The sequence below is a fragment of the Chiloscyllium punctatum genome, chromosome 11 (genome assembly GCF_047496795.1).
Source record: "Chiloscyllium punctatum isolate Juve2018m chromosome 11, sChiPun1.3, whole genome shotgun sequence".
In the NCBI taxonomy this organism is placed as follows: Eukaryota; Metazoa; Chordata; class Chondrichthyes; order Orectolobiformes; family Hemiscylliidae; genus Chiloscyllium; species Chiloscyllium punctatum.
In genome coordinates, this window is record NC_092749.1 from 39,158,868 (window position 1) to 39,230,956 (window position 72,089).

At 41.7% G+C, this 72,089-nt stretch overlaps 1 protein-coding gene across 1 annotated transcript; it reads right to left on the bottom strand.

The window, feature by feature from the left end:
- Positions 1 to 1,804: 1,804 nt before the first annotated feature.
- Positions 1,805 to 55,555, bottom strand: gch2 (GTP cyclohydrolase 2). Its single transcript, XM_072580658.1, has 6 exons — positions 55,226 to 55,555; positions 25,210 to 25,319; positions 18,524 to 18,579; positions 11,993 to 12,024; positions 8,638 to 8,722; positions 1,805 to 5,861 (listed from the first exon to the last, which is right to left on the bottom strand). Exons 1-6 carry the CDS (start codon positions 55,527 to 55,529, stop codon positions 5,735 to 5,737), a joined length of 714 nt encoding a protein of 237 aa, XP_072436759.1. The 5' UTR covers positions 55,530 to 55,555; the 3' UTR covers positions 1,805 to 5,734.
- Between the last annotated feature and the right edge of the window lie 16,534 nt (positions 55,556 to 72,089).

A 72,089-nucleotide genomic window follows, 5' to 3' on the forward strand; every position in this document is an offset into this window, starting at 1 on the left:
ATACAGTATCCATACCAATATAGTACACACAACATCATGAGCTTTTAATATTTGCAATTACTTCTGACATGGTGGCAGGGAGGCCTTAATGTGTACTGGTAATTTCACTAGTCTATTAGTCTCAACTCTGCCTGATTACCTTGAATTTCCCCAACTGCCCTGCTATAATTGACTTAAACAAAGCTTTTAAAATGTTTCTTATGACAAATATTAAGCTAACTGGTATGTAGTTTCCTGTTTTTATGTACCCTTCCCTTTTTGAATGTAGGAGTTACATTTGCTATCTTCCATCCAAATGGGGCCACCTCTGTATGAAGAGAGTTTTGGAAAGTTAACGCATCTTGTCCAGAAATCATACTTTCCATTGTTTCTGAATTTTCACCAATTCCAATTGTCTCCTGGCAGGGGGATTTCCCCTGGCTAGGAAGGTAGGAGGGAGTTCTTTAACTAGGTGGTACTGTCTCTAAGGAAGGAGCTGGAGAGGAATTTCTTGCGTGGTGAATTTTTAGAATTTTCTAACCCAGAGGGGAGTGAAGGTTCAGTCATTGAAATGTTCAGGACGGAGGTAAAAAAATAAAAACATTAAGGAGTATGGAGGTAGTACAGGAAAATAGTACTGAAGTAGAAGATCAGTCATGTATGTATTGGATAGCAGAGCAGGATCAAAGGGCTGGATAGCCTACTCCTGCACTTATTTGCTCCTTCTGCCACCATGGCTCAACAAAAATGGAAAATTATTATTCTAATTAGCATTGCAGTTCGACAGGGTGGTGAAGAAGGCATTTGGTATGCTTGCCTTCATTGGTCAGTGCATTGAGTACAAGAGTTGGGATGTCATGCCTTGGCTGGACAGGGCATCGGTTAGGCTACTTGTAGAAATAGCATACAATTCTGATTGCCTTTCTTTGGGAATGATGTTGTTAAACTTGAAAGGTGCAGAAAAGGATGTTTCTGGGTCTGGAGGGTTTCAGTTATGGGAGAGGCTGAATAGGCTGGGGCATTTTTTTCTCTGGATAGAGGAAAAGAGGCTGAGGGGTGACCTTATAGCGGTTTATAAAATCATGAGGCAACATGGATAGGGTGAATAGCCAAGGTACTTTTCCCAGGATAGAGGAGTCTGAAACTAAAGGGCATAGGTTTAAAATGAAAGGGGAAAGATTTAAAAAGGACCTGAGGGGTAACGTCTTCACACAGAGGGTGGTGCGTGTATGGAATGAGTTGCTAGAGGAGGTGGTAGAGACGGGTACAATTACAACATTTAAAAGACATCTGGTTGGGTATATGAATAGGAAGAATTTAGAGAGATATGGGATAAATGCTGGCACTAGATCAGATTGGGATGACTGATCAGCACAGAGGAGTTGGATTAAAGGGTCTGTTTCCATGCTGTACAACTCTATGTAGATATTACGCTGCCTCCATATGATGCATAGGAATTTTGTAGTTCCCCTCTCAATTATAACCACCAATGCCAGAAAATATACTGCACAAAATTATTGTATTTACTATGTTTACTTTATCTAAAAAAAAATCACTTTTTTTATGGTAATGTTTAAATGGGTGAATGCTTCTGTCAAATTAGAAAAGGAATTTAATCAAATATGTTCTGTGTCCTTATGATGATGTCTCATGTTATAATCAAAAGGATTTTTCCATTATGAAATAATAAGTATAATTTATAAATGAATTATAATGCCCTATATAACCAAAAAAGGACATAATGCCATCCTAATTGTATTAATCATGAAAAACACTTTTGTTAATAGGTGCAATATGTATATTGGTACATTTATAAATTGGTATACATATGTTAATATTATATTTAGTTAAACAGAATGATAAATGTTTTCACAAATGTTTTTACATCACACCATTCCAATTTCTAATTCTTTCATATTGCACACATTCAATATCCACATTAAAAAGGCACAACAGATGGATAGAAATATACAAACCCCATGCTATTAAAATAAAAACCTTTTTCATTTTACAGTGACATGACTACAATGTATATGATGAAGCACTGCAGCATATACAAAAAAGGATAATTGAATAACTGCAGCAGAAAGGTTAAGATCTTTTAAAAATAGTTCAGCAACAAGCAGAGCATTTAGTTTATAGTGCATGACTGAACTTCTAAATCTTTATTTTATTTCATAAGAAATTTTATGTATAACTTGTCATTAAGGTCATGTTGTAAATTATAGTGTTATTTTGAAGAAAGAATTAATTACAAAGCACCATTTGGCAATATCTTTTAAAACGGTTTACTTTATCAACAGGTGTCTTAGCTCAGTGGTGGCATTTTTGCCTTTGAATCAGGAAAATTATGGTTTCCAATACCACACCAAGTAATTGAGCACATAATCTAGGCTGTCACTGAGGAAGTCAGATTTGCCGTCTATTGGTTCCCTCCCACAAAAGAACTTTGTTATTCAAGCCAATATTTATCCTTCAATCAACTAACGTCTAAAATGGATAACTGGCCATTTATTATACTGCTGCTTGTGGGAGCTGACTGTGCACAAAGTTACTATTCTGTTTCTTACATACAATAGTGACTACATTCACATATACTTCATGAACTGCAGATCATGTTCTGCATTCTTGAGGTCATGAAAGGCACTATTATAAATGTTAGCTGTTTTAGTAATTTTGTTGGTGAGACTATGGATTGTTGTTCTCAATACAAGGTGTTGTTAATCTTGATAATCCCATTTATTCAGAAGGGTATAAATTACATCAGAATGATAAATACTGTGTTAATCTAAATAGGATAAGGACTTTTGCATTTTCTGGAAGTATTTATACAGTAAAATAGGTTGATCTGTGTTGTTCTCTAATTTATAATGTTAAACCCATGGGACAAAGAAGGCAACAGTGAAAATTGTTGTTGCTGATGTCTTCTTACAAATATTTAGCTTGCTTACCTGAAATTCTTCTAACTGCGATTTTATTGGAGGCATTAACCTATTTTAGTTAAACACATTAAATAGGTTCACTAAACCGCAGAATTAGAATTGATAAAAACAGATAGGAGGTAAAATTCACATTGGATGGGAGCACACAAATCGGTGATAACACAAAATATAGGTGATAGGATCTAGCACATGATAAACATGGCAGGCCACGTGACAATCTCCCCACTTTGCTTTTCCATTGACTTTACAATGAAAGCATGGTTCAGTTGTACAATAGGCTGATGATGAACCAGAATCCATCTTGAACTATCACCTGAGGCAAATTTCTCTCTCGCTTTTATGTCAACATCACCAGCTGCAATTTCTACATCAAATGGATTCTTTAAAATATGTTCCACATAAGTTACTATTGAAGCTGGATGTACAGTAAAAGCAGAACATTTCCCTTTCCAGTTTTCTCTCTGTTCCTCCCTTGAAGGCACTGCATTTTATTGAGTTACATTCCTAAGGGCAACACCTATCTTCCAAAAATTCATTTAAGAAGCCTGTGTTTATGAGATGATCTAAATTGTGATTATTAGTAGGCTAGTCAACTATGGAGGTGACCCAATCAAGGCTAATTCTGCTCTTAGTGCTTCAGCTGTGATAAATGGATGTTGACCAGGAGTAAAAAGCCCAGCTAACCTATCATTTCACTAGCTTGGGGTTACATATGTCCCACTATCAATGAGCTTCCTTGCATTATAAAGTTAGAAGCAGAATGTCAATGATGATTGCTTAGTGTTTGCTAACAGTTGCAACAAAGCAGTTCATGCCTACACCCAAGTCCTCAACAAAGTTTAGGCTGGGCCAATAATTGGCAAATAATCTTTATGTCACACAAGTGCCAAGCAATGACTATTTCAAGCCAGAGAGCAGCTAAGCACCTCCCCAAATGAAAACATCATTACCATTACTGAATTTACCACCAACGACATCCTGGGATTAACACTGAACGGAAATCTTTTTTTTTGTATTAAGAACTGGGAATTCTATGCTGAATATTTTAAATTTACAGACTCCAAATCCCATCCACTATCTACAAGGCACAATTCAGGAATATGATTGAATATTCTTCACCTGCCTGGAAGAGAGCAGCTCCAATAACACTAATGAAGCTTATAAAAAATCTTAACAACGGAACCCACTTGATTGGCAAGCCAACCATCACCTAAACATTCAATTCCCCCAAGAGTAATAGGGCAATAAAAACTACCTTCTGTCTCTAAGATGCATTGCAGCAACTCAAAGCTCCACACACAGAACCTTCCAAAGCTGCAACTAGAAGAACAAAGCTAACAAGTGCATGTGAACATCACAAAATGTACATTCCCCATCAAGGCATGCACCATCCTGACTTGGAACAAGCCACCATTCCTTCACTGTTACTCTGTCAAAATCCTGGAACTACCTTCTTAGCAGAATGTTGGGGGAGGGGCACCATAACACATGGACTGCAGCGGTTTAGGAAAGCAGCTCACCACCTTCTGCTAATTGGGAAATAGGAATGAGCAATACAGGCAGATTTTGGCTAACTCAGCACAAATCTATTTGTTTGCAAAAGCCAATTCACACTGCAGAATACAGCAGGAAAAGAGGGCCTTTACAGCATTTCAAATGTAATTTCTTTTAAAGCTGACTAAATTTGACTTTATTTTAAAAAGAAAATTTGCTCCTTGTTTTACGTTCATTCAAATGAGCGATGTTAAGGGGGTTTTGAAACCTTTCATTTCATGTTCCCAGAGGAAAACACTAATGGCTGACTGTAAAGTGAATCTTCCTCTACTTGGTCGCAACAAAATACCTCAGCTAAAACTTCAGAAGTGCACTTCTTTTTGCAAGTTTTCTATTTACCACAAATGCTATCCTGTGGTCAGAGGTTGCTAGTAGTAGAAACCGAAATGGTGAGAGTCATGAAGTCAGCAGAGAGAAGAGCATTTGTAGTGATTGTAATGAGGTCAACCAGATGGACTTCACAGAATACGAAAATATCTCTGGGGTTGTTAATCTGGTCTAAACAGGGAGCCCTAGCTGGCAGATAAGAACAGGAGTGTCCGACACCCTGTTCACTCTGAGAGCTGGCTCTGAGGGAGCTGGATCAGTGTCAAGGACTCTTCATGTGTAAATAAAGGGTGACTTGGCGATGGTCCGTAGGGAGTTATTTCAGCATCTAACTAGTCAGTTAAATCAGACTAGGCTGATTTTTACCCAGGTTCTCAAATATGTAGGCTATTGCCTGGTTTAGTTTTGAAATTTGAACATATTAAATAAATGGTTGTGTTCAGACTTACTCAGTTGATTGAACATTTCCTACTTTATAATCATGTGAATTTTCTGCCTGGTAAATTAATCAGAACAGTCTGCCAATAAACACATCACTCTTGGTTTAAGCATTTTTGCATTATTAAATATTGGTCCCTAGAAAGTCAGAAACATTTCGTAGTATTAAATGATGCAGTGGAACTACATAACAAATAGATTAATAGTTAACAGAAACCCACAGTTTTACACTAAAAATTATGCATTTTATCCTAATTAAATATTGCATAACAACACCAAAACATTGTTTTCCGGTAGTATCCTGGGAGTATCTTGGTCCCTGCTTGAAATAAGTGTGCTGTTTGGAATATTCGGCATTAGTAATGTACACAATTCAACATTTTTTTTAAACCTTCAGCCAAACAGAAGTTATTGCTTCATTATAATCCACTTCTCATGGCAGCTCAGCAGACTTTCTTAAAGTTGTAGCAAGAGATAGAATTGGAATGGTTCTTCTACTCCTTTGTCAGTGTGAGAAATTCTTCCCGTGTCTTTTGGTCCTCACGGAAAACTCCAAGCATCGTGCTGGTCATCGTCTTGCTATTAATTTTCTGCACACCTCGCATCACCATGCACATGTGCCTGCAAATAACATTTTAAGTTAGTTACTAATCAATTTAAAATATACAGTTGTCTCTTCAAACTGACACAATTAAGGTGACTGGGACAGCAATTGCCCATTCCTTTTAACATTGATCTAGTTTGCATGCTGCCTCTGGTAGTTATTCCCCAATAGTATTTAAGTTCACCTAGGAGTTAAAGGCTCATCTAATTTAGAGTGCAAAATATGTGTACCTGTTGAAATATTATTTCTAACCATATTTGAAAAATGTACACCTTTTTCTGTTTCATTTCACAATTGGGTAGTGACTTTTCCAGTTCATATCTTTATTACTTAGCTGGCAACTGTGTTGAGATACCAAACCATCAGACTCCAATGTCAGAGAATGGTTTTGTCTGTGCCATGTTGTCTGATTTGTATTATTCTTGTTGGAGTTAGACATTGTCCTCAATAATTTTAAACTAGGAAGAACTGTCACCTAGGTTTTCTGCACCTTTAGATCCCAGCTGGAAAGTCAATGAGGACAGGATTGAAATTGGTTGTGATGCCACCCATAGTCAAGCAGCCTACCAATACTGGATTAACACGTGAATCATAATAATACTGCAATGATACAAAATATTTTATAGGCACTAAACAATGCACATCAATGAGGTAAGATGTCAGAATTGTTATGACATACTGGCTGGCACACAAGTTAAAGATTTTCTAAAGTACGCAAAGTTACTTAATTTACCAGACTTTCAGACCCAGATTGATAGGAAGCACTGGACAAGAATAACTATTTATTTCAAGTGTTTAAACGTTAGCTGCAAGTAAAGAGTTTTAAACTGTTGGCATATAATCAAAACTCTGATTCCCTAATAAATGTCCCCAGATAGACATAAACTGAGACAAATATGGTAAAACAGGTTATGGACTAAGGGGAAACTGGGAAGACAGTTCAATAGTCTTTCCCAAAATGGATTGTTGAGATGATCTTTGTGACTCTTCTGCTGGTCAGTGTGTTGCTTTAATCATCTTTCTTCTATTGGTTGATGAGAGGCATAAGATGGCTGACACATTTGTAAAATGCCTCTGACATATCTGTTAAAAGTCATAGCATATTACAACTGTTGGGGCAAAGATAAACTGGTTTTCTTCAGGTTTACAGTGAGTTTTGACTGTAGAAAACATAAAGACTGGACTCTGAGCAGGGGAAGAACTGAACACTTCCCTATTTCTGTAACATGTTCTCAGCTCCCATCTGTTCAGTTACCTGAGAATCAGTCAAATAGTGGTTGTCTGGCAAAATTATTTCATTGACAACTGGTCACTCGTCTCAAGACCAATCAACTTCTTGTTGACACCAAAAGCTGCTCAGTATAGCTCCTTGGCTACAAATTACCTGCAGCTGTGCAATTACTGCTGGTCTAACAATAATTTACATGATTCCTGGCATGGTGCCAGGTAACGTAGCTTTCAAAACTGTAGCCACTCCTTCAACATTGTCTTTTAAAACAAATCTTTGACTCAACAGGACAATTTCTAAGAACACCAACAGTTTAAAATCAAAAAAACAGCATTTGACCAATCAGAGCACACCTGTCAGGTTTAAAACATAAATAAAGCTTGGTAGTTAACTGTCAATCTTCATTAACATTCTCCATGGCAACATCTCGATCAATTCAGCTTGCACTTGGCAACCAATCAGAACTGACCTCTCATATAGCATAAATGTTGGTCTTCCCTTTCAACTGGTATTCTTTCAATTGTCTGGCTAAATGCAAGAAGAAAAGCTTTGACATAATATAGCTTCTTTCAGCAATACTCTGGCTCTGTCCTATCAAATGACTAATTTATCAGACAGCAGGTTACACTTCAACATGCAACATTACAGAATTTACTCTTCGCTAGACGAGCAGAAAACGCCAAAATTTGAAGAAGAGTCAAGAGAATTGGTCTCATGATTTTTAGAGGAGGGCCTACAGCAGTCTCAAACAATGGCATGCTTCCTAATTGCTAACCTCACTTTGAGAAGCCACAGCATGGTTGATGTAACAAACGGAAGAAATGTCACACTGCTGGAATGACATGTCTTCATCTGATGTCAATCCATGTGCACATTGAACTTATACCACAATGTAGGAAACAGATCGGAAATGGGGAAGCTTTCACAATCCCTGCAAAACCATTTGCCATCTTAAAGAGCAGCTTACATGTTCTGGTGACGAGTAGTAATAAAGAAATTTAGTAGCTTAAAGTTAAATGATAGGAAAGTGGTGGATATGGGCAGAGTTACATTTAAAAGATAAGGACATGAATAAGAAAGGTTTGGAGGCATACTGACTACGAGCAGGCAGGTGAGACTAGTTTATGTTCGAATTATGTTCGGTACAGACTCGTTGGATCGAATTATCTGTTTCCTGGTTGTATGACTCTATGTCACACTGAGTTTAATGTATTGTACTGACAAAAGGTGCTGCCTATTGTACTATTCTCTTGCAAATGAGGTCTTTGACTAGGAATATTAATGCTCAAGTATAATGCTGAAACTGAAAAACCCAAATAAATGTTCGTAATATCTTCAATCACGTAATCATTCTTTAGAATACACTTCCCTCCATGATGGATAAGTGCATGCAATTATTCTTCATCCACTCTATTCTTAAATATACCAATGTTAAATTTATTTCGTTCATTTTAATATTGTAAAAAATAGTAAAGTTAATCCTCTTGAGCCAAAATGACAAGATAGCCAGTACTGAGAAACATAACAAACAAAATTAGGCTTAAGTAAAATAAAAGTATGCTCACGTTGCTTCTATGATAACAGCTACTCCAGCTGGTTTCAAAGCCTCTGTAACTGCAACTGCAATTTGCTTGGTAAGTCGTTCTTGAACTATAAGTGGACAAGCACAGGGAATGCTTTCAGTGTTTATGTCCATTTAATAAATATAGTTCTGATAAAAGATCATCAACTTGAAATATTAACTCTGTTTCTCTCTTCACGGATACGGTCAGACCTCTGAGTGTTTCCAACAGTTTCTGATTCAGATTTCCAGCATTTGCAATGATTAGTTCTTGAGCTAGATACAGAGGAACCTTGATTATCTGAATATCAATTAGCAGAATTTCAGATTATCCGAAGGGGATCTCAAGGTCCCAATAGAAACATTACGTCAAAGAGCTGTTTCAACCCTGATCGCATCTTTTGTTTACAGGTACAATGATTAAAAATGAACTCGGCTCACTGAAATGCTGCCGAGAACAGTCCAGGCACCGTCTCTAAATGACTGACCTCCCGCCCTCTCTGTTTCCCCCTCCCTTACAATTTTCCTGGAGTTCTACAGGTAATCTCTCCAACATTGTCCTGTACAGGGCAGAGGTGGAACCTGTCAAAAGGTTGCAGTAAAAAGTGATGTGTGTGGGGTGGGGGCAGACAGGGTTGGGGCGGACAGCGTAGGGGGCAGATGGGGTTGGGTGTGGGTATGGGGGGTGGGTAGGGGCATGGAGGCAGGGTTAGGGGTGGGCAGGGGCAGGTGTTCACGCACAGTGTGCTGCTGCCTAGTCTCCTGAAATGGGAACAGACTTCACAGAAAACTCTGAGCCCCAGAGGAAATCAATTAACCGAATGATCAATTATCTGAATGAAATAGTGCCCGCCCACCTCATTCGGGTAATCGAGGTTCCTCTATATTGCTATTACAAGTACATCAATATATGTCTTGTAGATAAGGGCTAAGCTAAGGATTTTGTGACATTTCAGCGGATGAATACAAAGAAGGCATTAAAATTGGATATAAAAGACAATTGACAACTCCATCAAAAGTACAAAAATGGAAGATATTAGAAAAGTAAATTAAAACATCAAATTTATATTTTATATTACTTAAGCTTTCTTTAAAAGGAGGTTTGATACATACATTAGGGCAGGGCAAGTAGGGCAGGGTATAAAACAAATTGATGAGAAGTGTAGGCAATAGCTTCACAGCTTCCCATAGTGAAGATTCAGAGTTTGCAAAAACTTGTGTTGATAGAGCCATGAAGTTTGTTCCATTTGGACTTAAATAGTGAGACGTGTGTTTGCAAAATTCGGTCTATAGGCCAATACGAGGAGCAAGGATTAGCTGGTTTATTTAATTTTCTATGCTTTTGAAGTTAAGGTTTTCTAAGATATGGACCATATGATTCATTGATTTTTTTTTATTGATTCATTCACAGTACATGAGCAACTCTGACAAGACCAGCCTGTATTGGCCTTACCTAATTACCTTTGAGAAGATGGTAGTGAACTGCCTTCTTGAAGTGCTGTAGCCTTTGTGATGGTCTAGGTATACTCATACTTCTCTTTATGAGGGTGGTCCAGGTTTTTGACTGACTGACAGCAAAGGACAGTGATAGAGTTCCAAGTCAGGATACTGTATGATTTGGAGGAGAACCCTGCATGTGTAGGTGTTTCTAATGTTGGCTGTCCTTGTCTTTCTTGATCGTAGAGGTTATGGGTTTGGAAGATACTCCTGAAGAAGCCTTTGTAACTTTCTGCAGTGCATCTTGCAGACAGTGAAGTTCTGTTACTTAAATAATCAAATGGCTTTACAAAGTGGACAAATGGTTTGTCAGCATCCCTTAAAGTGGGGAAGAAAATTGCAATGGGTCTTAGAAAGAGCAGAAAGTGCGAATGATTTTGGGCCAGCAAAAGCTCTAAAAATGAAAACTGGGCTTTTCAAATGTCATTGATGAATATATGATGAATGGCCACTGCAGACATCCTCTTAAATATTCAATTTTTGAAAGATATGTTCATGTTCAATTTTGATGTTGACCTTACAAAATAGACTTCTTTGCTTGAGCTGAAACCATCATACCACTCGAAGTAAAATAATACCTATTCCTGCTAACTATCCTACACACAGTCTCATTTGATTTAACCTGTTTCCTGTTACTGGGAGTTTGTTATCTCTTATCACAAAAACCATGACCACTAAAGGATGTTGTATAGAGAAAACTATTAGTACAGAAATTAGGTGAACTACTGTAAAAAGAGTTCTCAAGTAAGATCTAGATTGGATTTTAAGGCTCAAAAAAGGGTAGCACAGTGGCTCAGTGATTAGCACTGTTGTCTCACAGCATCAAGGACCTGGGTTCAATTTCACCCTCAGGTCACCGTCTGTGTAGAGTTTGTACACTCTCCCCATGTCCACATGGATTTCCTCCCACTGTCCAAAGATGTGCAGGTTAGGTGGATTGGCCATGCTAAATTGTCCATTGTGTACAGGGATGTATCAGTTAGGTGGATTAGCCATAGGAAATGCATGGTTAAAGGATCAGAGTGGGGGAAGGAGGTGGAGGGGATGGGGTGGTAGGCAGGATGCTCTGTGGAAGGTCATTGTGGACTTGAAGGGCTGAATGGTCCATTTCCACACTGTTAGGTTTCTGCAAATTAGCTCATCAATGAGGAGAGATACAAAAAGCCAGAATTCAGCAGCTGTAAGAAGAATGGATTCTTGAAGCTATGGGCACAATCCACGTTTATGTATGTGCTGGAATGTGACAGTTTAGATTCCATCTATTAAAACTCAACTAAATTTTGCGAGAGGATTCATTTACTTGAATGGCATTGGCAGGAATCAAAGCAATTAAAGCTGCATCTAAGCTCCCTACTGTTGCATCCAAACCAGAAGGTCTAATAGAGAGTGGACTGGCTGAGGACAGTGCTGGGTTTCCTTCTCATCTGTCACCCCTTACCTCACCAATTCAAACCTCAGAATTAGGAACAGGATTATGCTGCCTTGGGGAGCACATGGAAAACATATTTTAAAATATAGATTAATTTATGAATCTAATAATGGTCTACTTCACTAAAATGCACCCAAATTCTACTGCTTGGTTCATTATTACATCTGGTCTTATCAAAAGCATTTTGTGAACTATGACACCAATGGACAGGAAAACTGGATGGATACAACAAGGGGTCCCAGTCAGTACCAAAGTGATCCCTATCTGTTTGAAAGGTTTGGATTATATGTTTAAAATAGGCGTGCACATTGATAAATTAGATCACGGGTTTGAAACAAAAACACATTGTATCAAGGGGCAGAAAAACACAGAAGGCCTCCTAGCACATTTCGTGAGGAAATAAAAATGCAAATTATATTTGAATTAATTGTACCTTGAAGTCTTCTACTGTAGATTTCAACAATCCTGTAAATAAACAGACTGGATTACAACCATCTTCTTTTTGCAGTTCTGTATTGTAGATTTAACTTCCAGGAAAATATTCATAATTCTAATATGAAAATGAGAAAAAGGACTATGTCTGAACTTCAAATGTTTGAAAATTACAGCTGTCATAAATAGTTTCATAAATACAAATACAGGCATTAGGAGCTCTTGAGCCTGATCCACCATTCAATAGGATCAAGGCTGAATGGATTGTGACCTCAGCTCCACACTCTCATCCCCAATAACCACTGACTTCCTTGTTATTCAAGAATCAATCTATCCTTGCCTTAAAAAACTTCAACAACCCAGCCTTCACTGCTCTCTGGGGAAGGGATTTCCAAAGATTTACATCCCTCAGAGAAAAGATTCCTGCTCATCTCCATCTTAAATGAGAGGCCAATTATTTTTAAACTGTGGCCCTTGGTTCTAGTCTCTTCGACAAGGGGAAATTATCACTTTTCACAATCCATCGCATCAAATTTCCTCAGATCTTACATGTTTCACTAAGATCTCCTTTCATTCTTCTAAATGTGAATGGACTTGCCCTTCATTGTACTCAAGAAGAGGATCAACTCTTAGTTGGTAGAGCACAAAAATATTCAAGCATAATGCAAACGTTCACAAAAAGCATTTCTTTATTATTACTAAAAACATTGATTCTCTTAATAATTTAAGTTTTTATAATTGTTATCCTGTTGTATATAGTACCTACCCATTAATCATTCAATGACCAGTTAATAGAACTTATGCAGAAGTCTACTTAAGAAATTCATAAATATATCTTTACCTTGAATGTAAGAATGCTAGGCCTATACAAATTCCTAAAATCAAGATAGTACATGGTGCAATGTTGAGCTTAGCACCATCTGTGGCTAGGGAAAAGCAGAATCAATTGTTTTTTTCTCTTTTTATTCAGTAAAATGTTGTATTTTGCTGAGATTTATGGTGGACAGTCCACCATGGTGATACAAGGTTTTCAAAGGTAATCGTCTTGCCTGGATGATGGAATCATGTAGCAGGAAGGGCAGAGGGGCTCGCCACTGCTGGGGCTTTGTGATGTTCACATCACTGGTACCATGTTTAAACCCCAGCTGCAGATCACCTCAGTCTCAGCAAACCAGGAATTGCCCTTCACTGTGGTCCTGTGCAGTTAACCTGAATGAACTAGCTCAGAAAGGCAATCTAGCTCCTTGCTTTGTGACAGGGACCTGGAAGTTTTTTTTCCCCTCCAGATCACCAAAGGAAGTGAAGCCACCAGACAAAGCCAGCCTGGACAGACATACTGTCTGGGTCAGTGCAGTGTCCAGGTTAAAACAGTTCCGAAAGAAGGTTAATGACACATGACAATTGTTAGGAAAACCTCAAACAAGGAGTGACGTAACAAGAAGATATAATGACGGGGTTGACTAGCTCTGCCCTCATGACAGAAAAGCACCTCTTGTTTTACCCTCCAGGATAGGCAAGGAAAGGGGTTGAAAAACAAGTTTTAACTCTACTGGAATGGATTGGTAGGACTCAACACTCATGTACCAGTTGGGTTCAAGTGTTAACATGCTGTGAAGATTACACATAAAGAACTATCCATTAGAACATAGAACACTACAGCACAGAACAGGCCCTTCAGCCCATGATGTTGTGCCGACCACTGATCCTCATGTATGCACCCTCAAATTTCTGTGACCATATGCATGTCCAGCAGTCTCTTAAATGTCCCCAATGACCTTGCATCCACAACTGCTGCTGGCAATGCATTCCATGCTCCCACAACTCTCTGTGTAAAGGACCCGCCTCTGACATCCCCTCTATACATTAGTTACCCAATGTTACAGTAAAGACTGTCTCTAAATCAGTGTTGCAAACAATTTAAAAAGATTCCACATTTCCTTGTGTCTTCTTGAAGAATTGCCTCAAGGGCTCTTTTGCAGTTGCCAAATAAAGAAAAACTTCTACCTGCTGGTTTACCATCACTATGTACGTATCATGAACTGATTTCCGAATGGGAAGCTCCTTCAATAGCCTTTGTTTTCTGTGGGTATGTCATTATATCATTACTGTTACAATAATACTGTTACAAGAACCAAACATATTCCTTTGTGAATTCACACCTCCCATTTAGGAGGAGCCCTTCAGCCTGGATGCATTCAAAAATTGCTCATGTTTCTCAACCATTTCGTAGAGTGTTCATCAATATATGACAAATGGAATATGAAGGCTTATAATGCCTCTAAGCTTTTGGATGTAGATATTGGAAAATCTCTAGAGCCCAAATGGTAGTCTGTTGCAGCCAAAGCTTTTAAACGGAGTTCTAAGTGTGGTAAGCAAACTTGATTCAGACAGCAATTGTCAGAATGCACTGTTTCCATTAAGCCTCAAAGACTCTTTTTGAATATTTTGGCTCAGGTTTCATTTACTATAGACATAGGATGGCATTGTTCTGTTGAGCTTCATCAGGCCAGCATAAATGCATGATTTGGAGATGCCGGTGTTGGACTGGGGTGTACAAAATTAAAAATCACACAACACCAGGTTATAGGAGAAAGTGAGGACTACAGAATGCTGGAGATCAGAGCTGAAAATATGTTGCTGGAAAAGTGCAGCAGGTCAGGCAGTATCCAAGGAACAGGAGAATCGATGTTTCGGGCATCAGCCCTACTTCAGGAACTGAAGAACCCCAGGTTATAGTCCAACAGGTTTAATTGGAAGCACACTAGCTTTCGGAGCGTCAATCCTTCATCAGGTGGTAGTGGAGAGCTCAATCCTAACAATGGATGAATGGGCACCAGACAACAAATCAACAGACAGGAGTGTTCCCTCCCAGTTGGGGAACACTTCAGTGGTCCAGGACATTCAGCCTCGGACCTTCGGGTGACCATCCTCCAAGGTGTACTTTGGGACAGGCCAAGCAGAGGCTGATAACTAAGTTCGGTACCCATAGGGAGGGCCTCAATCGAGACCTTGGGTTCATGTCACATTACAGGTGACCACCATTGCACTATACACACACAGATATTCCTACACACACAGGCACTCCTATGCACACATACACACGGTCACACATATACATAGACACGCACACAGACACCCACACACACTCCCACACTCTCAAATGCACCCCCTCACAGACTTAAGACACTCTGCACTCACTACACACACTTTCTCACACTCACAACCCCCAATCCACTCAGACACACACAGACAGACAAAGACCAACATGCACACATATATTTTGTGGGATGAATTTGTACTTTCAGGGTTACATTGTACTTTGCTCAAAAACTGCATGCATTCATGTAGAACTTTGTTATCTCACTTTTTAGATTAGAATCAATCTAAACATCATGGCATAGACAGAGAACACAGGGGACCAACGCCTTCAACATATTGTCTAGCTATCACCATTGTTAACAGCTAACCCAAGAATGCAACTTTTTTAAAAAAAAGGTTTTGTGATTTACACATAAAAGAAGTGAAACTATCACGGTATTTTAACAGATGAAAGGCTTAACAGACAATCAATTTTTCAATGTATAATTTCAGTTACATCACACTGTAAATTTTTGCTATAAATTCTGTGCGTTAGGATTGAGCCCTCCACTACCATCTGAAGGAGCGACAGTCTGAAAGCTAATGTGCTTCCAATTAAACCTGTTGAACTATAAACTGGTGTTGTGTGATTTTTAACCAAGCATAAATTCAGATATATTATTTAGTTTGGGTGCAGTAACCATAACTGAGCACTACTCGTTTGGTTTCATTACCAGGGAACTGATGCCATTTTGGACCTCTCAAGTTGTATCATAACTTCTTTCATTAAAAGGTATGGAATCTTCCTAGGTACGTATCAACATAATGGCTTAACATCTGTCTCAAGTGTGATGCTTTATTCAGCATGCAATTTCACTAAACCGTAAACAATTTGAGGAAACCTTGTGTAAAGAATTCTTAAAGGTTTGCTGGTTGTCCTTTTTGACTTTTTAAAGATGATTCAGGGCAATACAAGGGAACTTAAAAGTGAAGACTCTTGATTGTGAAGTACATAAACATGTTGTACCATCTGACACCCCCTGTGTTGCAAAGTTGGTTTCAGCCTACCTTTACTGAAGTGGCATATCTCCTGGATTACGTAGTTGTACTGCTATAGCTTGAAGATGGTGTTTCTTCAACAATGATACAATATAAAACAATAAAATTAACCTAGCCCTTGTACTGAGTGTAAAATCAGTGAGGTGAACATCCCCATAAATATCTATGTCACCTATTTTCGCTAAACATACCTTTCATTTTTATTGTAAGCTGTACTATCTCATGAAGTTCTATGTGTGAGTAGCTATTTGATTTCTTAGTGCTTGGTGACTGTCCTTCTTCAGCATATTTCCTAAAGCTAACCCAGTGTTTTACAGTCAAGGTATTTTTTAAAAATGGCTGGGCACTGCTTCTGCCTTACTTGCTCCACAGTGCTGATACTGACTTTTATTATCAGGTGTGCGTCATCTCTCTGAACTGTTGGCATTGATTTTCTGCTTTTGGTTCTACATTTCTAAAATTTGTTGACCTTAATAAGCTTGCTAACTGTGCAAAAATATATTTGGCTTGTGATTTGTGTTACATTGTGTAACATGCACTGATTAGATCAGTAAATGGTTGGCAACCATTTGGAAAATAGGACTATTACATTACAATTCATATTGTTCTATGTCATGATGATCCAGCTTGTAAGTCCATCAGTTAATAGCATCAGGATGATAGGAGGGAGGTAAGATCCCTCTGTTCAATTTCACTGTGAGCAGACATATCAGAAATCAAGACATCCTAAATGATCAAAGAAACATCAGATGCAGCAATAGGTCCTGACATTGGACCTGGCATAATTGAAGATCTGGGTTCAGCCTATCTGGCTAACCCAATAATGCTAACCCATCTAAATCAAAGACTTAATTTCTTCTTTAGCTACCTGTGTCCCCTTCAACCCCTGGCAAATTATCCACAGAGCAGAATTCTTTCTCACTGTCAATGACAGCCCAACACTGCTGCATTGTTCCGTGACTGAATCTCTGTCATGTACTTTAGACAAATTACCAATCAGACAGAAACTGTCAAGATATTCCAAAATGTCAAAATGGGGCAGACAGTTCCATCCTGTAGCAAAGTGACCTATTGCAACTGTGTCTACCTGAAGAATGTATAGTGGTGTGAAAATGGTGAGTTTGCATATTACTGCCCCTTTCTCAGTCAAGCAGCTGCCTCCACCAAAGTAATAGATGGTGTTGGAATCAGAGAGTTTGCAGATATTCTATTCCACTGCATCTCTGAATTTCTACTTTCTGTCTTTAAATAATGAGGAAAAAAAGGCTTAATGATAAAATCAAATGACCCTTCAAGCTCATTCATTTTACAGACCATGTACATTTAATATAGTTAAAGAGTGTTCCCATTTATTTTTCACAAAAACAGGTGGAAAGATCACTTGCATATTCATGCCCACTCAGTTGCGTGAAAGCACTTTCTCTAAAATTAGCAACCTAAAGAAGACTTGATATATTAAATAAGGATTATGTGTGCGTGCATCTCTCAAAAATGTATATTAAACATGTTATGTGGAAAATAAGTCTGAAGTATGGCTTTGAGTTTGAACATGACCGTCAAACCAATCTTACACGTCACAGGATTTGGTACCCCCACCACACAATCCTGATACACTAGTTCCCTCCCAGACCTTCCCTTCCCCCACCTGCCTCATATAAATGGGGGGGTCAATCGTTATTTGCTTTCCTGAAGCCAGTGGCTGTTTTCACCCACAACAACAACAACAACAGGAAGTGGACTGAAATTGGAAGTTAATTGGCCCAAATGTTAAAATAGACCACATGTTTGTATTGCTGTGGGTAAATTTCTCACCCACTTATCAAAGATCAAATTTCAAGCACTTCATTAATTCTGTTGAATTAGTTTTCATTGGCTCAGAACTTATAACCAATATTTCTTTTTGACAGCTATTACATTGTATGCTTTCCATCTCATTCTACTGTGCAGTTGTGGATGAATGAAATACACTCAGGTTGTGTGGCTCAGTTCCTGCCGTAAAATTATAACAAGTCAGACCAGATTTTACAGTTTTAAAGAAGACCAAGTTATCGGCGTTTGCTGTCATTACTCTGTGAAAGTGACAGCAACACGTAACAATAATTTAAAACAAAAAAGCAGAATGATCATGGTTATAAAAAACTATAATTGCTACATTAATCTGCAAATTTTAGCCCATTAGCTCTTCAGTATGTGATCTGGCCTTCCGTTGTACATTAAAATGGCATCCTTTGTAACATAGATATTTTGCTTTTCATGGTAAAATGAGCATCACAACACTTACTTCTTTATAGCCTGATAGCACGCTGAAAGCCATAAGCTTTTCCTTAACTAACTTTATACCTGTTATGACACATGTCAACAAACGTAAAAAAAAATTGTTTGACACCTTACTAACCTTGCCAGTTTGCTTAGTCCAACCACTCTCTTATTCGGTAGGTAACCTATGTGTACCTAAGGTGAGAAATAAAATGGTAAAAATTAAGAAATGCCCATGTGCCCTCAACTGACGTAAAACACATTTCTGATGAAGGCTTTAGTCCTGTGAAATGTTGGATTTGTGAACAAGATGAGAGGAAATGAAGAAACTCTGACTGAATGCAAAAAAATGCTAGAACAGTTAATCAATACTGGCTTTTGATGGCCAGATATTCAAAGTAAATGCACTGGTGTTGTTATAGCAACCCCATGGCCATGCTGCAGTTCAGGAATTATTATTTTACTGGACAGATTATCAGATGCTCCTAATAATGCCTGCCATTTCCTGCCCTTCACATTTTGCACCTCCAGGTATCTTGAGATCCATACATAATGAAAATTGTTCAGGGCATAACATACCTAATGTACAGAAGGCAGACCACTGCAGATGCTGAGATAAAAACAGAAGGTGATGGAAATGCTTAGCAGGTCAGGCAGCATCTACAGAGAGAGGTAGGAGGATGGGAGGACTACAGATGCTGGAGATCAAAGTAGATGGTGTAGTGCTGGGAAAGCACAGCAGGTCAGGCAGCATCTGAGGAGTGGGAGAATTGATGTTTCAGGCAATAAGCCAGGAAATCAGAGAGAGGTAGGGTTAGTTTTTTTTTCAGGCCATTGACCTTTCATCTCTTGTGAGTTGGTAAAAGAGCAGCAAACATCTATTTATTACACAGCAGCATTTCAGACCAAGGTTGGCTTGCTGAGATTCCTTCTTTGCACTAACAATATCCTTTTTCTCAACTTCCTCTGGTTCCTATGCTCCATAGGAAAGGGACACAGCTGGATAGTGTAAGAGTGTCGATATTTTTCAAAACATTCAGAAAAGGTGATTGTACAAATGTGTAAATACATTCTGAATGGAACAATTTTCAATTATTAAAATCAAAACACGAGAACCACCAAGGGTTTCAGATCCTCTTGCAGCATTGGGCAGGCTAACTGCATGATTGGGAATCTGCAAGCTCAATGAGCATGACTTTCATTGGCTGTTTGACTAAGCTTCACACTTCTGGTTTTCTCTGGTTAGACTGGGTGGGCGCAATCACAACCTCCATCTATCTGTTTAAGCTTCACTGTTTAAGGCGATCCTGGTTAGTGACAGAATTCGATGACCAGCAAGAGAGAGAGGCAGCAACTCAAATAATGGGCGTCTCGAATGAAGGAAGGCTGTCTGCAGTTCTCGAAGCATCCCTGGATTTCAAGTTGCAGGCTGCATGGGCCCACAGAATCATGTTTATTTCCTCACAGTGAATGGAAGGAAGAAGCCTGCCTTGAATGAGACATGGCTACAAGTGACTGAGGAGCTGGGGGAGCAGGAGAATGATATCTTGCAAATGGACACAGAGCTGCAACTGGATAGAAAATCTCATCAAGGAAGCAAAGGCAAGTAGCAACCCCATCAACCTGATTCTCCCAACATTTTCATGCACCGCATTTCTTTTACCGATACACTTCACCCATTTATCTGTATTGAGGCAACTCATCATATCCCAATCTGACCATCCACCACTGACACTCACCCTCATCTTATTGTCATCCCATGTCAATCCCTCATGGTCACCCTCCCCAAATGTTCTCACCCAACCTCTCAAAAGTATTCTATTCCTCACATTCGCAATGCTTTACTTTTCCTCCTTCCTGGGAACAGATGTTCAGATTGTCAGGAAGAGACAGAGGAGCAAGGTCCTCCAGTCATGGCCAACCCGACCACTTTCGAGGAAGCTGCACAGGAAGTAAGCAGAGCCTCAGGATGCAATGGAGAGAGTGGAGCCTCCAAACTACCTGATGGCAGAATTAGGCATCTGTCACATAACACAACAGACTCACTCATGTTCACTTGTTGACAGTAGACAAGCAGAAACGATGATTTGCAGAATTCAGCCGGTGACTATTTTCAATTTGTCAGTTCTAATTCATTCTTTTATTATGCCTCACTGGGGTAACACACAGGATATAAAGCCATGCTATTTACAGAATCATCACCAAAGTTAAAGATTTTACAAAAGTGCACAAAATTCCCCAATTTTTCTGTATTTTAGTCTCAGGCTGACTGAAAGCAGGACCAGATTTCATAGAACATAGAACATTACAGCGCAGTACAGGCCCTTTGGCCCTCAATGTTGCCCCAAGCTGTGAAATTAATCTGATGCTCATCTAACCTACACTGTTCCATTATTATCCATATGTATGTCCAATGCCCATTTAAATGTCCTTAACATCGGCAAGTCTACTACTGTTGCAAGCAGGCCATTCCACACCCCTACTACTCTCTGAATAAAAAAACTATCCCTGATACCTGTCTTAAGTCTCACACCCCTCAATTTAAAGCTATGTCCCCTCGTGTTAGCCTTCACCATCTGAAGAAAAAGACGTTTTTGCCTAGTCTCCTGAATGGGGAGCTGACTTCACAGAAAACTCTGAGCCTCAGAGGAAATCAATTAACCAAATAATCAATTATCGAACAAAATAGTGCCCGCCCGCCTCGTTCGGATAATCGAAGATCCTCTGAACTTATTGTTGAGGGGAACCACCACAGGAGATACCAGCACTACCTAACGGTTTCCTTTCCTACCCCTGATGGTAACCATACCTTCTTCATATGGCTATGGAATAACTACCTCCCCCTAACTCCTCTCAATAACCCCCTCCGCCTTCCAAATGATCCAAACTTCATCCAGTTCCAGCTCCAGTTCCTTAACACGGTTCATAAGGAGCTGGAGTTGGGTGCACTTCCCACCAATGAAGTCAGAGGGACACTAGTGGTGACCCTTACCTTCCACATACTGCAGGAGGAACATTCAACTGCCCTAACCTCCATTCCCACTATTCTAAATTCCCAAATAGACCACTGAAAAAATGAAACACGAAAGAAAACACTTGTCACCTTACCAACCGATGCACAGAACGCTTTATCTGGTTAGAGGAGGAGGATGGGTGGGAGACATTACCAGAGTAGTGTTTCAAGTAAAGCAACTACCCAAATATGTAACCCCGTGACTTCTCCTACAGCCTCCAGGAACTGAATATCTCCCGACCTAACAGTTAGTAATTTATACTGTATACTCACGTATCCAGACAGGCTCTGCTGCTCCCTGGTGACCTCGTGACCTCTCTAAATGCCTCCAGGAACTGAATCCATTCTGTTTCAGTACTTAAACGTTATTCTGTGTTGCGAATCAATAGATTCTAGCTACAGGTAAACAATTATAAGCCGTTGCCATATAACTCTTGTTAAAACTCAAAGCCCCATTATAGAAAAGGGTGTTATGGGTAGAGGAAAATACTGGGAAGGTAATTCAATGTTCCCTGTCCACAAGGTTCACTGACATGACCCTTTTAGTTTGTCAGGCCTTGATGTTCCTCAGTCTGCCATCTTCAGCTACTTCCACTTTGTACAGAAGGCACATAGTGACTGGCTCACACCTCTCAAGTCTCTGACCTATTAGTTAAAAGCCACAGCCTGTAGCAACTGATGAGGAAGACTAAACTAACTTTCTGCAGGATTGAGGTGGAGAGAAAAGAACAGCTTCTTCATTTTTGGCAGTCTTCTGATGGTTGCTGACCAAACATTTACACCACAACGTGTAGGAGTCTCATGGTATCTCAGAATTTTCTGCTGCTGTCCATCTAATTGCACATCAGAAGTCCAAGGTAAAGTTGGGTAAGCTAGATTAAAACTCCAACTAATCACCGGTGATCTCCAATGTTTTGGAAATCCCTCCATAGCAATGAAAGTACACTGTTTGATTGCATGCTATGAGCCAAATTCTTTTACGTAGGCTATTAAGTAGCTATAATATTAAAAGCTACCAGCTTGTCAGTTGCTCAGCAACCTCCCATCCTCTTCTTTGTTAAAGCTGGCAAGTCCCAGGGAGCCCAGGAAACATGGGTGCTGTCAGTTAAAGGCAGAATTCATGATTGAAGTTGCAATCAATAGGCTTTTAGCACGTTAACTCTAGATCCACCTATCCTACTGGGGTTTCCTATACATTAATTCTGATTCTGCAGTTAAATCCAGATGTCAGTGGTTTCCTGCTGACATTTTGATGCCCATTTTTTGATGTTTTAACCCTTTGCACGTACTGACACTGAACCAGTTAAAACTCCACCCAAGGTGACACAATCAGTCATGTCTGTAATTTTAATAGATTCTGTTCTACACCAACACACAGTAGTTGCTACTTGTAATTTTTTACTGCACAGCAGGCTGAAACTAGAACACCAATGCTAGTTTTCATCACCTTTCTGTAGGGAGGAAACTTTGAGAAGGTGTAGTATATAGAGATTCACTGATGTGTATCAGAGATGAGAAGTCTTGGATTGTGAAGGAACAACAATTCACATTGGAGCTTTTCATTCAAACACAGAAGCATCAAAGACAAAATTGATAGGTGCTCAAAATTAAGAAGTCATGTAAAAGATATTATTTCTATTGATTGAGACAATTATTTCTATTGATTGAGACAATAACCTGCAGGTATAAATTTAAGTCCAGAATACTTGGTAATACAGAAATTTATTAGGATATTGAATTAGGGTGTAGGTTTGCTCGCTGAGCTGTAGGTTTGATATCCAGATGTTTCATTACCTGGCTAGGTAACATCATCAGTGGCGACCTCCAAGTGAAGCAAAGCTGTTGTCTCCTGCTTTCTATTTATAAGTTTGTCCTGGATGGGGGTTCCTGGGGGTTTGTGGTGATGTCATTTCCTGTTCGTTTTCTGAGAGGTTGATAGATGGTATCTAGATCTATGTGTTTGTTTATGGCGTTGTGGTTGGAGTGCCAGGCCTCTAGGAATTCTCTGGCATGTCTTTGCTTAGCCTGTCCCAGGATAGACGTGTTGTCCCAGTCGAAATGGTTTTTTTTTCATCCGTGTGTATGGCTACGAGGAAGAGAAGGTCATGTCTTTTTGTGGCTAGCTGGTGTTCGTGTGTCCTGGTGGCTAACTTTCTTCCTGTTTGACCTATGTAGTGTTTGTGGCAGTCCTTGCATGGAATTTTGTAGATGACGTTGGTTTTGTCCATGGGTTGTACTGGGTCTTTTAAGTTTGTTAGTTTTTGTTTGAGAGTGTTGGTTGGGTTTGTGTGCTACTAGGATTCCGAGAGGTCTCAGTAGTCTGGCTGTCATTTCTGAAACTTCTTTGATGTATGGGTAAGGTGGTTAGGGTTTCTGGCTGAGTTTGGTCTGCTTGTCATGGTTTGTTCTTGAGGAATCTGCGGACTGTATTTTTTAAGTATCCGTTCTTCTTGAATACGTTGTATAGGTGGTTCTCCTCTGTTTTCCGAAGTTTGTCTGTGCTGCAGTGTGTGTTGGCTCATTGGAATAGTGTTCTGATACAGCTTTGTTTGTGTGTGTTGGGATGGTTGCTGGTGTAGTTAAGTATTTGGTCAGTGTTTGTCGGTTTTCTGTATACGCAGGTTTGTAGTTCTCCGTTGTCCTTTCTTTCAACTGTGACGTCCAGGAATAAGAGTTTATTGTCGGTTTATGCCTGTGAGGGAGAACTTTATGCCTGTGAGGGTGTTGTTGATGATGTTAAATGTCTCTTCTATCTTGTTTCATTTTGTGATGACAAAGGTGTCATCTACGTAGCGAACCCAGATTTTTGGTCTGCTGGCCCTACCAACCATCAAACCAAGAAGAACGGATACTCAAATAATACAGTGCACAGATTCCTCAAGAACAAACCACGACAAGCAGACCAAACACAGCCAGAAACCCTAACCACCTTACCATACATCAAAGAAGTTTCAGAAATGACAGCCAGATGACTAAGACCCCTCGGAATCCTAGTAGCACACCAACCCACTCAAACAAAAACTAACAAACTTAAAAGACCCAGTACAACCCATGGACAAAACCAACGTCATCTACAAAATTCCATGCAAGGACTGCCACAAACACTACGTAGGACAAACAGGAAGAAAGTTAGCCACCAGGACACACGAACACCAGCTAGCCACAAAAAGACATGACCCGCTCTCCCTCGTAGCCATACACACGGATGAAAAGAAAACACCATTTCGACTGGGACAACACATCTATCCTGGGACAGGATAAGCAAAGACATGCCAGAGAACTCCTAGAGGCCTGGCACTTCAACCACAACGCCATAAACAAACACAGATCTAGATACCATCTATCAACCCCTCAGAAAACGAACAGGAAATGACATCACCACAAACTCCAGGAACCCCATCCAGGACAAACATATAAATAGAAAGCTTCACTTGGAGGTCGCCACTGATGATGTTACGTAGCCAGGTAATGAAACATCTGGATATCAAACCTACAGCTCAGCGAGCAAACCTACACCCTAAACCTCAACCGGAGCTACAAACCTTCACAAACCTTGCAAGGACATTGAATGATTACGCCATCAAAAACAGCAGTGGAATCAGAAATTATAATAGTTTCTGTGGGGAAAGTGCATAAATATTTGAAAAACAAAAGAACACTGGGAGAGGCACATAAATGGACAAAGTAGATATTGCTTACTGAGGTGCGGTTTGGAGCAGTGAGTCAAAATCCCTCTTTTCAAGCTGCTGAAGAATATTACTTTGTGAATTACTTTGCATCATATACTAACCTTTCTTACATCATATACTAACCTTTCCAAAAAATGGAACTAAATGATGTTCGCAAAGTGAGAACATATCGATATCTTTCACAATAACTACTTCATCGTGGTCCTCATCAAAGATAGCATCATTCAGAATGTCTGAAAATGACAGAAAGAAAGTCCAGAATAGGTGTTAAAGCTAAGCTAAAGTAGTCATTTATTTCTAGTTTGTTTTATGCTTAACGAACATATCAATGCTATCTACTACAAGTTAAATCAGCATCAAACTGATGACATTACATATTAAATGTAAAACAAACAAAAAACAATGTGTTTCAGTTTAAATGAAAATAAAATACTGCAGATGCTGAAAATATGAAATAAAAAGCATATGCAGGAAAAATTCTGCAGGTCTGGCAGCATCTATGGAGAGAGAAAAATAATGATTCAAATCTAATGAGACTCTTCTTCAGAACCATAAAACAGAAGGGAGACCACATCAGACTCTGAAGTGTTAACACAGTTTCTTTCTCCACAGATACTACCAGACCTGCTGAGTTTCTCCAATATTTTCTCTTTTCTGAAATTCCAGCTTTTAGTCTAATAATTTTGTTAAATATTTCTCAGCAGTGGACTCTAAGAAGTCATACTCAGGACAAGATTAGAAATTGTGAACAAACATTGACAGACCAATAATCTGCAAACACAGTCTATGTTCTAGGCACCAAGTCAAATCATTAAGAAATAAAATACTGGCAAACATTTTTTGAAAGCATGAATATTATGACACTACGTTTTTCTCAAGGATTATACCAATGTTAGTCCAATGATAGAGGATACAAGTAACATCCCAGACGCAGTGATAAATCAAGAAATAGAAGGAAGGGGGAACTCAGCAAAATGACAATCACTGGAGAAGTGGAATTGAGTAAGAGATTGGAGCTTCATGCTAGCTGATTCCCTTGTCCTGATGGACTTCTTTCCAAAATACCATAAGGACATAGGAGCTTAATTAGGACATTTGGCCCACCAGGTCTGCCTCACCATTTGATCATGACCATTACGGTTCTCAACTCCATTCTCCTGCCTCCTCCATATAACCCTTGATTCCATGGTCTTAAAAAGGTGTGGCTAGTGAGATAGTTAATGCATTGATTTTAATATTCCAAAACTTAATTTATTCAAGAGCAGTCCCATTTGCTTTGAAGATAGAGAATATAACTTCTTTATTATTAAAAGGAGAGAGAAAGCAGGAAACTATTAGCTTAACACCTATCAAAAGAAAATTGTTAGATGCTATAACAGGGTACAGGTAGACAACCCTTTAACCAAAATCTCGAAAAGCTCCAGAATCCGAAGGTTTTTTTTGTGAAGTTTTTAATCTCATTAACAAGGTTGTTTGGCATGCAAACAGTTAACCCAACACCACAACCACTCAATGCACGTCATTCAGATGTGACGTTGGTGGGGGGGGAACATGACCCATCACTGGCAGTCCTCAATTTTGTCTTAGGGACTCTTACTCACACTGAGTCTGCTGTTTGGTAAGATTTTTTAAAAATTTCACTGTTGAGCTGTCACTTATTCCAAAGTTTAAAAAATTCCAAATTCCAAAAACCAGTTGGTCCCAAACATTTCGGATAAAGGATTGTGTACTTAGAGTCATAGAGATGTACAACAAGGAAACAGACCCTTCGGTCCAACCTGTCCATGCCGACTAGATATCCCAACCAAATCTAGTCCCACCTGCCAGCACCCGGCCCATATCCCTCCAAACCCTTCCTATTCATATATCCATCCAAATGCCTTTTAAAGGTTGCAATCATACCAGCCTCCACCACATCCTCTGGCAGCTCATTCCATACACGTAGCACCCTCTGCATGAAAAGGTTGCCCCTTAGGTCTCTTTGATATCTTTCCCCTCTCACCCTCAACCTATGCCCTCTAGTTCTGGACTCCCCGACCCCACGGAAAAGACTTGTCTATTTATCCTATCCATGCCCCTCAATTTTGTAAACCTCTATAAGGTCACCCCTCAGCCTCCAACACTCCAGGGAAAACAGCCCCAGCCTGTCCAGCCTCTTCCTGTTGCTCAAATCCTTCAGCCCTGGCAAATCCTTGCAAATTTTTCTGAACCCTTTCAAGTTTCACAACATCTTTCCAATAGGAAGGAGACCAGAATTGCATGTAATATTCCTAACCAATGTCCTGTACAGCCGCAACATGACCTCCCAACTCCTATACTCAATACTTTGACCAATAAAGGAAAGCATACCAAACACCTTCTTCACTATCCTAACTACCTGCGACTCCACTTTCAAGGAGCTATGAACCTGCACTCCAAGGTCTCTTTGTTCAGCAACACTCCCTAGGACCCTACCATTAAGTATATAAGTCCTGCTAAGATTTACTTTCCCAAAATGCAGCACCTCGAATTTATCTGAATTAAACTCCATCTGCTACTTCTCAGCCCATTGGCCCATCTGGTCAAGATCCTGTTGTAATCTGAGGTAACCCTCTTCGCTGTCCACTACACCTCCAATTTTGGTGTCATCTGCAAACTTACTAACTGTACCTCTTATGCTCGCGTCCAAACCATTTATGTAAATGACAAAAAGTAGAGGACCCAGCACCGATCCTTGTGGCACTCCTCTGGTCACAGGCTTCCAGTCTGAAAAACAACCCTCCACCACCACCCTCTGTCTTCTACCTTTGAGCCAGTTCTGTATCCAAATGGCTAGTTCTCCCTGTATTCCATGAGATCTATCCTTGCTAATCAGTCTCCCATGGGGAACCTTGTAGAATGCATTATTGAAGTCCATATAGATCACATCTACTGCTTTGCCCTTATCAATCTTCTTTGTTATCTCTTCAAAAAACTCAATTAAGTTTGCGAGACATGATTTCCCACACACAAAGCCATGTTGACTATTCCCTAATCAGTCCTTGCCTTTCCAAATACATGTACATCCTGTCCCTCAGGATTCCCTCCAACAACTTGCCCACCACTGAAGTCAGGCTCACTGGTCTATAGTTCCCTGGCTTGTCTTTACCACCCTTCTTAAAGTGTGGCACCACATTTGCCAACCTCCAGTCTTCCGGCACCTCACCTGTGACTATCGATGATACAAATATCTCAGCAAGAGGCCCAGCAATCACTTCTCTAGCTTCCCACAGAGTTCTCCAGTACACCTGATCAGGTTCTGGGGATTTATCCACCTTTACCCATTTCAAGACATCCAGCACTGCCTCCTCTGTAATCTGGACATTTTGCAAGATGTCACCATCTATTTCCCTACAGTCTGTATCTTCCATATCCTTTTCCACAGTAAATACTGATACAAAATATTCATTTAGTTTCTCCCCCACTTTCTGTGGCTCCACACAAAGGCTACCTTGCTGATCTTTGAGGGGCCCTATTCTCTCCCCAGTTACCCTTTTGTCCTTAATATATTTGTAAAAACCCTTTGGATTCTCCTTAATTCTATCTGCCAAAGCTATCTCATGTCCCCATTTTTCCCTCCTGACTTCCCTCTTAAGTATACTCCTACTGCCTTTATACTCTAAGGATTCACTCGATCTATCCTGTCTATACCTGACATATGCTTCCTTCTTTTTCTTAACCAAACCCTCAATTTCTTTAGTCATCCAGCATTCCCTAAACCTACCAGCCTTCCCTTTCACCCTGACAGGAATATACTTTCTCTGGATTCTTGTTATCTCATTTCTGAAGGCTTCCCATTTTCTAGCCATCCCTTTACCTGCGAACATCTGCCTCCAATCAGCTTTCAAAAGTTCTTAAGAACTTTTTTGTACTTGTATTAAAGGTAATCAGGCAGAGTCAACATGGTTTTGAGAAAGGGACCATAGTTCTTTGAGGAGGTAACACAAGGTGTGGATAAAGGAGAACCAGTGTATGTACTGTATTTAAATTTGCAAAAGGCATTTGATAAAGTGCCATCACATCGATTGTTATTGCAGCTTTTGCTGATGAAGTATGGTGTAACGTACTGGCATTGATAGAAAGTTGGCTGGCTAAATGGAAGCAGATAGTAGTTGTAAATGGATCTTTTCTCAGATTGGCAAGATGTAACAAATGGTGTGCCACTGGGTACATAAGTAATTTTGATGCAAGGAAAGAATGTATGTTTGCCAAATCTTCTGATGCCACAAATAAAGGTAGGAAAATAAGTTATCGAGTCATAGAGATGTACAGCATGGAAACAGACCCTTCGGTCCAACCCGTCCATGTCGACCAGATATCCCAACCCAATTTAGGAGATAAATAACATATATATACGTTAAGTGAGTGAGCAGAGATGAGGCAAATGGTGTATAATGTGGGAAAATATAATATTGTCCATTTTGACAGGAAGCATAAAAAGGAAACATATTATCTAGATGGTGAGAGATCGCAGAACTCTGAGAAGCTGAGGGAACTGGGTGTCCTCATACATGAATTGCAAAAGGTCAGTATGCAGGTATGGCAGGTAATTAGGAAAGCTAGTTGAATGTTATTTATTGCAAAAGGAATTGAATAAAAAAAAGTAGGGAAATTATGCTTGGTTATGCAGAGCCTTGGTAAGACCACATCTGGAGTGCCGTGCACAGTATTAATCTTCATATTTCAAGAAGGATGCAATTTCATTCAGAGCTTTGCTAGGCTGATGCCTGAAATGTATAGGTTATCTTGTGATGAAAAGTTGTACAGGCTAGCCTTGTATCCGCTGGAGTTTCAAACCATAAGAGGTGATTTAATTGAAACAAAATATTGAAATGTTTGGAGGGGGTGTATATGGAGAGGATGTTTCCTCTTGCGGGAGAACCTAGAGCTAGGAGTCACTGTTAAAAATCAGGTCGACATTTAACACAAAGATTAGTCAAAAAAAAATTCTCAGATTATCATGAGTCTTTGCAACTCTTTGCAAAGATGGTAGAAGCAGAGACCTTACATCATTTTAAAGGCAGAGATAGATAGATTCTTGTTAAGCAAGTAGGTTGAAAAGTTATTGGGCTAGGTGGCAATGCTGATTTGAGGTTCCAATCAAATCTGATGAGAATATAGGAGGCATGGTTCGTACGTTTGCAGATGACATGAAATTTGGTGGTACAGTCGACAGTGAAGAAGCAAATCTAAGATTACAAAGGGATCTTGATCAATTTGGCCAATGGGTTGAGGAGTGGCAGGTGCAGTTTAAGTTGGACAAATGTGAGGTATTGATTTTTGGAAAAACAAACAAGGGCAGCAATTACACAGTTAATAGTAGGGCCTTGGTCATGCTGTCGAACAGAGAGACCGAGGGGTTCAGCCACATAGTTCTTTGAAAGTGGCATCACAGGTAGACAGGGTGGTTAGGAAGATGTTTAGCACACTTCTTTTCATTGTTCAGATCATGGAGTATTGGAGACGGGACATCATGTTGAGGTTGTACAGGACATTGGTGAGGCCACTTTTGAAATACTGTGTACAGTTCTGGTTGCCCTCCTATAGGAAAAACATTATTAAATTGAAGAGGGTGCAGACAAGATTTACCTGGATGTTTTTGGAACTGGAGGGTTTGAGTTATAAGGAAAGGCTGGATAAGCTGGGATATTTTTCACTGGAAAGTAGGAGGTTGAGGGATGACCTTATAGACGTTTATAGAATTATGAGAGGATAGGGTGAATACTCAAGCACTTTCTCCGAGGATTGGGGAGTCCAGAAATAAAGGGCATAGGTTTAAAGTGAGGGGGGGGGAAAAGATTTAAAAAGGGCTTGAGGAGTAACCTTTTCACACAGAGGGTGCTGCATGTATGGAATGAGGGTAGAGGCAGATGTAATTGTAACATTTAAAAGAATCTGGATAGTTTTATGTATATGAATGGAGGGATATGCATCAAATGCAGGCAAGTGTATTTGGAAAGGCAAGGACTGATTAGGGATAGTCAACATGGCTTTATGCATGGGAAATTATGTCTCACAAATCTGATTGAGTCTTTTGAAGAAATAACAAAGAGGATTGATGAGCGCAGAGCAGTAGTTGTGAAATATATGGACTTTAGTAAGGCGTTCGACAAGGTTCCCTATGGGAGACTGGTGAGCAAGGTTAGATCTCATGGAATAAAGGGAGAACTAGGCATTTGAATACAGAACTGGCTCAAAGGTAGAAGACAGAGGGTGATGGTGGAGGGTTGTTTTTCAGACTGGAGGCCTGTGACCAGTGGAGTGCCACAAGGATTGGTGCTGGGTCCTCTACTTTTCGTCATTTATATCAATGATTTGGATGTGAGCATAAGAGGTATAGTTATTAAGTTTGCTGATGACACCAAAATTGGAGGTGTAGTGGACAGTGAAGGTTATCTCAGATTACAACGGGATCTTCATCAGATGGACCTATGGGCTGAGAAGTGGCAGATGGAGTTTAATTTAGATAAATGAGAGGTGCTGCATTTTGGGAAAGCAAATCTTAGCTGGACCTATACACTTAATGGTAAGGTCCTCGGGAGTGTTGGTGAACAAAGAGACCTTAGAGTGCGGGTTCATAGCCCCTTGAAAGTGGAGTCGCAGGTAGACAAGATATTGAAGAAGGCTTTTGGTATGCTTTCCTTTATTGGTCAGAGTATTGTTTACAGGAGTTGTAAGGTCATGTTGCGGCTGTACAGAACATTGGTTAGGCCATTGTTGGAATACTACATGCAATTATGGGTGGCCTGGTGGTACAGTGGTTAGCACTGCTGCCTCACAGTGCCAGAGACCTGGATTCAATTCCCGCCTCAGGCAACTGTCTGTGTGAAGTTCGCACATTCTCCATATGTCTGCGTGGGTTTCTTCCGGGTGGTCCGGTTTCCTCCCACACTCCAAAAATGTGCAGGTTAAGTGAATTGCCTGTAGTGTTAGGTAAAGGGGTAAATGTAGGGGAATGGGTCTGGTTGGCCGAAGGGTCTGTTTCCACACTGTAAGTAATCTAATCTAATCTAATCCTGTTCTCCTTCCTATCAAAAAGATGTTGCAAACCTTGAAAGGGTTCAGAAAAGATTTACAAGGATGTTGCCAGGGTTGGAGGATTTGAGCTATAAGGAGAGGCTGAACAGGCTGGGGCTAGTTTCCCTGGACCATCGGAGGCTGAGGGGTGACCTTATAGACGTTTATAAAATCATGAGGGGCATGGATAGGATAAATAGACAAAGTCTTTCCCCTGGAGTGGGGGAGTCCAGAACAAGAGGGCATAGGTTTAGTGTGTTAGGGTGGTACTTGAATGGAATGAGCTGCCTGAGGATGTGGTGGAGGCTGGGACAATTGCAACATTTAAAAGGCATTTAAGACCATAAGACCATAAGACATAGGAGTGGAAGCAAGGCCATTCGGCCCATCGAGTCCACTCCGCCATTCAATCATGGCTGATGCGCATTTCAGCTCCACTTGCCAGCGTTCTCCCCGTAGCCCTTAATTCCTCTAGACAACAAGAACCTATCAATCTCGGCCTTGAAGACATTTAGCGTCCCGGCTTCCACTGCACTCCGTGGCAATGAATTCCACAGGCCCACCACTCTCTGGCTGAAGAAATGTCTCCGCATTTCCGTTCTGAAATGACCCCCTCTAATTCTAAGGCTGTGTCCACGGGTCCTAGTCTCCTCGCCTAACAGAAACAATTTTCTAGCATCCACCTTTTCAAAGCCATGCATTATTTTGTACGTCTCTATTAGATCTCCCCTTAATCTTCTAAACTCCAACGAATACAATCCCAGTATCCTCAGCCGTTCCTCATATGCTAGACCTGTCATTCCAGGGATCATCCGTGTGAATCTCCGCTGGACACGTTCCAGTGCCAGTATGTCCTTCCTGAGGTGTGGGGACCAAAACTGGACACAGTACTCCAAATGGGGCCTAACCAGAGCTTTATAAAGTCTTAGTAGTACATCTCTGCTTTTATATTCCAACCCTCTTGAGATAAGAGACAACATTGCATTCGCTTTCTTAATCACAGACTCAACCTGCATGTTTACCTTTAGAGAATCCTCGACTAGCACTCCCAGATCCCTTTGTGCTTTGGCTTTATTAAGTTTCTCACCATTTAGAAAATAGTCCATTCCTATATTCTTTTTGCCAAAGTGCAAGACCTCGCACTTGCTCACGTTAAATTCCATCAGCCATTTCCTGGACCACTCTCCCAACCTGTCGAGATCCTTCTGTAGCCTCCCCACTTCCTCAGTACTACCTGCCTGTCTACCTAACTTTGTATCATCGGCAAACTTCGCTAGAATGCCCCCGGTTCCCTCATCCAAATCATTAATATATAATGCGAACAGCTGTGGCCCCAGCACCGAACCCTGCGGGACACCGCTCGTCACCGGCTGCCATTCTGAAAAAGAACCTTTTATCCCAACTCTCTGCCTTCTGTTAGATAGCCAATCCTCAATCCATCCCAGCAGCTCACCTCGAACACCATGGGCCCTCACCTTGCTCAGCAGTCTCCCGTGTGGCACCTTATCAAAGGCCTTTTGAAAGTCCAGATAGACCACATCCACTGGGTTCCCCTGGTCTAACCTACTTGTTACCTCTTCAAAAAATTCCAACAGGTTTGTCATGCATGACCTCCCTTTACTAAATCCATGTTGACTTGTTCTAATCAGACTCTGCTCTTCCAAGAATTTAGAAACCTCATCCTTAATGATGGATTCTAGAATTTTACCAACAACCGAGGTTAAGCTGATTGGCCTATAATTTTCCATCTTTTGCCTTGATCCTTTCTTGAACAAGGGGGTTACTACAGCCATCTTCCAATCGTCCGGGACCTTTCCTGACTCCAGTGACTCTTGAAAGATCTCAACCAATGCCTCTGCTATTTCCTCAGCAACCTCTCTCAGAACTCTAGGGTGTATCCCATCGGGGCCAGGAGATTTATCAATTTTAAGACTTTTTAACTTTTCTAGCACTATCTCTTTCGTAATGGCAACCATACTCAACTCAGCCCCGTGACACCCTTTAATTTTTGGGATATTACTCATGTCTTCCACTGTGAAAACTGACGCAAAGTACTTGTTAAGTTCTCCTGCTATTTCCCTATCTCCCATCACTAGGCTCCCTGCATCAGTTTGAAGTGGCCCAATGTCTACTTTTGCCTGTCGTTTGTTTCTTATGTACTGAAAGAAACTTTTACTATTATTTCTAATATTGCTGGCTAGCCTACCTTCATATTTGATCCTCTCATTTCTTATTACACTCTTTGTTATCCTCTGTTTGCTTTTGTATCCTTCCCAATCTTCTGATTTCCCACTGTTCTTAGCCACTTTATAGGATCTCTCTTTTTCTTTAATACATTTCCTGACTTCCTTTGTCAGCCAAGATTGTCTAATCCCTCCCCAGTTAATCTTTCTTTTCTTGGGAATGAACCTCTGTACAGTGTCCTCAATTATACCTACAAACTCCTGCCATTTTTGCTCTAGTGTCTTCCCGGTTAGCCTCTGCTTCCAGTCTATTTTAGTCAGTTCCTCTCTCATGCCTTCATAATTACCTTTATTCAACTGTAACACCATTACATCAGATTTTGCCTTCTCCCTTTCAAACTCCAGACTGAACTCTACCATATTATGGTCGCTACTTCCTAAGGGTTCCCTTACTTTAAGATCTTTTATAGAGTCTGGATGGGTATAAGAATAGGAAGGGTTTGGAGGGATATGGGCCGGGTGCTGGCAGGTGGGACTAAATAGAGTTGGAATATGTGGTTGGCATGGATGAGTTAGACCGAAGGGTTTCTTTCTGTGCTGCATGACTCTATGATCTTACTGAATAGCTGAGGGTGCTCAAAGAACTGAATGGCCAGCTCCTTTTACTGCTTAACATGTTTGTATGTCATTCAAACTTAAAAAGAATTAACCTATGCCCAAAAATTGATGTAATGTGTTCATTAAACATAATCAGCAGGTGTTCACATGGTATTATCAATTTAGTACGATGTTATGAAAGACATAACATACAAACGTTTCATTGCATTGGACCTCTAGCCTTGATCAGTGTAAGCAGATTAGCACGACATCCTTACAGCTCTTCCACAGGAATCCTCATTTGAGTTGTTGTTTACATTGTGAATTCCTTTTCACTGGACTCAAAGTATACAGATTGAGTAATACGAACAAAAGGATATTGCCGCATTTTTGCTTTTTTTAAGGGAATCCAAATATATACTATACTGCAAAATCCCAACATATATTAATTACAGTGAAACTTGCATTTATATTGTACCTTTTACAGTCTCAGGATATTTCAAATGCTTAACAGCTAACTAAAGTTATTTTGAAGTGTGGTTACTGTTTCAATATAGGAAATACAGCAGTTCCTTCAAAATGGCATTGTAGTGATCTTAGTAGTGGATTTCTATCATCTCGGACACTAGGGATAATGTCCCTGCTCTTCTCTGAAATAATGCCTTGGGGTCTTTTATGCCCAATTGAAAACCAGATGGGACACATCACAAAGACAGCACCTCTAACATTGCAACACTCTTTCATACTACTCATATTGCAACCTTGATTTCTATAGTCAAGTCTCAGATATGGAACTCAAATCCACAATGTTCCCAATGAAAGGTGAATGCTGCCAACTAAACTAAGACATTCACAGGCTCAACTTTTTATTATAGAACAGGGTAAATGTTAACGTTCCAGCTTGTGATTCTACACCGTATACACTGAGTGGTTGAGAAAATGATTGGTGACACAAGATTTGCGATTTAGGAAGGGTGTGAGGATCTTTGAGAGAGATCAATGGAGATTTACCAGAATGCAGCTGATGTGTGACCATACAAGCAAGTCTGAGCATGGTGTTGAGGAAGCTGTTATCATTCTAACATTCTGGAACACTCAGATGCGTGCATCTTTCAGCCCCCACAGCACATACAGGGCTGGTTGTTTGGTGACAAAGGTTACCCCATCGAGACCTGGCAGAATACACCTTGCTACAGATTCACACTGAATAGAGGTTCAACACTGCACATCCTTCCACAAGGCCCACTGTCAGGAGATCATAGGCCTCTTGAAATTGCACTTACATGCTTGGACAAGTCATTGTAGTATATGATAGTCAAACTGTCCCCCATTGTCATGGTTCGCAACATGGTTGACTCAACAAAAGGCAGATTCAGAGACAGAGTTGAGGGACAAGAGGATATGCTGGTGAGCAAGGTGAAAATGAGGAAGAAGACAGGAAGAAGACAAGACCAAGGTCCCATGAGCCAGATGCCCATGAGAAACCTCAGCGCCACCCATTTCCAAGATGACTGAGCTCCATGACATGTTTCTATTAATGATTTATTTTTCATATGCATGATGATTGGGAGACCACTGCTATGTAACAATATCCCATAGATCGTACAAGATTTCATTCTGCATGATTGTTTTACAGTAAGGGCCACATGTTTATTTTTTAATCAGTTTGCAATATGATCCCTTTGTGAAGAATGCAGAGATTCCCACCTCAGTTAAATATTGCTCACCTCATATCCTTGGAATGTTTAGCCTAGCTATAAGTATTCCAGCCGAATGAAAATACGGTTCCCTCTTTCATCCAGGGGTATCTGATCAGACAGGGAGGAATCTGTGTTAGGAGTCAGGTGTTAGGTCGAGGGTGGATGTAGGCTCTGTTGGTGGCTGGGGGGTGGGGTGGGGGAAGAGATTAGCATCAGGCCACGGGGTAGTCTGTAGTGGCTGTCACACATTTGGGAGGATGTAAGTTGCTGGATAGGTTTGCTGTTGGGGGAGGAGACGGTATGTGTGGTGGTGGGTGGGTTTGGTCAGTGGTGCGTCAGCATGTTAGCTGAATATCTCCCCGGGAATTATAGCTGCTTTTCAAGCCCTCTAATGTTTGGAGGGTCACTATTAACTCTGAATCGCAGACCTCTGAATTCTCCAACTTTAATGGGACTCTTTCTGATTGTTCAAGATACAATGGAATTGTCCATCAGCAAAAAAAAAGCTTATAGGAGGAGAATATGGTGATGGGATTCATTGGTAATACTTTGAGGTGGCCCAGCCAGCATATGCCAAACATCCTTCCTCTGTAAAATGAAATTTGGGAACAGTTATGGATTCCACATTACTCCTACAGGACTGTGAGTGTATCAACTGGAAACTCTGACTATGCCAGCTCTAGCTTTGTCCAATTGTTTTGGATTTTCAGCTGCATTTATATGGGACAAATAGTCACCTCCCCATCTGTAGCAAGATGATTTTAGATTTTGTCCATCAGATAAATCCTCTTGCCTAAGAAATGAAGCTTTTTTGAAGTCCCTGTGTGCTATTGTGTGGGTGTGTGCAAGCCTATGTCAAGCATGATCAAGAAAAAGGTGTACACAGCTCATTGTATTGGCGCTCACACATTTTCATATAATGGAACCAAATCTGCTGCCTCAAATCTGGTTTACACCGTCAACTATTTGCCTCCGTTGCATTTTTGACGGATTATTACACATTGTGCTGTCAGAAAAGAAATCTTTCATTTAGTAGATTTAATTGCTTATTTGTATTGCAACAGCTGATACATAAAAACTAAGTGTCACTTTAAGTAGATTTATATAATCACCAAGTTAGAAACCTGCTCAAGCTTAAAGGAATTGTCGTCAAACATAAGCTGTTAAAATCATCTGTCGCACATATATTCACTTTATCTACCTGTGATAACCCCGACAAGGCCCATGGGGAATCATTGCTTAATCTCCCAACAGAGTACGAGTTCCCTTGGCAACAGGTAATAGCCTGCCTGACTGGAATTCTTCATCAATGAGCCTTTTGAAAAGCAGATGTAGATGTGGCACTGTTTTGGTGGGTGAAAATACCTGCCCTGTGAACAGGTAATCTGGAGTTCAAATCTCAGTGTTGCCTCACTTCTAACTCAGCCTTTCAATGAAGCTGACAGCGGAAAGTAGCCCTGCTCAATTTATAGCAACACTGTGCTCTTCTGCTTGTGGGCAGAAGTAGACAAGACCTTCAATTAAGTAAAAACAAGGGTTTTTGTTTTACACAATAAAGCAAATTCAGAGGCCTCTAATGGTACAGTGGTGGAGCCCCTACCATTGATCCAAAAGCACAGGTTCAACTATCTGCTCCAGAGGTGTGCTAAATTGGCCAAATAAGAGTCAAATTGGGCTCAAAATGTAATTCTTTTTCTTTCTACAGATGTTGCCAGACCTACTTTCTCCAATAATTTCTGTTCTTATTTCAGACCTCCAGCATCAGCAGTGTTTTATTTTGATATGCCGATAGGCCTATATTGTTTCTAGGGTCGAGAGTGGGATGCTGGAAAAGCACAGCAAGTCAGGCAGCCTCTGAGGAGCAGGTGAATCGACAATTCGGGCCTGGGCCTTCATCAGGAATGAGGCTGGGAGCCGAGGGGGTGGGGAGATAAATGGGAGGGGGTGAGGCTGGGGGGGGAGGTAGCTGGGAGTGCGGTAGGTAGATGGAGGTAGGGTAATGGTGATAGGTCAGAGAGGAGGGTGGAGCAGAGAGGTGGGAAGGAAGATGGACAGATAGGAGAGGTCTTGAGGGCGGTGCCGAGTTGGACCGCTGGAACTGGAATAAGGTGGGGGAGGGGAAATGAGGAAACTGGTGAAATCCACATTGATGCTGTGTGGTTAGAGGGTCCCAAGGCAGAAGATGAGGCGTTCTTTCTCCAGGCATCAGGTGGTGAGGGTGTGGCGATGGAGGAGGCCCAGTACCTGCATGTCCTTGGTGGAGTGGGACAGGAAGTTGAAGTGTTCGGTCACGGGGCAGTGTGGTTGGTTGGTGAGGATGTCCCAGAGATGTTCTCTGAAGTGCTCTGCTAGTAGGCATCCTGTCTCCCCAGTGTAGAGGAGACCGCATCGAGAGCAAAGGATACAGTAAATAACTCGTGTTGAAGTGCAGGTAAAATTCTGATGGATGTGGAAGGCTCCTTTGGGGCCTTGGACGGAGGTGAGGGGGGAGGTGTGGGTGCAGGGTAAGGTGCAAGGAGGGAAGGGTGAGTTGGTGGGGGACATGGACCTGATAAGACAGTTGTGGTATTTACGGAAAGCAGATAGTGGAGGGGAGGGGGGGGTAAATATATCTCTGGTGGTGGGGTTCGCTTGTAGGTGGGTGGAAATGGCAGAGGATGATGGAGTGGAAGGTGAGGACTAGGGTGGGGAGGTGTGGACAGTGCTCTGTCCTTGTTGCGGTTGGAGGGATGGGGTTCGAGGGCAGATGTGCAGGAAGTGGATAAGATGAGCTAGAGGGCATCATTGACCACTTGGGAGGGAAAATTGCAATCTTTGAAGAAGGAGGCCATCTGGTGTGTTCTGTGATGGAATTGGTCCTCCTGGGAGCAGATGCAGCAGAGGCAGAGGAACTAGGAATAAGGGATAGCGTTTTTCCAGGAGGCAAGTTGGGATGAGATGTAGACCAGCTAGCTGTGGGAGTCGGTGGGTTTATAGAAGATGTCCGTGTTGTGTTGGTCACCATTGATGGAGATGGAGAGGTCCAGGAAAGGGAGGGAGCTGTCTGAGATGGTCCAGGTGAATTTAAGGTGAGGTGGAATGTGTTGCTGAAGTTGATGAACTGCTCAACCTCCTCATGGAAGGATGAGGTGGCACCAATACAGTCATCAATGTAGCAGAGGAAAAGGTGGGGAATGGTGCCGGTGTAACTGTGGAAGATAGAATGTTCCACGTAACTGACAAAGACAGGCATAGCTGGGGCCCATGGAGGCACCCAGGGCTACCCCTTTCATCTGGAGGAGTGGGAGGATTCAAAGGAGAAAATATTGAGGGTGAGATGTTCAGCCAAATGAATGAGTGTGTCAGTGGAAGGGTACTGGTGGGGATGATGAGACAGGAAGAAACGGAAGGCTTAGAGGCCCTAGTCATGGTGGATAGAGGTGTATAGGGACTGGATATCCATGGTGAAGATGAGGCATTGGGGCCAGGAAACAAAAGTCTTGGAGAAGGTGGAGGGTGTGGGTGGATCCCAAATGTATTGAGAGTTCCTGGACCAGTGGGGATAGGAGAGTATCAAGGTATGTGGAGACGAGTTGGGTGGGGCAGGAACAGGCCGAGACGATGGGTCGGCCGGGGCAGTCAGGCTTGTGGATCTTGGGTAGGAGGTAGAATTGGGCGGTGCAGGGTTTCCAAACTATGAGGTTGGAAGCTGTGGGTGGGAGTCCCCTGAGATGATGAGGTTGTGTACCGTCTGGCAGATGATGGTTTGGTGATGGGGGGTGAGGTCATGGTCAAGTGGACAGTAGGAGGAGGTGTCTTCAAGTTGGCACCTGGCTACAGTAGTATAAAAGGTCAGTGCACCAAACTACCACTGCCCACCCTTCCCCTTGTCCACTGGTTTGATGATAAAGTTGGGGTTGGAGCAGAGGGAGTGGAGGGCTGCACGTTGTGACGGTGAGCATTTAGAGTGGGTGAGGGGGGTGGACAGGTTGAGGTGGTCAATGCTCCAGCGGCAGTTGGAAATAAAGAGGTCGAGGGCAGGTAACAGACTGGCACAGGGTGTCCAGGTGGATGGGGTGTGATGGAGGCAGAAGAAGGGGTCCTCAGAAGGTGGGCGGGATTCTTGGTGGAAAAAGTAAGTCCAGAGGTGTAGGCAGCAGAAGTGTTCAATATCACAACGAATGATGAATTCTTTGATCTGGGAGTGGAGGGGGATGAAGGTCTGATCGTTGCCGAGGACTGATCATTCATCCTCAGCGAGGGGGAGGTCTTGGGGGGGGGGGGGGGGGGGGGGGGGGGATGGTGAAAACACTGCAAGGCTGGGAGCTAGGACCTGGTGTAGGGCTAGAGCTGGGAGTGGGGGTGGAGACTGTAACTGGATATCACCAATTTCCTCATTTTCCCTCCCCCAAATGAGATCTGGAAATAATAAAAGGCTCAACAGCGAAAATGTCTAGTCAATACATAATGTAGAGGGATGAAAGATAGAAGGATGCCACTATTCCTTACTTGTAGACTGGGTATATTCTAAGGATATATTCAATTTAGAGCGGCAGAGGAGCAACTACTAGTGAGTCAACAAAAAAAGCTCTTGTCTTAATAAAATACAGTTCATTATGTAATAGTAATTATGTTCAAATTACATTAACTAGTCGGATATTGCTACTTAGATTAATGGGGGACATGGATGATGCATCTGTCACTTCAAGATCCACAGCTATTCTCCTGGAATGTGTTCCTGAGACTGTATCACATCAACAGATTGGGTGGCCTTTAATACAGTGAATATTATTAGCCCTTTATAAACAATTATTTTACAGAGCAGCAAATCATAGATCCAAAAAAAACCTTTTGTTATATTGCAAGATCTATAGAATCAGGTGATTTTCCTAGATAGCACCATGTACATGCATTCAGATCGTATCATTATGTCAAAACTGGGACATGTCATCTCTGCTTTTTAGAAATAAAAGGTGAGGGCAGTCTGTACGTATGTCAAAAATTCAGTCAATTACTGCAATCTCTGTCTTTTTACCATCCTTATTTCTGAGATTGGACCATGCTAATTGGTGAAGTGCTGCACTGGTTTGCCAATGCCTTGTGCAGGATGGCTGTCTAGGACTCTGTCTGCTCATACTGCCTACCATCAGGGATATTAGAAGGATTTACAGGCTGATAACCAACTTGTTTGGCCACATTACCAACACACCTGCCATTGCCAACAAATCCAGGAGTGGGACTCCAACCCAGAGTTTCCAGCCTAGAGATAGAACTGCTGTGCGTGCACTGAACAAAACAGGTATGGAAAAGGTTGAAGAGGGTTGCATATTTATCAAATAGTCACAGTGCTTTTTTGTGAAGGTGTGATACATGAATTAAAACTTGTGTTACACCTCGAATAAGCAAACTTCATATTCGAATTGAAGGCAGTTTACTCACTGGAAAAAAATTAACAGAAAACAAACTAAAAGAGATTCCAAGATAAACTAAAAGGGTGAACTGGAATGCAACATTTCAAGAAATATGCAGCAGAGAAGTGTTCAAGGAAATCCAGGTCATGGTACAAAATTCAATCTTTGGTGTTAATTGAACCAGAATAAAGCAGAGGCCAATGTGATTCAGCAGAAATGTAAAGAATGGAACAGGTGATAAAAAGTTTGATGTTTAAAACTTGTGCAGTATCTAGTGGTATAAAGTGCATTATAATTGGAGGTCAGACCGAACAGCAACAGAGCAAAGGAGAGCAAACCTGGGATGAATAGTTGAAGCAAGATAAATACCTAAGGAGCAGGGTCAGCCAGAGTGAACATGGGGGTGAACAGCAGCATAAATAGCTGAGGAGGGGTATCAGTCAGCATGTACCTGGGGGGTGAACAGCAGGATAAATACCTGAGGGGGGAGGGGGGGGGGGGGGGGGGGGGGGTCTGTCAGAGTGAACCTGGGGGTGAACCGCAGAATAAATACCTGAGGAGCAGGGTCAGTCAGAGTGATGCTGGGGGTGAACAAGGAATAGGGTCAGTCAGAATCAAGCTGGGAGCTGAATCTAGGGGCAGAGCTCCAGCGGTGATATCATGACTCAAGAAGTGACCTAGCTTTGTCTGCTTGAAGCAGACTGTGAGTAATGTCTGGAGAGAGATAAAGTGCTTCCTTTTTGTAATTGCAGCCTGCTAGAAAGAAGCAGCACGAGTGAGAGACCAGAGTTTGGTGACTAGTGGGTTATGTTTTATAATTAGTTCCTGGATTATTGTCTGTATTGGATCAGGTGGAGTTAGATCTGTAAGATTCACAATGGCAGGGGAACGGCCCCATGGAATGGTCCTCCTGTAATATGTGTGGAATCAGGGACACTTCCAGTCTCCATGCTGACCATGTGTGCAGTTAGTGTGTTCAGCTTCAGAATTGTTACATGGAGCAGCTGGAGCTGTGGATGGACTTGCTATGGAATATCCATGAGGCAGAGAATGTCGTGGGTAGCACGTTTAGCAAACTGGTCACACAGATACAGAAGAATGGGTGACCACCAGGAAGATGAGTAAGTGGGGGCCGGCAATGCAGGAGTCCACTGTGGCCAATCCACACTCAAACAGGAACACTGCTGCGGGAGATGGTGGCATGGCCTCTCAGGAGATAGCAGCAGCAGCAGCAGCCACCAGGTTAGTGCCACCAGGACTGGTACTGTTGTACAGCACGAAGGGTCAAAGTGCAGGCAAGCAGTAATGATAAGGGACTTTACAATCAGGGGCACAGATTAGTCTTTTTCTGACTGTAAATGAGACTCCAGGATGGTGCCTCCCTAGTGCCAGGGTCAAGAATGTCTCTGACAGGGCACAGGATATTCTGAAAGGAGAGGGGGAGCAGCCAGAAGTTGTGGTCTATATCGGTACCAACAGCATTGGCAGGAAGAGAGACAGGTCCTGCAAAGGGAGAACAGGAAGTAGAAAAGTTGAACCTCTAGGATTGTATTCTTAGGATTATTTCTTGTGCTGTGTGCTAGTGAGGCTAGGAATAGGAAGGCAACACAGTTAAATACATGGTGTCTCTGGAAGGGCTTCAGATTTGTGGATCGTTGGAAGCTCTTCTCTGGCAGGTGAGACCTGTACAAATTGCACCTAAACTGGAGGGGCACAAATATCCTGGCAGGGAGTTTTGCTAGTGTCACTCAGCAGGATTTAAACTAGTGTGGTAGGGGTGCAGGAAGCAGAGCAGCAGGTCTAAGAAGAAGAACAATAGGGAGAGGGTACTGATGATCTGAGGTATTTTATTTTAATGTGAGGAGTGTGACAGTTAAGGCAGATGAACTTAGATCTTGGATTAATACATATGTTTTAGCTGTTACAGAGACTTGGTTGAGACAGGGTCAAGTCTGGCAGCTGAACGTTCCAGGATTTAGATGTTCCAGGGGAGCTCGAGAGGGATGTGAAAGGAACCGGGTTACTGATTAGAGAGAATATCACAGCTCTACTGAGGAAGGATACCTTGGAGGGCTCATCCAGTGAGGCCAAATGGGTGAAGGTCATGAGTAGGAAATATGCAATCACTCTGATGGGATTATCCTCCAACCTCCCAACAGCTATCAGGTCATAGAGAAACTGGTATGTGGACAGATTATGGAAAAATGTGAAAACAGTAGTGCTGTTGTGGTGGGTGATTTTAACTTTGCCTATATTGACTGGGACTCACTTAGTACCAGGGACTTGGATGGGGAGAATTTATTAGGTGTGCCTAGGACAGTTGTTTTGAAACAATATATAAATAGTGCAACTATTAGCAGCCCATATTAGACCAGGCATTGGAAAATGAGCCCTGCCAGGTGATTGAAGGTTCCGTAAGGGAGCTTTTAGGGAACAGTGACCATAATTCTGTGCATTTTAAGGTACTTATGGATAAGGATAAGAGTAGTTCTTGGTTGAAAGTACTAAACTGGGAGAAGGCTAACTACCAAAATATTAGGCAGGAACTAGGAACTGAAGATTGGGGAAGTTATTTGAGGGCAAATCTACTTCCGGCTTGTGGGAATTTTTTAAAGGCCAGTTGATTTTTTAAAGGCCAGTTGGCCAAGTTCAGGACCAGCATGTTCTCATGAAAAAGTAGTATAAGGGTGGCAAAATTTGAGAAATTGAGTGCTTAATCAGAAAGAAAAAGGAGGCATATGTAAGGTTTAGTAACTTGAAGACAGACAGACTTGAAGAACACAAAGATAGCAGGAAAGAACTCAAACAATGAATTTAGAGAGCTAGGACAGGCCATTAAATGTCTTTGGTAAAAGAAGCTTAAGGAAAATTCCAAGGCATTTTAAAAAGGTATTGGGTGTTTAAAAAATATTAAGGTCAACAAGTTCCCAGGACCTGATGGAATCTATCCCAGAATGCTGAGTGAGGCAGGTGAGAAAATTGCTGGGTCTTGTATGAAATCTTTATATCCTCTTTATCATAGGGGAGGTCTCAGAGGACTGGAGAATAACCAACAAGTCTGATGGTTTGAGGTATTTTTATTTTAATGAGAGGAGTGTGACAGGTAAGGCAGATGAATTTAGAGCTTGGATTAATATAGATGTTTTAGCTATTGCTTTGTTTAGGAAATGATAAAGATGATTGATGAGGGCAGGACGGTAGATATTGTCTAGATGGACTTTAGCAGCACCTTTGACAAAGTCCCTCATGGCAGACTGATACAAAGGGAGAAGTCACATTGCATCTGCGTTGAGCTAGGTAAGATGGATACAAAAAAGGTTTAGTCATAGAAGACATAATAACAGTGGAAGGGTGTTTTTCTAACTGGAGATCGGTGTCCAGTGGTATTCTGCAGGGATCAATGCTCGACCCTGTTGTTATTAATATATGTATAAATTATTTGGAGGTGAACGTAGATGGCCTAATTGATAATTGTATGGATGACACACAGATTAGGGGAGCTGTGGAGAGGGAGGAGGATTGCCAACAGCAAGATATAGATAGGCTGAAGACTTGGTCAGAGAAATGGCAGTTGGAGTTTCATCCATACACTTGAGGTGGTGCATTTTGGAATACCTAACATCGGAGGGATGTATATAATAAATAGCAGAATCCTACAGTGGGATCTAGATGTACAGGTCCATGGTTCCCTGAAAGTGGCAACACAAGTGGATGAGATGGTCAAGAAGGCATACAGCATCCTTTCCTTCATCAGTTGATGCATACAGTATAAACATTGGCAAGTCATGTTGAAGCTATACAGAACTTTAGCTAGGCTCTGTTTAATATTCGTAGAATTGCGACAGTGTGGAAGCAGTCTCTTTGGCCCATCGAGTTCATACCAACTCTCTGAAGAGCATCCCACCCAGACCCACCCCCAGATGTTGTGAAAACTGAAAGGGCTCAGAAAAGATTTACAAGGATGTTGCCACGGTTGAAGGATTTGAGCGAGAGGGGGAGGCTGAACAGGTTAGGGCTGTTTTCCCTGAAGGGTCAGAGGCTGAGGGGTGACTTTACAGAGGTTTACAAAATTATGAGGGGCATGGATAGGGTAAATAGGAAAAGTCTTTTCCCTGGGGTCGGGGAGTCCAGAACTAGAGGGTATAGGTTTAGGGTGAGAGGGGAAAGATATAAAAGAGACTAAGGTGCAACTGTTTCACACAGGGAGTGGTACGTGTATGGAATGGGCTGCCAGAGGAAGTGGTGGAGGCTGGTACAATTGCAACATTTAAAAGGCATTTGGATGGGTATATGAATAGGAAGGGTTTGGAAGGATATGGGCTGGGTGCTGGCAGGTGGGACTAGATTGGGTTGGGATATCTGGTCGGCATGGAAGGGTTGGACCGAAGGGTCCGTTTCCATGCTGTATGCCTCTATGACTCTACCTTGGCAATCCTCCATTTCCAATGGTTAATCCACCTAGCCTGCACATCACTGGACTATGGCAGAAAACTGGAGGACCTAAAGGAAACCCATGCAGACACAGACAGCTGCCTGAGGGCGGAGTCAAACTTGGATCCGTGCCGTGAGGCAGCAGTACTAACCACTGAGCCACTGTGCCATCCCTTATGTACAGTTCTAGTTGCCATTCTACCAGAAGGATGTGGAAGCTTTGGAGACAGTACAGAAAATGGTTTACCAGATGTTGCCTGGTTACTAGCTATGAGGAGAGACTGAACAAACTTGGTTTGTTTTCACTTTGATGTCAAAGGATGAGGGATGACCTGACAGAAGTTCACAAGATTATGAGTGGCATAGATAGAATGGATATTCGGAGTCTTTTTCCCAGAGTAGAAATATCCATGACTATGGGAGGTTAAAGGTAAAAGGGGCTAAGTTTAAGAGATGTGAGAAGCAAGTTTTGTTTTTTTACACAGATGATGCTAAGTGCCTGGAATGTGCTGCTATGGGAGTTGGTGGAGGCGGATACAGTAGCGATGTTTAAGAGGCATCCTGAATGGGCAGGGAATAGAGGGATTATGGACCGTATAGAGACAAAAGATTTACAGTTTAGAAAGGCATCATGTGTCTGCACAGTCTTGATGGGCTGAAGGGCCTGTTCCTGTTCTGTGCACTTGTTTGATAAATACATACAGAAACAAGTGAAAAAAGTAATAACATTTCACAAGAAACATTAATAGCATGAGGACTGAAAACATTTCTAGAACTACCCATTGACTCAGCACAATAGCCAAAAAGAAAGCAGTTACCAGTTTGCACAGTCCTTATAAATATCTCTGGGATTTGTGTGGTTTTATTGCAGGTCAGACACCCCAGAGTGAGGGTTATCTACAGTAAATACAGGCCTGTAAAAGCCATGGTAATGAAATGAGGGGATTTTTCACCTCATTTTCAATGTCTGCTAGTAGACTCAGCAGCCGTATGCTCAAAAAACCTTTTGCAATGGTCCTCTGCCGAGCCCCTGCCCACTGGAGAGTCTGGGATAGGCCAAACCCACCACGGTAGGCTCAATTTTACAAGTTTGAATGCCCCACTCCCACACAAAAAAACAGCACGGGTTTATATGGGACCTTTCATAATCTCTGGAGAATCCAAAGTATTTCAAAGCCAAAGAAATAGTATTACAATAACTGTGCCAACCTTAATGCAACATAGAGAAACACAGAAACAGGAACATCATAAGTAACCAACAAAAGTATTTCAGCACTATTTTTTGGGTGATAAATTTTAATCAAGCCAGCTCACGAGATATTTCAGTTCTATTCACAGAGAGCTGAGCTTGGTCAAAAAGGCAGGTTTTGAGGATTGTCTTAAAGGAGGAAAATAAGGGAGGGAGCTGCAGAAGTATAAGGAACGAATTCCTAAGCTTATGCCCTAGTCAACAGAATGCACGGTCATCAGTTGTGGAGCACTGAAAACTGGAGATGACACTAGACCTCCAACACCACTGATGTCGAAGAAGGGCTCAAAATTTTTAACTGAATCTTCCAGTTTCTGCTGTTACTTCCCTCAACATCCAGTCTGGGTGATTTAGTTCTAGTTCGAACGCTGCTAATATTCATTTTCCCTCCTCTTTACTTTTATCCATTTCAATTCCTCAAGTTACTGATAATGAAATTGGTGACATTTCATGAGCTGCTCCTTTTTTGAGGTATTTTAGGTGTTGGGGGTGATTTCCTCAAATTCCAGGAGCAGCAATTACTGTTTCATATGCTGTTGCATTGTTTTGGAACTTTGGAAAAAAAAGTCAAAACAACAGCAGTTTTAAAAGGGAGAAGAACAGACAAAGGAAGCACATGGTGAGGTCATTGCAGGAGGGAGAGAGAGAGAGAGAATCTGCACAGTTACTGCCTTTGCTGTTTGAATTAGTGTATCCCTGGACATCAGACTGCATCTGGGAAAATTATCAAACGGTGAAATTCACTACTGATCTTGGAAGAACTGTTGGGCGAAGTTTACAGAACAGAATTAGATAAGTTAATTGTTGTTTTAAGTGTGGCCTACAGAGAATCTGCAGTAGTGAGTAGAGTAGGTTATTTCTTGATTATATGTTTTTGGAGATAGGTCTCTTGATTAAACTTAAAATATAAGCCATAACTATTAATTTAACCTGGGGCAGTGTGTGTAAAGGAATAAGACAGTGCTATTTTCTGGGTCTGGACATTGTGAAGAAGCAAAAATGGCCTTTAATAGAGCGATATGCGCTTCTTGTCAGATGTGGGAGTTTAAAGAGAGTTTAAGGGTTACTGCGGATTATATCTGCCATAAATGCTGCTGGCTGCGAATCTTATCAGATTGAATGGATCGGTTGGAGAGACAGTTAGAAGTAATGGGGAATTTGCAACAGCAACAGTATGTGATGGATGGCAGTTATACGGGGGTGGGGGGTGGGGGGTAAGGGGGGAGGAAGTCTCAGATACAGTTACATAGATGGGTTAACTCCAGGAAGGGTAAGAGAGGTAGGCAGCTAGTGCAGGAGTCTTTTGTGGATATACCCATTTCAAACAGGTATGCTGTTTTGGAATATGTAGGGGGTGATGGATTCTCAGGGGAATGTAGCACGAACAGCCAAATTTCTGGTATTGAGACTGGCTCTAATGCAACAAGGGGTACGTCAGATTCCAAGTGATCAATTGTATTAGGGGATTCTCTAGTGCAAGGTACAGACAGACATTTCTGTGGCCAGCAGCGAAAAAGCAGAATGGTGTGTTGCTTCCCTGGTGCCAGGATCAAGGATGTCTCAGAGAGGGTGTAGAATTATCTCATGGGGGAGAGGGGCCAGCAAGAGGACATTGTCCACATTGCAACTAACGATATAGAAAGGGAAAAGGTTGAGATTCTGAAGGGAGATTACAGAGAGTTAGGCAGGAATTTAAAAAGGAGGTCCTCAAGAGTAGTAATTTCTGGATTACTCCCGGTGCTACGAGCTCATGAGGGCAGGAATAGGAGGATAGAGCAGATGAATGCATCGCTGAGGAGCTGGTGTATGGGAGAAGGATTCACATTTTTGGATCATTGGAATCTCTTTTGGGGTAGAAGTGACCTGTACAAGAAGGATGGATTGCACCTAAATTGGAAGGGGACTAATATACTGGCAGGGAGATTTTGCTAGAGCTGCTTGGGAGGATTTAAACTAGTAAGGTGGGGGGGTGGGATTCAGGAAGATAGTGAGGAAAGAGATCAATCTTAGACTGGTACAGTTGAGAACAGAAGTGAGTCAACCAGTCAGGGCAGGCAGGGACAAGGTAGTTTGTGGATTGGTGGTGCTGGAAGAGCACAGCAGTTCAGGCAGCATCCAAGGAGCAGCGAAATCGACGTTTCGGGCAAAAGCCCTTCATCAGGAATCGGGGACAAGGTAGGACTAATAAATTAAACTGCATTTATTTCAATGCAAGGGGCCTAACAGGAAAGGCAGATGAATTCTGGGCATAGTTAGAAACATGGGACTGGGATATCATAGCAATTACAGAAACATGGCTCAGGGATGGGCAGGACTGGTAGCTTACTGTTCCAGGATACAAATGCGACAGGAAGGCAAGAGATGAGGGAGGGTGGCCTTTTTGATAAGGGATAGCATTACAGCTGTGTTGAAGGAGGATATTCTTGGAAATACATCCAGGGAAGTTACTTGGATGGAACTGAGAAATAAGAAAGGGATGATAACCCTTTTGGGATTGTATTATAGACCCCCTAATAGACAGAGGGAAATTGAGAAACAAACTTGTAAGGAGATCTCAGCTATCTGTAAGAATACTAGGGTGGTTATGGTTGGGGATTTTAAATTGCCAAACATAGACTGGGACTGCCATGGTGTTAAGGGTTTAGATGGAGAGGGATTTGTAAAGTGTGTGCAAGACAATTTTCTGATTCAGTATGTGGATGTACCTACTGGAGAAAGTGTAAAACTTGGGAAATAAGGCAGGACAGGCGACTGAGGTGTCAGTGGGGGAGCACTTTGGGGCCATCGACCATAATTCTACTAGAATTAAAATAATGATGGAATAGGACAGACCAGATCTTAAAGTTGAAGTTCTAAATTTGAGAAAGGCCAATTTTGACGGTATTAGGCAAGAACTTTCAAAAGCTGATTGGGGGCAGATGTTCGCAAGTAAAGGGACGGCTGGAAAATGGGATGCCTTCAGAAATGAGATAACGAGAATCCAGAGAAAATATATTCCTGTCAGGGTGAAAGGAAAGGCTGGTAGGTATAGGGAATGCTGGATGACTAAAGAAATTGAGGGTTTGGTTAAAAAGAAGAAGGAAGCATATGTAAGGTATAGACAGGATAGATCGAGTGAATCCTTAGAAGAGTATAAAGGAAATAAAGGTATACTTAAGAGGGAAATCAGGAGAGCAAAAAGGGGACATGAGATAGCTTTGGCAAATAGAATTAAGAAGAGTCCAAAAAGTTTTCACAAATACATTAAGGACAAAAGGATAACTAGGGAGAGAATAGGGCCCTTCAAAGTTCAACAAGGCAGCCTTTGTGTGGAGCCGCAGAAAATTGGGGCAATACTAAATGAGTATTTTGCATCAATATTTACTGTGGAAAAGGATATGGAAGATACAGACTGTAGGGAAATAAATGGTGACATCTTGCAAAATGTCCATATTACAGAGGAGGCAGTGCTGGAAGTCTTGAAAGGGGTAAAAGTGGATAAATCCCCAGGACCTGATCAGGTGTACCCGAGAACTCTGTGGGAAGCTAGAGAAGTGATTGCTGGGCCTCTTGCTGAGATATTTGTATCATTGATAGTCACAGGTGAGGTGCCGGAAGACTGGAGGTTGGTTAACGTGGTGCCACTGTTTAAGAAGGGTGGTAAGGACAAGCCAGGGAACGAAACAGCAGTGAGCCTGACCTCAGTGGTGGGCAAGTTGTTGGAGGGAATCCTGAGGGATAGGATGTACATGTATTCGGAAAGGCAAGGACTGATTAGGAATAGTCAACATGGTTTTGTGCATGGGAAATCATGTCTCACAAACTTGATTGAGTTTTTTGAGCAAGTAACAAAGAGGATTAATGAGTGTAGAGTGGTAGATGTGATCTATATGGACTTCAGTAAGGCGTTCGACAGGGTTCCCCATGGGAAACTGATTAGCAAGGTTATGTCTCATGGAATACAGGGAGAACTAGCCATTTGGATACAGAACTGGCTAAAAGATAAAAGACAGAGGATGGTGGTGGAGGGTTGTTTTTCAGACTGCAGGCCTGTGACCAACGGAGTGCCACAAGGATTGGTGCTGGGTCCTCTACGTTTTGTCATTTACATAAATGATTTGGATGCGAGCATAAGAGGTACAGTTAGTAAGTTTGCAGATGACACCAAAATCGGAGGTGTATTGGACAGTAAAGAGAGTTAACTCAGAATCCAACAGGATCTCGACCAGATGGGCCAATGGGTTGAGAAGTGTCAGATGGAGTTTAATTCAGATAAATTCGAGGTGCTGCATTTGGGAAAGCAAACCTTAGCAGGACTTATACACTTAATGGTAAGGTCCTAGGGAGTGTTGCTGAACAAAGCGACCTTGGAGTGCAGGTTCATAGCTCCTTGAAAGTGGAGTCGCAGGTGGATAGGATAGTGAAGGCGGCATTTGGTATGCTTTCCTTTATTGGTCAGATTATTGAGTACAGGAGTTGGGAGGTCTTGTTGTGGCTGTACAGGACATTGGTTAGGCCACCGTTGGAATATTGTGTGCAATTCTCGTCTCCTTCCTATCGGAATGATGTTGTGAATCTTGAAAGGGTTCAGAAAAGAATGACAAGGATGTTGCCAAGGTTGGAGGATTGAGCTATCGGGAGAGGCTGAACATGCTGGGACTGTTTTCCCTGGAGTGTCAGAGGCTAAGGAGTGACCTTGTAGAGGTTTACAAAATTATGAGGGGCATGGATAGGGTAAATAGGCAAAGTCTTTTCCCTGAGGTGGGGGAGTCCAGAACTAGAGGGCATAGGTTTAGGGGGAGAGGGGAAAGATATAAGAGAGACATAAGAGGCAACGTTTTCATGCAGAGGGTGGTACATGTTTGGAATGAGCTGCCAGAGGAAGTGGTGGAGGTTGGTACAATTGCAACATTTAAGAGGCATTTGGATGGGTATATGAATAGGAAGGGTTTGGAGGGTTATGGGCCGGATGCTGGCAGGTGGGACTAGATTGGGTTGTGATATCTGGTCGGCATGGACACGTTGGACCAAAGGGTCTGTTTCCATGCTGTACATCTTTATGACTCTATGATGCATAGCACTTACTTAATATGACAGCCTCAACCTCTGCCTCCACAAAATGATTTATATCTCAAAATTTCCCTGCCATTTGATTAACATTTTACTACTTGCATAAAATATGCTTTAACTTACAAAAAAAAAGGGGAGGAACACATGGTTGTCACTGTTCCCATGAAACTATAACAATGTCAAATAGCATTTATTGAGTGCCATTAGGTAGCAAAACATTCCAATGGACTTTACAGGAACATTATTAAACAGAATTTGACATCAGACTAAATAATGGTAGATATGGATAGCTGAACAAAAGCTTTGTCAAAGTAGTAACAAATGAAAGGCATCACAGAGGAATTAATCAGCCACAATTGTGTAGAGATGGGGAAAGTATATAGTGTTACAATCCATTATGAAGCACATAACAAGTGCAGAGACTTTGCCATTGTAGCCCTATGGACATTGTCAAATGTATTGACCATTGTGGTTTTCAGATATTAGTAGGCTAGATGGAGTAAACCCTCAGTAAAAGCAGAAGAACATATATTTTTAACATTACTTCTGTTTTTATCAAAAATAGAGCAGTAATATGGGCAGAACTGATTTAAGTTCTGCTCTCAAAGCCCGTCTTCATCCTCATTCCTGCTGATGATATTGAAGTAGGATAAATTTCAGAATGGAGGACATTGCAATGTAGAGATAAGTACATATGAAAAGTAAACAAGGTTAATAACGATGAATTACAGAGCTGTTAAATTGAAAGATAGCACCTCCAACAATGGAATGATCCCTTGGTACTGTATTGGTAGTGCACAAGGAGAATTCACAGTCTAGAAAAAAGAATTTTATCAGGTAAATGAGATATAGTTTATTCCAGTTTTAAAACTCAACCCAAGAATAAGCTCTATACTACTACAAAGATTGTTTGAAACACCTCACCTTAAGTCTGTCACCTAAGGTCCTCCTTTACTCTTTCACTAGTTGTCATGATCTTATCAATGGTGGTGGTGCTTACTGCAGTTCAATTAAGTATTAATCCCTTCAAACCCATAGGTAATAGTTTCTAACAAAAGTGCCAACTCAGGTGAAGGCAATAAAAGTACAATACAATAATGTTTAGTAATCTTCTTGAACTATAGGGAACCATGAATAAAGATAATGTAAGAAGCTTGATGGTGAGGAGATTAGATATTTCAAGGTAATTGATTATTGTTATGCCTTAAGGGGTAGAGCACTTCCTTACTCTGTCCCGTTCCGATTCTCTCCCTTCCATTCCCACCTCCCACCACTGAACCCTGTTTTGAGAGCATGTACACTTCATTGTACATGCATAGTGCAGTACTTATGTATGACAACACATACAATCTAATACCGTCTGTAATGTCTGATACCATGCAAATACATGTTGCTGCATTAGCACACCTGCATGGTTGTCTGCAATTGCTGGTGTCAGGAAACTGGCAAATATTAAAACAGTTCCCTCTATTTATGGACTGACTCAGGAGAGGAAACATCCTTTCAGGATCATTCAGACATTCCAATCAAGTAATTCCATATACTTCTAAACACCAATAGAAACAATAACCCACACATTCCTGTATCAATCTAGTAAATCTCCTCCAAACTATTTCCAATGCATTTACATTCCTGCTAAATCAGGAAACCAAAACTGCAAACAATATTCAAGTTGTGATCTCACTAAGAACTTGTGTAAGTGGAGATGGGTCATTGCCTGCCACATGTTTAGTGTATTTTACTCGTTACTTAATGAACTAACCCCTGCATGTTGTCCAGGTTTTGCTGCATTTGGGTGTCAGCTGTTTCAGCATCTGAGAAGGTGTAAATGATGCTGAATGTTGTGCAATCACCAATGAACTTCCAACTTCCCACCTCACCATGAAGGGAAATTCATTGAAGATGGAAGATGATGTTTTGGACAGGGTACTGCCCTGTGGAACTCCTGCAGAGATATCCTGGAGCTGCGATGAGTGCCCTCAAGTCTCTGTGCTCCAGTCTCTGGAGTGGGATTCAAATCCACAACTTTTTGAGTCACAGCAGACACTGGTAGCTGGCACTATAGAAGGAGCATTTAATCCTTCCCCAACCCCTGGCTATCAGTGTTTAACAAAACTCCCTCTGACCAGGCAGTGTTGACCCAGTCAGTATTTGGGTTATGGAAACGTGTGACAACTTCTAACTCAATGATTGAATGATTGGGGGTCTCCTGCTGCTCACAAATGTTGGGCGGTCAATCAAAACCAATGGATCATCATACTATTAATCTCCACACAAGCTGTTTCTGCCCGGTTCTGACTTAAACTTTTCATCGACAGTGGAGTGAATGATGATTTTTCTCTTGCGCGCCAATCTTGAAGGCGTTCACAGCTAACGGTCTGCTATAAATGCTAGATGTGAAATAAACTTTAACTATGCCCTGCAGTTGCCGGCTCAACTTGGCAAAGGCAGCACGTGAAAGGCAACAAACAAAATGAGCGGTCGATTTGGAATTGCAAACTTTACCGGGAATGTTTTCTTGGTAACCTTTGGTGAAGAACTGCATTGCTCTAGCGGCTCTTCTGGGAGTCTTTAGCAGCCCCTGTCTCTCTGGGTCCTCCCCTAACCCCCTCAGGATGCTGGTGTAGGCTTCCTCCAAAACAGCCAGGGCATCTTCCCCTCCTCGCTTCTTCTCGTCCTTCCACTGCACCGTGGCTTTCTTGGAGTCTGCAACCAAATCGCTGTAGCCCTCAAACCAACTGGCCACAAACTTCTTGGTGCAGCAGAGCCTGTTGGTTTCCGGAGCGACTATCTGTTTGGCGTATTCCATGCTGCCCAGGCTGCAGTACTCGGATGTGTCCAGTGGCGCCGTGCTGACACTGCCCACTCCCAATTTGCGCTTCTATTTATACCTCAAGAGATTACAGGAGCCTTCTCTGCGTGGCTCACACGTCAGAGCCCTATATTAAAACGCTTGGCCCCGGAGGCAGGGCAAGGCTGGAGCTAAAAGCAATTGTCTTCAGACAGATAAGGATGTTTCCACGGTTCACACTCCCAGTGCCCAGTGCAGCACTGCTATTAAAGTCCGTGACTAATTTTAAAATTGACAACAATTGTTGGAACTCTGTGGAAAGCAGCAAGTGGACCTTATCGCAACCGGCCATAAAGTATCCAGCCAACTAACTATAAATACGATGACACACGTCAAAGCCAAATATATGATCTGGCAATGTTCGAAGTAGATTTCATGATAGCACATTGTGGGATGAGGGTGTAGAAATGTCAGAAACATGGATCTTAATGAATGCAACAGGAATAACGTGTGCGTCTTTGATGTTATAAAACAATCGCTGTGCTTAACCGGACTGCGACAAACCAACTTGTGACAGTGAACCACGTGGAAATATGAGATACCCCATGGCAATACTGACAAGTTCAGGTCTCCCTTCTTTAAGAAAGATGTTGTGAAACTTGGAAGGATTCAGAAAAGATTTACAAGGATGTTGTCAGGGCTAGAGGGTTTGAGCTACAGAGAGAGGCTGAATAGGCTGCGACTGTTTTCCCTGGAGCAACTGGTGGCTGAGGGTTGACCTTATGGAGGTTTATAAAATCATGCAGGACATGGAGAGGGTATCTTTGGCCCGAAACTTCGATTTCCCTGCACCTCAGATGCTGCCTGACCTGCTGTGCTTTTCCAACACCACTCTGATCTAAACTCTGGTTTCCAGCATCTGCAGTCCTCACTTTTGCCACAGAGAGGGTAATAGACAAGGTCTTTTCCCTGGGATGAGGGAGTCCAAAACTAGAGGGCATAAGTTTAAGGTGAGAGGGGAAAGATTTAAAATGGACCTTTTTTCACACAGAGGGTGATGTATGGAATGAGCTGCCAGAGGAAGTGGTGGAGGCTACTACAAGATCAACATTTAAAAGGCATCTGGATGGGTATATGAATAGGAAGGGTTTAGCGCTATATGGGCCACATGCTGGTAAATGGGACTAGATTTATTTAGGATATCTGGCCCACATGGACTAGTTGGACTGAAGGGTCTGTTTCCGTGCTATATATCTCTATGACTCTATAATTGCAACTGGAATTGTGCCTCTGCGCCACGAGAAGTCCCTAATGCAGCAGAATCAAAGAGAATTGTTCAACAATTTGAAACTTCCAATGGGCAATTTCCTTGCATTTAGAATCCTCCAAAATAGACCATTAAAAGTTGGGCTGAAGAGTGGAACTAGCTGGGTAGCTCTTTCAGGAGCCAGTACAGATACGATGGCTCACACGGCCTCCTTCAGTGCTATAAGGTCTATGATTCTAGGTTGTTGGACCAGATGACAAAGGTAGAGAATGGTGACACCATTGAAGTATTTGAATTCAAGGACAAGATTTTTAAAATCAAGGTTGCTTCACTGAGTTCCAACATAGATTAACAAGAAAAGGAGTGATTGCAGAAAAAAACATAGTGTTAGGTAAGACACAAACTCTAGCTGACCTCAAGTTTACAGAGGGTAGATTGTGGCTTTCAAGCGGCTACTCAGGAAGGCCTTTGGAATATTAGAAAAAGGAATTACTGGAGAAAGATGCATGTTCAGGACTAGGGTAAGTTTCAAGGAAGTTTGGCTGGAAGAATAGAGGAAGGGACAGAGGTGGTAGAGGCAGCTTCGATCCTGGTGACAAACCCATATTTTATTGTCAGAAGTGATAGCAGAAGAAACAAGGGAGAAGGACTTAAAGAAATTAGCATGCAGTAAGGGAAAGAATCTGAAGCTCATCGTTATATCTATTCCAGGAGGTCGTAGAACAGTGTCGCCAGATACAAGATTTCAGTTAGATCAAAGGTGTTATCACCTCTTGGGCAGGTTTCTGTCAAGGCCATGATTTTAAAACAAAATCCTCAAAACAATAAACTGATTGCCAAAGAGAGTGCCATTCATAGACAAACAGCCTTCCGGGATGGATATGTGGAGATAGTTGGTCATCCATGGAGTTACAATCCTCTTCGGGACTACTGGCATGAAAAGGAACATTCTAGACATTCAGGAATTAATTGTGAGCACTGACCCACAAGATGTCACAACAAAACAATCTTTATTGCATTTGTAAAAATAAATTAAACAAAGGAAACACTACTAACTTAACGCAATCGCATAAGAATATAGACAGGGTGGTTAAAAAGGCATTTTGCATAGTTCACAAGTTTGTAAGACATAGGAGCAGAATTAGGCCATTTGGCCCATTGTGTCTGCTCTGCCATTCAATCGTGGCCAATATGCTCCTCACCCTCCTTTTCCTGCCTTCTCCCCATAACCCTTCAACCCATTACCAATTAAATATCTGTCTAACTCCTCCTTAAATTTATTCACTGTTCCAGCATCCACCACACTTTGGGGTAGCAAATTCCATGGAATTTACAACCCTTTGGGAGAAGTCGTTTCTCCTCAACTCTGTTTTAAATTTGCTACCCCTTATCCTATGACTACAATCTCTCATCGCACAAAAGAAAGCATCTGCTCCACATCTATTTTATCCATACCTTTTATCATCTTAAATACCTCAACTTGATCTCCTCTCATTCTTTTAAATTCCAGAGAGTATAGGCCTAAATAGTTCAATTTCTCTTCATACGACAAGATCCTCAGCTCTGGGATCAATCCAGTGAATCTCCTCTGAACTATCTCCAATGCCAGTATATCATTCCTCAAATAAGGGGACCAAAACTGTACACAATACTCCAAGTGCCATCTCACCAATGCCTTGTATAGTTGCAACAATAATTCCTTACTTTTATATTCTATTGCTTTAGCTATAAAAGCCAACATTCCATTTGCTTTCTTTATTATCTGCTATACCTGCATGCTAGTTTTTTGTGACTCATGAATGAAAAGACCCAGATCCCTCTGTACTCATTGCTCAGTCCTTGGAGTATAGCATTTGGAATATCATGTTGGGGTTGTCCAGAATATTAGTGAGGCCTCTTCTGGAGTACTGTGTCCAGTTCTGGCCATCCACTTATTGAAAGGATATTATTAAACTGGAGAGTTTCAGAGGAAATTTACCAGAATGTTGCTGGGTATGGAAGGTTTGAGTTATAAAGAAAGGATGGACAGGCTGGGGTTTTTTACACTGGAGGATAGGATGTTGAGAGGTGAAGTTTATAAAATCATGGGTATCATAGGGTTAACGGTAGGTGCCTTTTCCCTAGGATGGGGAAGTTCAAGACTAGAGGGCACAATTTTATTGTGAGAGGAGAGAGATTTAATGAAGATATGAGAGGCAAATTTTTAACAGAGGGTGGTTCGCATGTGGAATGAACTTCCTGAGGAAGTGGTGGATATGGGTACAATTACACCATTTGAAACTTGGGTAAGTGCAAGAAGAAGAATGGTTTGGAGGGATATGGGCCAGGAGCAGGCAGGTGGGACTAGTCTAGTTTGGGATTATGTTCGGCATAGACTGGTTGGACTGAAGGGTTTGTATCCGTGCTGTATGACTCTATATGACTCTATAAGATTTAGGCTGCAAACACAATTTTATTTACTTCCCTCCAAGGTTCTGTTACATGACAAAATCTTGAAGGATTTTCCACTTTCCATGAGGGACCTTTCATTTGCTTTTATTTAAGTGGCCTTCCAACTTTCCTTTAAGAGCTCACCACTCTAGAATCCACACCTCCTTGTGAACACCAGAAAGTGCCTTAAAGCATCAGAAAGTAACTTTGGTTTCCAATAGCCAATTGCTACACTTTCAAACTGCACCCAAGCTGATTACTTCCAGAACAACAACAGCTACACTGTTAACTTATTTTCACTGAAAGGATTACTGCAGATATCTTCCATTAGATTCCAGTTAAAAAAAGACTTTAAGTTATTTCTCTCCTTACCAATCTTGTCATATGCTGAATACTCACTTCCAACCTTAGGCTGCGTCATTGATGACGGATTTAGCATTTACTTTATTCAGGAGTAGGTCAGTTTTATCTCTTGATTTCCAAAGAGCTGCAAGCTGCATAAGACTCAAAGCTGACACAGTCTCTTAGCTGCTTTTCTAAATATCAGCTTTACCTGCTGGCTATTCCTAACCAAATCTACAGAGATAAGGTCAAAACAGAGAATTTCACTAAATTTGATTCATCTCCATTGTAATGTCACACATCACTTGTACGCAGTGTTAAGATCCCAGATCCCTAGCCATCAGTACTTTGTTGGGAGAAAGTGAGGCCTCATTCCTGATACAGAGCTTATGCTCGAAATGTCGATTCTCTGGCTCCTCAGATGCTACCTGATCGGCTGTGCTTTTCCAGTTCCACGCTCTTGATGCCAGTAAGTTATTTTTAAATTAAGCAAAATTTGTGATCCAGAAGATTAAGAAAATAAGGATTTGAGATCTTATAGTTTTGCATTAATCAAATAAACGCCATTACACTATGTTAGAACAGTTAGGGCGGCACAGTGGCTCAGTGGGTAGCACTGCTGCCTCGCAGTGCCAGGGACCCAGGTCCGATTCCAGCTTTGGACGACTGTCAGTGTGGAGTTTGCACATTCTCCCCGTGTCTGTGTGGGTTTCCTCCGGGTGCTCCGGTTTCCTCCCACAGTCCAAAGATGTGCAGGTCAGGTGAATTGGCCATACTAAATTGCCCATAGTGGTAGGTAGGTAGGTGGGTGGGTTACTCTTTGGAGGGTCGGTGTGGACTTGTTGGGCTGAAGGGCCTGTTTCTGCACTGAAGGTGATCTAATCTAATCTAATCTACAATACACAAAATTCACATGTAACAAATATGGGTGACTATGAACATGCCACATTACAAATGCGATCAAGCAGCAAATACTATTAAGACAAATCCCAAGAGTTTCTTAGCAATTCCACACAATATTAATGAGACAAAGAGGCATCACATCTCATTAAATTTAACAAGTGATTATAATTTTTTACTTTTTCCAGTTTCATTTTCTCCACTCCAGCTGCAGACCCTGGGACTGCACCTAGGCATATTGAAAGGGAAAGAGAGAATCCTCTGAGGCACATAAGTAGCATGGGTGACTCTGCATTCAAAATAGAACCTCACATCTGTTAATAGATGCACTTTCAATCCTCATCAGTCTGATCAGTGTGGGTCTGACCGTGGCCTAATTCCCAGACTGGCATGACACAGCTTCCCACACTCTGAATGGAGCAAGCACTCAACTGACCAATCACCTGCAATGTGATCTGCTGATGCCCTTGAATAACCCTCGAATGACCATAATCCCTCTTCACTCAGCTAAATACTGCATCCTGTTAGGTTTTCGGACATGGTCCATTAGGCTGGAGCATATGCAATGTAGGTGCTGCAGAAGCAGTGCCGATGTATTATGTGTGACATTATTTTGGCAGGTGAAAGGATCATTTTGAAAGAGGCAGCCAACATCACCGAAAGGATCAGGCGAGAGGGGGATCCCAAGATAAGCATTAAGCATGCCTGAGAGGACCTCATGACAGGCATTCAGAGACAGTTAGATTCACTGCTGCTATAATTGAAATTGATTTTTGATCTGCTACAGAGAATGGAATTAGCTCTTTGTGAGCCTCTTGTAAGTGATAAAAGTCTTTTCTATTCTTAAATTTCAAGATTGATGGTAAAGTTAATAAAATATATAAAAGGATACATAAGCAAGCGAATATAATTAAATAATTAAAACTCAGTCAAGACAGCAATTCCAGTAATGTTTCAAGCATGTTACAAATGGGAGCCCCCGGATGCCATTGTGTTCCAGGGCAAGCATGTCTATTATAAATGTTTGAGCAACTTCCACTCAGAGTCTTTGAGTTGGAGGCTGAAGTACAGACACATTAATACGTCAGACAGGAGGTGAGCTAGCTGAATCGGTTATTCAAGGAGTCAGTCTCACAACTTAGAATGGTCAGGGACAGGTGGGTGTGAATGTTGATGAGACAGATAAGGGGATATGGAGGGCAGGATTTTCAGTGTCTGCAATTGTCCAATAGACTTGAAGTTTTGTCAGCCTGTCTAAATGAGAGTGGGGCAGCAGGGTGGCATGCAAACTAACCATTAAAGTGGGAGGAGCAACAAGAATTGTAGGAGGTGATTGTATACTGAGGGGGATTAAAACCATTCTTGGCAGCAAATCACAAGAATCTGCATAAGGAAAGTGTTATGGGCTGACAAATCTTTGGGTCCTGGTGGGTTTGATCCCTGGGTTTTAAAGGAGGTGTTAATGAGAGGGTAGAAGCGTTGGTGTTAATTTCTCTGAATGCACTGTAATGAGGTTCCATCAGATTGGCCCTTTCGAGAGCCCTCTATTCAAGAAATGGAAGGGGAAGACAGGAAACCATGGGTCTGTTAGCTTGATGGTTGTTTGGGAAAGTGTTATCAATCGTTCAAAAATTTTTAACTGCAAACTTAGAAAAATTTAAGGTAATCAGGAAGCATCAACATGGTTTTGCAAAAGAGAAATCATGTTTAAGCAATATATTTAAGTTCTTTGAAGGTGTAATTTGCATTATGAATAAAGTTAGGGTTTTAGGGGTCCTTGGATTTCCAGAATGCATGTGATAAGGTGTAACATCAAAGATTATTAGTGAAAATAAACGCTCATAATGTAAGGGGTAACGTATAACATATGGTAACAAAGGATAGAAAATTAGCTAACTGGCAGAACTCAAGCATATTGCATACATTGGACTTTGGGTGATTGGCAAGTTGTAAAAAGTGCAGTTACACAGGGTCTGTGCTGTGTCTTCATGTCAGCATAATTTACATTAATGACCTAACTAAGGGGAGCAAATGCATGGCAGCTCAATTTGCATATGACACCAAGATAGGTTTAAAAGTAGTTGTACAGGAGATATTTGGAAATTGCAGATAGATATGGATGGTTGAGAGTGTGGGCAAAAATCTGGCATTGAAGTTTAATGTGGAAAAATGTAAAGTTGCTCACTTTGGCAAAAGGGATATTAAAAGCAGGGTATTGCTTAAAGAGAGAATGACAGTAAAACTCTGAAGTGCAGAGGGATTGCAGATGCATAAGTCACAAAAAGTTGATATGCAGTTACAGCACACAATGAAAGGGGCTAATGGAGTGCTATCCTTTATTATGTGAGTAATTGAATATTAAAGTAAGAACATTCTTCTTCAATTAGGTGCTTTGGTGGCATTACACCTTGAACTCCACTTTGTGCAGTTTTAGTCTCCTAATTTAACGAAGGCTGTAAATGCATTGGAAGCAGTATAGGAGAAACTTACCAAATTAATACCTGCAGTAAATTGATAGGTTGAAAAGCTGGGCTTGTTTCCACTAGACATTAGAAGAGTGAGGGCTGACTTGATTGAACTATATTAGGTTCTGAATGGTAGCGATGAGGTGGGCATATAAAAGGATGATTCCATTTGTGGGTCAGTCCAGAACTTTTAAAATTAGGGCTACCTTTTCAAGATAGAGATAGAAGTTTTTTTCTCTCAGAAAGTTGTGTGACTTGGAATTCTCAGGCTCAGAAGACAGTACTCAAGTGGAATCACAGAGCATGTTTACGATAGAGGTGGATAAATTCACGTTAATCAGAGTAATCAAGGGTTATTGAGGGTATATTGGAATATGGAATTCCAAACTGAAACCTATTAGCCATGATCTTACAAAGTGTCAGAGATCGAATAGTCTATTCTGCCTCTTTCATTTGTAGCATGGCGTCTTACAACATGTGCACCTCCTTGACTGTTCAGTGCAAGCATTAGAAGCTGCCTGGTTTTGTATGCTAAAATGAAAGGCAAGACAGAGATGCATTGAACCTGTCAGTTCCGAATGAAGCAGCAATGCATTAAAAGGCAAGACTACACAGAGATGCTGTGAGCATCTGAGCAAATGCAAAGTGAGTGAGCTCAAGAAAGCAAGCTAACAGCAATGACATGAGTCCTGTGCAGATGTATGAGGTGAGTGTATATCCCTGCATGCAGAGCAACTTGGCAGAACGATTGCAATGTAATGTGTCAGTTCCAAATTGCAACAGTGAAGTCCTAATGTCTTCTGAAGTAATCTAAGATGTATCATGGTGATGTGGAGAGACTGGTGTGGAGGGTGTTGGCAGTCACCACCCATGGAACATGTCCTGAGAAATTGGGAAATAGAGACATGGAAACTTGGAGAAAACATTGGAAAACTGCACCTGCCAGGTAACTATTCAGACTTTCAAGTTGGAAATTGGACCATCTAATTTTCTCACTGAAATCTGAGAAATCACAAACTGCATAGAAATAAACGAAGATCAGCTAAATATGATATGCTAATACATTCAAATAGGTTTCTCATCACTTATTAATTGTCTAACAGTTGAAACCTTAATGGCAAAATCAGACTTTTTTTCTAGTTTAGAATCTTATTTTTCCATTTCCCCCATTCTCCCAAATTTCCCCTGTGGCCCAAGCCACTTGGGGAGAATTTCACTGGAAAGGTTTGAAAGCATGAAATACAAAACAGCTGCCAGGTTTCTAGATTTACTTAAGGATGACTTCAGGACACATAATAAAAAGACAGTGGAGGAAATTACACATAATAAAACAACAGTGGAGGAAATGACACAAGGATTTTAAAATATATATTAAATGTGATTTTAAAAGATTATTTATATCCTGAAAGGCAAGTTCCTGTTTGCCAAAATAAATGGTCTTTGTAAGAGACAACATTTTTAAAACGTCTATTCACAGGCAAGGGGCATCGCTGGCCAGACCGACATCTGTGGGTTATTCCTAATTGCCTAGAAGGTAGTTCAGAGCCAATTATAATGCTTCAGGTCTGGAGACACATGTCAGCCAGACAAGGTAAGGACAGCAATTTCCTTCCCTCAAAGACATTACTTTGTCCTGGATAATTGATATCAGTAGACTTTTAATTTCATTCTTCTACTGAATACAAGTTTCACTATTTGCCAAGGTGGGATTTGAACCCAGAGCATTACCTGAGTACGTACATTAAAAATCGATAATGTGGTGCTGGAAAAGCACAGCAGGTCAGACAGCATCCGAAGAGCAGGAAAATCTACGTTTCGGGCAGGGCTTTTGCCTGAAACACCGATTTTCCTGCTCCTCAGATGCTGCCTGACCTGCTGTGCTTTTCCAGCCCCACACTCTCGATTCTAATTTTCAGCATCTGCAGTCCTCACTTTCTCCCTACATTAATAGTCTCGCATTGGCATCACTTCCCTCAAACCTACTAGAAAACCATATACGGGTGAGAGCAAATTGCAAAGATCTTGATGAATGGGAAAAATATAGAGGATGCAAAAGCAAATAGGAAGAGCTAATTAAAGGGAATTATGAGAAAAAAAACTGACAAGCGACATCAAAATGTACAAACAGTTTTTTTCATCTAATTATGTTAAATGGATGAAGGTGGCCAGGAGCTCCTTACAGATAATAGCAATATTATAAATGCAAATAAGGAAGTAGTAGACTTGTTAAGTAATTATTTTGCATCCTAATTTCAATTGAGGAAGGTATCCCAAGGAAATAATACACAATCAGGGACAGGATCAAGCAGTGATCAGGGCTGAGGAAAGAATACTAGAAGCTGAATTGTACTGGCATGTAGGCTGAGTAAGGAGCATAGAACTCATACAGGAACACATTTGAAACATTGAATATATATTTTGAACCCCATATCAATGTTACTTCTGAATGGTATGTGTTCAACATCAGAAAGCAAGGGGAGAGGGAGACTATTGATTAGCATGTATTGGTGCCTATGTGTTGAATCCTATGATCTTGACAAAGTCAGAAGTCACATGACACCTGACGAAAGAGCAGTACTCCAAAAGCTGGTGGTTTCAAATATACCTATTGGACTATAACCTGGTGTTGTGTGACCTCTGACTTTGTTCACCCCAGTCCAACACTGGCACCTTCACACAATGACTTTGAGGAACTGAAGGACACGCTCATCAGAGATAGGACGGTCCTATCATGACAGTACAATGAGAAGCCCTTTAGCTATTTGGTTCTAGCCTAGCCCCACATTCTAGCTCTTGATCCATAACCTTGCCGATTATGGCACTTCAAGTGTACACACAAACATTTTAAAAAAGTTTTGTTCACAAGATGTGTGCACTTCATGCTCGGCCAGCATTTATCACCCTGAAGGAGGTGGTGATGAGCTGCTTAGTTGATCTAATAATTTTCAACTCCATTTTCTTGTGTTTTCCTCATTAGCTTTGATTCTCTTATTGATTATGAAGCTGTTTGTTTCAATCTTGAACATACTTAACAACACAACCTTCTGTACTAAATAATTCCATGGATTGATTACCCTTTGAAAGAATAGAATCCCACTATCTCTGTCTTAAATGGGTGACTCTTTACTGTGAGATTATGCCCTCTGGTTTTGGACTGTCCAAAAAAGGAGACAGTCTCTCCACACCTACCCTGTGAAGCCCCCAAAGAATCTTGTGTGTTTGAATAAGGTCACTTCTCATTCTTCTGAACCGCCCAATAAGTACAGAACCAGACTGTCTTTGGACTGTCTCCAATACCAATATATTTTTCTTAGATGTATGAGCCAAAACTGATCATAGTATTCTAAGTGTATGTGTGAAAGAGGGATGGACAGGGCCAAATTATGATATACTTTGGTGACTAGGATGAGTCTTTCCAGGCTGCATGACATTACTTGTGCATCACAGCCATTAGTAGGAATGATTTGTAATGGTGAGTGAAGTGGTCCTGATTGCTTGTGGCTGGGATTTTTAGTCAACACTGATAGCTAATGAATGAGGTCCACATATAACATGAAGTGGTAACAGTAGTCTTTCGCCTGTCGCCTGTACTTTGCAGGTATATGTTTAACTCTATTATCCTTAGAGCAGCCTTTCATTATACAAAAGTGTAATTACTTACTCTCATTATTTCCCTCAGAAATAAAAAAAAATGTCCTCCACATGGTGGCAGCCATTTTCACTTCCATTGCCCAATTTCAATTTGTGAGAGGGTGGAGGGCAGCAGTAGCCCACTCTTCATAAAGTGAGTCATCAATTCAGCTGCTCAGTCTAGGTGAGCCCCAGACCTTCATGTTCCTTTCTACCTTGTCCTTCCTGTCAACCTCAGATCTACCCCACCCAAACTGTTTCTTTAATTGCATGTCTTCTTACTTCTCCCCTCCTTCCCCCGAGAGGACACAGTGTCTTGCCCCACAATGAAGCCAGAGTGTTGGTGACCATCAATGAACACTGCTCCCTCCACACAATATCCCATGCTCTCCCACGCTGTATTGCCTCCCACCCTTACAAGTCAAGGTGCCTCCTTCACATTATTATCCTCTCTGCATCCCAGCCTGCTGCATCCAATCCCCACAATAGACATCTCCAATATACCCATCATAATAAGACTCATGAAACCGCCTTTAGACTTGCAGTGAAAATAGCATACCCCCTACTCTCAATAACTTGGAAAAACAGCCCAGACCAATGAGTGAACAGAGCCCTGGCTGAACTCTGTGTAGGTTTCCATCTGACTTACTGCCAGTCCCTGGACTGATTAAACTGGAGCTGCAGGACTGAGTGTGGCCCACTCTCCTAACTGTATTGATATGGACTCCCTGACTCTGATTACCCCAAGTGGCCGACTGATCATGCCAAATCCCTGGACTGAGATCGAGTGATGACCTTGGGACACCCTGACTGAAGATAGTCCTTATCCAAGGTGCCAGGAACTAATTTATTTATGCATTCAGACAGTGTCTTTGTCTGAAACATATTCATTGTGTTCTCTATACCGTATACATTGCTGGCACATGCTGAAAAGTAAGACAGAAGTGCAGTGAGCCTGTAAGTTCTAAACAAAGTAGCAGTGTGGGAAGTTGCAAGGCTGAGATGCTATGAACATCTGGGTGGGCTGTAAGTGAGCAGGTGGTAAGAACCAAGTGACTAGCCCTGAGATGCACTGAGATCCAATCCATGGGTTTCTTTTACACAAAATGGCCTGGCAGCAGCATTGTAATCAAAATTGTGTGTGTGCTCCAAAGTACAGTATTGAAGTGGAGGACAGTATTCTAAGTGAGCTGGGAAAGTGCCATGAGTTTGTCGTGAGGCTGGCATGAGTCCAATGTTGAGAGTGTGGTGCTGGAAAAGCACAGCAGTTCAGGCAGCATCCGAGGAGCAGGAAAATCGATGTTTCGGGCAGGAGCCCTTCATCAGGAATGTGGCTGGGAGCCCTGGGTTGGAGAGATAGATGGGCGGTGGGTGGGGCTGTGGAGAAGGTAGCTGAGAGTGCAATAGGTGGATAGAGGTGGGTGTAAAGGTGATAGGTTGGAGAGGAGGGTGGAGCGGACAGGTGGGAAAGAAGATTGACAGATGGGAAGGTCATGAGGGTAGTGCTGAGCTGGAAGGTTGGAACTGGGGTAAAGGTGAGGGGAGGGGAAGTGAGGAAACTGGTGAAATCCACATTGATGCTCTAGGGTTGTAGGGACCAGAGGCGGAAGAGGAGCTGTTCTTCCTCCAAGCGTCGAATGTGAGGGAGTGGTGATGGAGGAGGCTCAGGACCAGCATGTCCTCAGCGGAGTGGGAGGGGGAGTTGAAATGTTCAGCCACGGGGCAGTGGGGTTGATTGGTGTAGGTGTCCCGGAGATGTTCTCGAAAGCACTCTACGAGAAGGCATCCAGTCTCATCAGTGTAGAGGAGACCGCATCGGGAGGAACGGTTACAATAAATGACATGTGCAGGTGAAACTTTGATGGATGTGGAAGGGTCCTTTGGGGTCTTGGGTGGAGGTGAGAGGGGAGGTGTGGGTGCAGGTTTTGCAATTCCTGCGATGACAGGGGAAGGTGCCAGGAGGAAAGGGTGGATTGTTAGGGGGCATGTACCTGACCCAATAGTCACGGAGGGCACAGTCTTTGCAGAATGCAGATAGGGGTGGGGAGGGAAATATATCCCCAGTAGTGGGGTCCATTTGTAGGTGTCGGAAATGTCAGCGGATGATGTGATTTATGCGGAGGTTGGTGGGGTGGAAGGTGAGGGCCAGGAGGTTCTGTCCTTGTTGCAGTTGGAGGGGTGGGACGTGGATGAGATGCGTTGGTTAAGATCTCAGAATAGGAGGGGCTAGCATTTGCTCTCTACCTGCTTCAGGGGAGAGATCACTTTGTAGGTGAATTACCTCTTTCACTCACCCCTTTCATCCTCTTGTTCTCTCAACAGTGTGGCATTTTCATTGTTTTATTCCATACTTATTCTATCGGCTTCTTTTTATAATGTGTCTCATCATATCTCCTGTCCTCATTGTAACTGAGCGCCACGTTTACGTTCCACCTTATATCTCATTCCGTTGCCTCTTTGTGCTTTTTATGCAGATGTAAGTGACATGAAAAGACAGTGTAGGCCAGCTTGTTTGGGCTGCTCCTAAATTAATCTCACTCTCCTGAACTTCATAGATAGTCTATCAAAGATAGATGCATCATCCCCACCACATTACTCCATCACCAACACATCTTTTACTGCAGCTGTCTCAGTTTTTGGAGTCAAACTGTGTACTCAGTTCCTCAGCAGAGGTTAAATGCCATTGTAACGTTTGATTTCACATAAGAATTACTCCACACACATTTAACTGAAATCTGAAACTGTTGCTCCTCTGCTTCTCAAATTTCATGCAAATTTTTCCCCTCAGTTCTGCGCTGTCCCATTTCTGATACCTGCTGCACTGAAGATTTGAAGATTTGGAACAATCAGCATCTAATATAAACACCACAGGACAGTGGGTGAAGGACTTAATGGTTAGCTCATCAATCATGTCAAAGTGGGGAATACTGCCAAAACAGTCCAAAACTAAACACAGACCATAGGAGAGGCACAGAGTGGTGAGCAATGAACTCTGCCTACCCACCCTGTTGAAGAAATTTCCGGAAAAGTGTGTAGAACCTAAAACTTGCCATGGCAGCAATGGGTGTGCAAAGGTGTCAAACACTATTATACAGGTTTCCCACAATAGTGTGAACAATCACTAAACAAAACCTTTATTTATAGAAGAACTAGAAAACTGCCTTTAAGGCAACCTTATACAAGTAGTCACTTTTCTTAGGGTAGTCACAGCGAGTGAAACTCTATAGTGGAGTGCTAATGTTAAAGGCAAAGGACATCACATGAACTTAAATAGGCATTGTTTTTTTTTCTGATGGACTCAAATGGTTAAAAACAAATTACTCTGTAGTCTTTATCTTCAAGAGCCAAGAGGAACCAGCCTCAAAGTCAATAGTCAGCTGCAAACAACATTCAGGCGACATAGGCAGGGAAACCTCAGGTATATTATCTGCTATTGACCATCAGGCACATTGGCTGTGTATGCATCAAGCTCATTCTTAAGGTGGAAATAAACTGTCAACAAACAGAAATCAGTAAGCTCAATTAAACAGATATTTCCTAAAATTTTCAGGAACATGGGAAAAGCCTAACATGGGAGTTGGTGCTCTATATCATGATACAAACTGTGACTGAGCCCTTAGTGGCCAGTGTTACCAACAACACTCAAGGTAATGGTATATTCCTGCATTTTATCCCTCTTCTCAATTCCTACCACAACCTCAGCTTGCTATGACGTGCAAGCTGCAGATGATGTAGCTATGGGCTTCTAGCTTTACATCTCACCATCATCCCACCTCATTCCAACCTTCTTCTTATTTTGTGCTTTCAGATACCCAAGAGCTGCCTCCTTGATATTCATGGCAGCCCCAGGAGGAAGAGAAAAAAATGCACCAGCCCCTCTGAGGAAGAAGCACTATTACTGCATCTGACATTTGACAGCAACTTGCATATATGTCATAATTTTGGCACAATGCTATAAATCAAAATATGTCATTGAGCCATCTACGAAGATCAGGTGACTGGACATCAGTCACAGAGGTCGGTTTTAAAGAGTATTAAAAAGGAGAAAATGAGGGAGAAAGTTGGTGAGGGTTCAAGAACAAATGTCAGAGTTTAGGGCCCTAGGTCACTGAAACAATGGCCACCAATGCTTGATGATTAAAATTGAGGATGCTGAAGAGTCTAAAATGTGCAAAAGGAATTTTGGGGCCAGAGGAGATTACAGATATAAGAATGAAGGGATTTCAAAACTCAAATTAGAATTTTAAAAGTGAGGCATTGTTTAACCAAGAGCCAATGTAGGTAAAGAGATAGATGAATGGGTCTTGGTGCCAATTAGGAGATATTTGGATATATGTTTGGGAGACAGGCCAAGAGTAAAATAGACTAGTCAAACCTCAAGATAATAAAGACATGAATGAGGATTTCAGCAGCAGATCAGCTGGCATACAGAGAGAGTTTGGATGATTTTGTAGTGGACTCTCAGCGATGAGAGGCATGGTGATTGGAAGCCTACCTGAGACCTCTAGCTGAGATCCTGGCACTGCATGTACCTTAGCGAGTTTTGAGATTTGTAGCTCAGGTTGAGGTTCTGGATGTAGGTTTGCTCACTGAGTTGGAAGGTTCATTTTCAGACATTTTGTCACCATACTAGGTAACATCTTCAGTGAGCCTCCAGACAAAGCAATGTTGGTGTTTCCTGCTTTCTATTTATATGTTTGGGGTTCCTTGGGTTGGTAATGTCACTTCCTATGGTGATGTCATTTCCTGTTCTTTTTCTCAGGGGGTGGTGAATGGCATGAGTACTGACTATGGGGGGGAATTTCAAGGATTATCTAATCTTTGAGAGGTGTAATTCCTTTTCATCTCCACATTAAATGGAAAATCTCTCATTGTGAAACAATGATCCAGTTCTAGATACCTCAAAAAAGGAGCATCTTTATTACACCTATCCTGTAAAACCTCTTGGAATCACACATGTCTCATCAAGATCATTTGTATTCTTCTAAACTGCAATAAAGTGCTAACTCTTCCCTTATAACTCCTTCATCCTAGTCAACCCTTCACAGAATTGCGTCCAATCAACTTTATCCCTTCTCAAATAAGGTGACCAAAAATGTGCCCAATATTTGGGGTGTGGTCTCATGAATGCCCTGTTACAGTTATAGCAAGACTTCCAAGTATTTGTATATTGCAGTAAAGGCCACCGTTATAGTTGACTGTCCAATTACTTCTGAAACTTGCTAATTTTTTGTGTTTGGTGTACAAGGGCAGCTGTCTGACACTGCAATGTAGCATTTTGCATCTAGGAGAAAGTGAGAACTGCAGATGTAGGCTCAAGAGTACGGTGCTAGAAAAGCACAGCAGGTCAGGCAGCATCCAAGGAGCAGGAGAATTGATGTTTCGGGCATAAATCCTTCATGGGTGGCACGGTGGCTCAGTGGTTAACACTTATGCCTCATAGGGGTTCGATTCCAGCCTTGGGTGTCTGTCTGTCTGTCTAGAGTTGGTACGTTCTTCCGTGTCTGTGGGTTTCCTCCAGGATTCTTGTCCAAAGATGTGCAG

Bases quoted from the DNA above. Each gene is read 5' to 3' on its own strand.
- gch2 (XM_072580658.1), bottom strand. From the start codon at position 55,529: ATGGAATACGCCAAACAGATAGTCGCTCCGGAAACCAACAGGCTCTGC. The intron at 18,580-25,209 runs GTTAGTATATGA...TTCTCACCTTAG, and splicing joins TAGTTCCATTTTTTGGAAAG to GTACACATAGGTTACCTACC. The intron at 8,723-11,992 runs GTACAATTAATT...GTCCACTTATAG, and splicing joins CTACAGTAGAAGACTTCAAG to TTCAAGAACGACTTACCAAG.